The 72,089-nt window shown below is 38.3% G+C and overlaps 1 protein-coding gene across 6 annotated transcripts; it reads right to left on the bottom strand.

Moving 5' to 3' along the window:
• Positions 1 to 30,483: 30,483 nt before the first annotated feature.
• On the bottom strand, positions 30,484 to 55,721 carry LOC307002502 (cholinesterase-like). Of its 6 annotated transcripts, none has more exons than XM_079620168.1 (4): positions 55,554 to 55,721; positions 39,374 to 40,918; positions 35,888 to 36,045; positions 30,484 to 32,049 (listed from the first exon to the last, which is right to left on the bottom strand). In XM_079620168.1, exons 2-4 carry the CDS (start codon positions 40,903 to 40,905, stop codon positions 31,922 to 31,924), a joined length of 1,818 nt encoding a protein of 605 aa, XP_079476294.1. In that variant the 5' UTR covers positions 40,906 to 40,918; positions 55,554 to 55,721; the 3' UTR covers positions 30,484 to 31,921. The 6 variants fall into 6 exon arrangements, with proteins under 6 accessions (XP_079476294.1, XP_079476296.1, XP_079476293.1 ...); XM_079620170.1 differs by having other exon boundaries at positions 55,474 to 55,681; XM_079620167.1 differs by having other exon boundaries at positions 55,478 to 55,675.
• Between the last annotated feature and the right edge of the window lie 16,368 nt (positions 55,722 to 72,089).

Here is a 72,089-nt window from a genome sequence, read left to right as displayed (position 1 = left end):
AAAAAAAGGAATAAATAAATATTTAAATATTATAAATAGTAACATTTTTTTGAAAAAAAATAAAAAAGTTATGACAAAATGTAAAAAAAATAATATTTTGCATCATTAAATAAGTAGCCTCCAATTGTCAAATGAACCATGCACGCTTATAGAAAAGACTTTCTTGCCTATAGGAAAACAAAATCTCAATTGCAAAATATAATAACTTTATCTATTAGATTGATATAATTCCTATAGCGAAATGTATTTTTCTTGCCGAAAAAGAAAATGAGAAAATAATAATAAATAAATATGGTTCATCCAAACCATCTCTGCTGTAGTTTAGTGCAGTCATCTGTCACTTGGTAAAGCTGGTAAAAATTAGACAAATGTCAACAGTGATGGGTTACACAAAAGAAAACACAACCCAAACTGCATTAGATACAGGTTTGTTATTAATTCGGCTTGCAAGCGTGATGGTCTTGGAGCTAAACGAGCTGAGAACCACTAACCTATATCTGATTCTCACAGCCTTTCAGGAAGTGATGGACTAAAATCTAGTCTGTATTCGCTGTAAACAGTTTTGGAGCTGCCTTGAAAGTCTAATTTCAAGTGGTTGGTATCTGGGTTACGGTCTGACAGGAATGACAGGATTTCAGGACGGCTCAGAAGTGTTTAATTCCCTCAGAATCCCTCCGATATGTTGATTAATGACCACAGTCTCTGATTCCAACATGTGGAATGGATATAAACTCACCAGAGTTTCTCACAGATTTTTCTGTCCTTTTCCCTCGCTAAAATTTTATTCTCCAAGTAAACGCTCCTGTGCTGTGCTCAACAGTTTCCCGTCCCTCCGAGGAGGAGAAATAAATAAAAAAGCCCATAAGGAATCAGCCCTGACAGCTCTAATCAGGGGAGAATAAATGGGGCTGCGTCTACATAACGCATCTTATAAACATCCATTTGGGCTGTGGTGCCGGCCGCCTTAAGGATGGGCCGATTGCAATGCCCCCCGGGTATTGCAGCCGATGGCAGTTTGTGATTAGGAGGGCCACTCTCCACTCCATCCTTTTTAGGAGAGCTGTCCAGCCCCCTCAGCGGGACTCTTGCGGGTTCACTTCTAAGCCTGGTGCCGGCAAACTGCAGGCTAGAAGCTCTTGCCTTGATTCCCCAATCAGCCTGTGCCTCTTACAGCCACTTTAGCAGCAGCGTCTGAGGGGGATATGTATTAAGGACGCCCTGGTTCAATTACAGCGTGTTGATGGCCATGGATGGATGTGAGAGGTGGGGTTGGAAGCTTGGGAGAAACTGGTGGAAACCAGACTAATGGTCGGGGCTGAAATGGACATGTTGTACATTCAAAATCCTCATGTCAGATTCTTCAAATCCGTTCGCCAGCTATGTATTAAGGATGTTCTGGGACAATTTAAAGTGTTGTGAGATGGAGTCAGAGTCATGTGGAAGAAAACTGGTAGAACCAAGGCTGGGGGCAAAAGGCTGGTCCACTAGTACATTTATCATCCCAACAAATAAAATTATTATTATTATTATCAGAAATAAATGGCTTAAAAACATATTTTCTTCAATCAGAGGAATTTCAACCAAGTCATTGTTGCCAAGAAGATTTATACTGAAATTTGTAATCTAGGAAAATACACTAAAATCGACTTAAAGGGCACCTATTATGACATTTAAAATGTTCCTAATGTTGTTTAGGGAGTCCCCAACAACAGTTTTACATGCATGCAATGACAAAAAACACTTTTGTTTTCGTATAATATGCATTTATTTTTACCTGATTTGCTCACCGACTCCCAAATGAATCGTTCAACGACTCGTTTTTCAAACCCCTCCTTTGCGCGACGCTAATCTGCGTTGATTGGTCAGATGACCAGCAGTGTTTACAGAGATAATACTTATTGTTTAACACGGAGTACAATGATGCTTTTATCAATTAAATTGTGTTATAATAATTATTATAGTCCACTGCTTTGTAGTTTGTAGTAAAAAACTAAAAATAAGATAAAGAATGTAATGTTATGTTAGCGAGCATAGCAGAGTTCATATTGTAAAAGCACAATCAGTCTTTGTTTGCGTTAGCCCGATGCATAAACATAACGTTTTTACAAAAATAAAAAATAAAAAATGCAGTTACGTTACTACGAGGTATTACTCTATTCTTTAAGACAACTCCGAAAACAACGACAAACACTTCACATATCTCAATACAATTGTCATTGAAGACCTAGAAGCTAAACGGTGCTTACACAACAAACAAAATAATTATTAAGCATGCTACATAAAACATAAAAGCAACAATTATTAATAACACTTACAGGTTGTGATACGGAGGAGGAAGCTGATGCAAATACACTTGGAACTGAACCTTCCTTCAATATCAGCCGGCTCGCGAATCCAAGTTTGATTGCATTTAAGTTGGTAAAGCAATCGTCTTGAAAATGGCGCGAGCAAAGCACAAGGCTCGGACTATACTTCTGTGGTATAGTTGTATATATGAATTGTAGCCACTTAGTCTTCAAATGCTCCTCCTTGGGCAGATCGCACTTCAGAACGCAGCTTGTGTGTGTGTGTGCGCGCGCGCGCGTGTGTGTGTGTAGCGTCTTGTCGCCGTGATGTTTTCAAGTTTGCCTTGGAGCGCAATAAGTGGGCGTATCGTATTCAAATAACTTGACAAGTTGACGTCATCTAGTAAGAGAAAAAGCTTCGGTCTTCTAACGATTCATAAAAATGACTCAGAGTCGACTCTCACTTTTGAAAGACAATAACTTTATATACGGTGCACTTTCATATTTCAAACTTTGCAGGATGTTTTTGTTCACTTAGATCTATGTTACACACTACATGAAAGGTAAATTTCAAAATTCCATAATAGGTGCCCTTTAAACATGTTTTCCATGTTTTGTCTGTTTGTTTGTTTGTTTGTTTGCTTTAATATAGTTACTCCAAGTTACCACAAAGAATACCATGGTAGACCATCTTGATAGTGAACATGGTATAATCAAAGCACCGTCCCATATCATAATATTATGATTCTTCTGCATTGTATAGTAGGGGTGTGCAATTTCACGATTTTTGATCGTGAACGATTAAAATGTCTCCACGATCTGCTTTTTAAGAAATATCGTAGTACCGTTCTACAGTGCATTCATCAGTTCTAGTTCTGGCACCTCCGTCCCAACATACTGTGCAACAACGTGACGTACATTCACGCCACGTTACGTTAACGCAGAGGTAGGGTTACGCTCACGTGACATTGCAGTTTATTCACAATGACGAAAGTTTAATTTTTGCATGCATTTTAAAGCCCTCCTGGTAAAAAAAAAAAAATCTGTTAGCTGTTCTGACAAGCTTTTCTGAGAGCATACACCCAAAGCGAGCACACAGTAAAAGCCTGTCAAACAGCTCGTGAGCACTACACTAAGTTATATTACGCATCTTATAAAATTGGGATTTAATCGTGATTTTCCTGAAGAAAGCACAGTATATTAACCCCTAAGCACAGTAAATTAATAATCAGAGACAAAACCTGCAGTTAGCTTTTGACAGTCACAATAAGATCAAGCAAAAACTTAGCCAAGTGTATAAAGATGAATCAAGACAAAGATACTAGAAAAGAAACTGAAACCTTCTGCTTGATTTACAGCATATGTGTGATAAGCTTTTGTTGCAAACATCATAAAAAAATAATTCCAGCAATTCTTTCCTTTTAAAAGAGAACAAAGTGTCCTCAGGGCAGAGATTCAAGGTTTTTTAAACAAATGATTCTGCTTTTGGTGGCATTTTAGGCCATCTAATTACTTCATGCTTATCTTACCTGTACTATTATTGTGACCTGACAGAGCAATAATTATGAGGACAGATGGATGAGATGAAGTGTGACATTGCATATCATCTTTTATCTTTTATCTTCTATTTTGCTTCAAATAAATTATTAAATCATGCAGAAATGTGATTAAAAACTGCAGAGTCTGTGAATCTACCAATCAATTTAAATCAAACAAGTGATCCTACGGTTAGTGATTAGAAATGTTCCTCATGTTCCTACAACACATTGACTATGTGAACTATTTAGTTATTATAGACACTATGACCATAGAAACTGAAATTACATTCAGTTAGTGACACTGAATTTACCTTAGACTAGAGCAGGGTTTTTTTTTTTCATTTTTTTTTTTTTCATTTGGGAATGTTCTCATTTTGTGAGCTTCTTTAGATTATCTAGATTTGGAAAAGAGGAAAAACAATATCACATCTATAGAAATTCCTTTAAATAAAATGAACTTACAAAAACACTCAGAAATGTCATTGACTTCAAAGAGCAACAGCTTGTATTGAATGCTAACAGATGGCAACATGTTGCTAAGGTATGATTTGTTATTTTAGGTGGGGTTTAGTGAATCGAATGTAGGTGTTTGGTTCACAAGTGTTTGAGTTTTAAGGACATTTTGAAGACTGTTAAAAACTGGCCAAGAAAAAAATTTGCAATACACAAAATTATAGAATAAGAAAGAGAGATGGGGGTGAAAATAGGGTAGCGTGTGATGTTTTTCACAGTGGACTGTCAAAAAGATTGAGTGGGAAAAAAAGTTGATTATATTTCTTGTAGCGTGACACAGCCCCACTCAGCAACTAAATACGCCTCAGTTGAATATGTATGAGCCACAGTACAAGGCAGTAAATTGCATGTTCCTTTGATTGCTGACTTCTTTTAAATTATTAACAAGCAAGTCACAGGAAAAAGCAGCTGTGAAATAAATAAAGGAAAAAAGTGAGTTTTGAGAATGTACAAATAGTGTCTCTCATCATCTTGCAGACACAACTAACTGTCCATGACTCACGCTGTGTGATCTTTGAAAAACTTCCTGTGGTAATCGGATATTTAGTTTTTAACAAAGCAATACTTCAGTACTAGTTAGGTACACCACACAATCAATAAATAAATAAATAAATAAATGATAATAACTTGTTAATATTATTGACAAGTAGTGTGTGTGTGTGTGTGTGTGTGTGTGTGTGTGTGTGTGTGTGTGGGGGGGGGGGGGTTCAATTGAATCATGCAAAAAATTAAATGTCATCTTTAATAATGTTGCTTTCTTTGGGACCTATGCATTTATGCCAATTTCCCCAAATTATTATGGTAATTTAATCAAGCTGGTAAGTTAATCAAAGCTTGTCATTTTATTTTAAGGACATTTTGGAAACATTTTATTTATGATTGTCCCTTTTGAACATTCTGTTGACTATAAGTAACTATGCAATTATATTTCGGCTAACTTTCAGACTATTAGTAGACTGGCTGCTTAATATCTGCTAACTCTTTCTTGTGATGGTCCCCCAACAGACATTTTACTGACTATAAGTAACTTTGCAACAACATGTCAACTTATACTTACCTTATAACCCTACCAGTCTACTAATACTCTACTAACACTCTAATGAGAGTTAGTTGACATGTAAATGCATGCAACTTTACTTGTCAACAGAATGTGTTAAAGGGACCATCAACATAAATTGAAACCGACATTTTTGTTCCTTTATGACCCATATTTTACACTGGACATTGAGCGGTGACCCAACACAGTACTAAAACTGTTTATAGTATTAAAGTAAACGCAGTTTTGGACCACTGGTGTAGAGGTCTATGTAAACAACAGTCAATTTTTAGTTTGGTAAACATCCATCTGAAAACCATTTCCTATCACCAACCAGGCCACTATGACCTTCAGAGTCCTCTACATTTCCATTTAGTCCAACCCCAATCCAATTACAATAGATCCGCCTCTAGCCATGTGGCTTTTGTTTATTTATTAATCTATTTAATTGCATATTACTTTGAATTAATATCATGCGACTGCAACTGCAGACCCTTCTCTATGTCATTGATCAGACTTACATCACTGTAACGCAGAGTTTTTGTGAAGAATTAAATGAATGTGTTCAGTTAATGAGGGTCTTTGGATTTGCTATGAGTTACCGTAGTCACATATACCTTTAATATGGCACTATAGCTGAGAAAAACTGACTTGATTGAAAATGGTAAATTATTCAGTATATTTTATGGTTATACAGGACATACATCACAATTTGTTTATTTTTATAAAAATAATTTTATTCAGCAATGATTAAACTGATCAGACATGTCACTGCCAGTTAATGTATTTATAAATGTTACAAAATGTTATAAATGTTAAAAAATAAAAATGATATATATAATGTACCGAAATGAAAATTCTGTGCCGGAGCCAAAAAATAGCTTTTTTTTTTTCATTATTATTTTTTTACTTTAAATAATTGTTTTGTATAATTGTATTAGACTTTTAAATTAAATGCAACAATTTTACTGAATCTGAATAAAAATAATAAAAAACTACAAGCCAACAAAATTAAATAACCACACTTTTTAAATAACACACAAAAATGTCGGTTCATCCCTGTCAAATAGTCTTTAATCCAAAACAATAAACAGGAGAATAACTAAGAGGAAACACAACCACGAACACATTACCATCAAACACTCAGGAAAAACGATCCAGGGAAATGGAACAAACTGAAACTGATGGCTAAAATACTGAGGGCAAACAAAGGAGCCAATGAATTAATAACGAGGGACAGATGAATTAGATGAACCATTGAAAAACATAGGAGAACCGGCAGTTCAGGGAGATGGGAGGATCGGGCTCTGTGGCCTTGACCAAGGAGCTTGGCTCGGACACTATGGCCAGGGACGTATAGCTCTGGAGCAGGCTCATGGGCTGGAGCCGACACTGGACTGTGCTCACGGGCTGGAGCTGACACTTGACTGTGCCCATGGGCTGGAGCCGACACTGGACTGTGCTCATGGGCTGGAGCCGACACTAGACTGTGCTCATGGGCTGGAGCCAACACTGGACTGTGCTCACAGTGGCTGGAGCCGACACTGGACTGTGCTCATGGGCTGGAGCTGACACTTGACTGTGCCCATGGGCTGGAGCCGACACTGGACTGTGCTCATGGGCTGGAGCCGACACTGGACTGTGCTCATGGGCTGGAGCCGACACTGGACTGTGCTCATGGGCTGGAGCCGACACTGGACTGTGATCAGGGGTTGGAGTCAACACTGGACTGTGCTCATGGGCTGGAGCCAACACTGGACTGTACTCATGGGCTGGAGCCGACACTGGACTGTGCTCAAGTGTTGTAGCCAACACTGGAATGTGCTCAGGGTTTGGAGTCAATACTGGACTGTGCACGGGGGTTGGAGTCAACACTGACTATGCTCAGGGGCTGTAGTCAACACTGGACTGTGATCAGGGGTTGGAGTCAACACTGGACTGTGATCAGGGGTTGTAGTCAACACTGGACTGTGATCAGGGGTTGTAGTCAACACTGGACTGTGATCAGGGGTTGGAGTCAACACTGGACTGTGCTCATGGGCTGGAGCCAACACTGGACTGTGCTCATGGGCTGGAGCCAACACTGGACTGTGCTCATGGGCTGGAGTCAACACTGGACTGTGCTCATGGGCTGGAGCCGACACTGGACTGTGCTCAAGTGTTGTAGTCAACACTGGAATGTGCTCAGGGTTTGGAGTCAATAATGGACTGTGCACGGGGCTTGGAGTCAACACTGGACTGTGATCAGGGGTTGTAGTCAACACTGGACTGTGCTCAGGGGTTGTAGTCAACACTGGACTGTGCTCAGGGGTTGGAGTCAACACTGGACTGTGGTCAGGGGTTGGAGTCAACACTGGACTGTGCTCAAGTGTTTGAGTCAACACGGACTATGCTCAGGGGTTGTAGTCAACACTGGACTGTGCTCAGGGGTTGGAGTCAACACTGGACTGTGCTCAAGTGTTTGAGTCAACACGGACTATGCTCAGGGGTTGGAGTCAACACTGGACTGTGCTCAGGGGTTGGAGTCAACACTGGACTGTGCTCAGGGGTTGGAGTCAACACTGGACTGTGCTCAAGTGTTTGAGTCAACACGGACTATGCTCAGGGGTTGGAGTCAACACTGGACTGTGCTCAGGGGTTGGAGTCAACACTGGATTGTGCTCAAGTGTTGGAGTCAACACTGGAATGTGTTCAGGGGTTGGAGTCAACACTGGATTGTGCTCAGGGACTAGAGTCAACACTGGATTGTGCTCAGGGACTAGAGTCAACACTGGATTGTGCTCAGGGACTAGAGTCAACACTGGATTGTGCTCAGGGGTTGGAGTCAACACTGGACTGTGCTCAAGTGTTTGAGTCAACACGGACTATGCTCAGGGGTTGGAGTCAACACTGGACTATGCTCAGGGGTTGGAGTCAACACTGGATTGTGCTCAACTGTTGGAGTCAACACTGGAATGTGTTCAGGGGTTGGAGTCAACACTGGATTGTGCTCAGGGACTAGAGTCAACACTGGATTGTGCTCAGGGACTAGAGTCAACACTGGACTGTGCTCAGGGGTTGGAGTCAACACTGGATTGTGCTCAGGGACTAGAGTCAACACTGGATTGTGCTCAGGGACTAGAGTCAACACTGGATTGTGCTCAGGGACTAGAGTCAACACTGGATTGTGCTCAGGGGTTGGAGTCAACACTGAATTGTGCTCAAGTGTTGGAGTCAACACTGGAATGTGTTCAGGGGTTGGAGTCAACACTGGATTGTGCTCAAGTGTTGGAGTCAACACTGGAATGTGTTCAGGGGTTGGAGTCAACACTGGATTGTGATCAGGGACTAGAGTCAACACTGGACTGTGCTCAGGGACTAGAGTCAACACTGGACTGTGCTCAGGGGTTGGAGTCAACACTGGATTGTGCTCAGGGACTAGAGTCAACACTGGAATGTGTTCAGGGGTTGGAGTCAACACTGGATTGTGCTCAGGGACTAGAGTCAACACTGGATTGTGCTCAGGGGCTGGAGTGGATGTGTTTGGCCCAAACACACATAACAGCAGCCACATAAATGGAAAGGACCACCTTTTCGATCCCACCAGGGCAGACAGGAAGGGCAGGATCTGGAACAGACTCTGGAATTCCTCTCACTGGAACACATTCAGGACACGAGGATCCACAGGTGGCAAGCACCCACTCAACAAAGTCCAAAAAGATCCCACGAGGACCATCGCCAGGCAGGCGTGCCTTCCTCTGCTCATTAAGGCTGGTGTGTTAAATACTTAAATATAAAAAGAGTGGTCAGGAAATGGAGTCAGACACATCAGTTGTAGAAAATCCCTTGTGTGGTCCTCGAGGGTTCTTCCCTGTTGTTCCAGACAGAGCATTCGCACCGCTGGTAAGTCCATTCTACAGTTTTTGTTTAGGTCCTGGATTCTGTCACAGCTGGTGGCTGTAATGAAAGTGCACAATGATGACACAACCACAAACACATTAACATCATACGATCCAGGACAAGGAACAGGGCACACTAAGACATAACATAACAGAACATAAGAACATAACAGAATATATATATATATATATATATATATTACATAATGCGCATCATTCCATCCAATGACATGGAATGAAACTGGGACAGAGATCTTAGAAAAATTTGAAAAGACATCAAAGAGAATCAAAGGAAATCTCAGGTCCGAGCTTAAACCAATATCCTGAGCCTTCTCCTGTTCGCTGCACCGCAAACTCACCCCTTTCAGAAACGCTGATTAAATATTTTGATGCAAAAACGCATTTAAGCTGATTAGAGATTAGTGTGTAGCTCTGTAAAAGACGTCAGATGGGGGTGGAGGCGATAGCTGGTGATGAGTGACGGATGAGGTGTGTGCGTGAGAGAAAGAGAGTGAATAAGAACGAAAAAGAGATGGGTTGATGCTGAAGCTGGCTTAGGAATACATAAGCCCTAGAGAAAGAGAAGGATTGGCAGAGAGGAAGCTGTGTGTCAGTTTAAAAATGCACATGATGCACTTCCCACACCAACAACTGCTCGCATACAGCCTTGATCAAATGATTTTGCAGAGTAAACATTTCAAAACATACAAGTATTGGGACACTTTAGCCACACTTAAAAAATGATCATTATAAAAAAAAAAAAAAAAAAAAATGGCATTATTTTTTTTACAGAAATATAGCATGAGCATACTTTCAAGTGTGTGTGTGTGTGTGTGTGTGTGTGTGTGTGTTTCTGACAAATTAAGGTTAATGTTGAAATATAAGCTGCACATTTCTTGATTGTTTTTTTCTGAAAATAAACCTTTTTTATAGCTTAAATAATTATAAACACTATAGAGTACAAATGCTAAATATATTTTTGAGTTCAAAGCTATTACAACATTACACACGTTGATTTGAAGCAAAACAAAACAAAATATTTATCAGAGAAAATGACAACAGTACATGACTAATTTGTATTGATTGAATTGATGAAAGAGAAGATGATATGGTTTCACTTTATATTAAGGGGTATTTGTTACACTGTAACTATACATTTAAGAATTTTGTAATATTTAGTAACTATGTGTACTTAGTATAGGGTTAGGATTAGGGTTTGATTTGGTTTAAGGTTAGTTGCATGCAATTGTGCATAATCTATATTTATTACAATAGCAACTACATGTGACATGTAACAATGACATTAAAATAAAGTGTTACCGACGACGATAAAAAAATGTCACAATAAAGTAATTGATGAATATAAAATACAGCAGTACAGCAACAATACATAGATTTTAAACACAAAAAGGTATTATTATTATTATTAGCTTAATAAATACAATTACTATTCCTCCCATTTATCTTTTTTATCTAGGGATTACGGGTAGTGTAGTTCTTCACCTGGAATTTGGTTATTAAATATGATTGTTAAAAAAATAAACATAAAATAAATGGTAACACTTTAGGGTCCAATACTCAATATTATACAACTAGTTGATAAGCATGCATTTTACTAGGTTATTGGCTGTTTATTAGTACTTATAAAGCACATATTAATGCCTTATTCTGCATATTCCACATCCCTTACTCCTACCCAATACATAAACTTAACCTTACTAACTATTAATAATCAATAATTATGAGTTTACTGAGGCAAAAGTTGTAGTTCATAGTTAGTTGATAGTGAAAATTGGACCCTAATCTAAAGTGTGATAAAATAAATACTGCTGAATGATGCCTTTAAAAAAGAAAAAGAAAAAAAAAGGTTGTGTGAAAAGTGTGAAAGGTTGATACAGCATTATAATCAGTTTCTATGGAAAAAATGACTGGGATTGTTACTTACTCCTGACTTTACAGCAAACGTATTGTTGCATCTACTGCATGTCAAATGCATTTACCAGAACTGCACGAGTTAACCAGGCAAACTTAACCCACAGTCCTTGATGTCTCAGACATCAGCTCAAGTCACCTAGAAAGAAGAAAAAAAAAATCAGACATATTTACAGGAACACAGCTGCTCTCTCATAGATTGAGGGAGTCCCTCCTGCAGCAATTTCTTTTTAAAACTGCTCTTTCCTCATATGAAAGAGAAAATCACAGGTTTCATTTCTGTAATTTGCATTTTTCACTCCCTGAACCATTTTTAATCACTCCCTTGTGCGCACAATAATTAATGTATTCATTCAGTGACACCCCCTCATCCTGTCCTCTCCTCACCTTGCCTTTCAAACATTTTTTTTCATGCAGTTCTGGTCACAGTTGCCTTGCATGGCGGGCAGAGCGAAAGAGTTCATCGTCCACTGCAGTCGATTACCTGAGCACGGACCCCCGATAGTTTTCACGCTTCCGAAGTTATCCAGAACCCCTTAAAAATAATAATAGACGCCCTCAGACCTGTGGATGATTTCCATTACAGTAAACTAAATTAATCACAGCATGACAATCACAATCCTATGAGCCGGCCGTCCCCATCTCTCTCCTGTTTATTGTGTTCTCCGCTTGCTTTATTCTTTGCATGCAAGCTATTGGATGCTAAGAAAAACCTTTTCCAAGCCTCCTGTGGGTGGATATGGTGATTTGACAGTTGCAGATGACCTCACGTTGACCTGATAAATAGCCCAACGAAATAGTCAATACAATGCATTTTTTGTCAGATGTCATAAGCAAGGAACAAATGAGTAAATTAAATTTGAGAAAAGCACAATGACATACAGTAGCCTACATAAGAGGGTTGGCAAATGATTCAACCAATATCATGCTAACACAACTAATGCAATATATTTAATGTTTATCTGTTACACTTCCAATATTGGTGTATTTAGTGTAAACTAATTTCTTTTGGTTTATAGGGATGTTACAGAGCCCCTAAAGAGACATGCAGAAAGAAAATAAGATGGGAGTCAAAAATATTTGCCAATGCTTTTGCGTTCGCACACAAAATGTTTGCGTTCCCCCGAGAAACTTTGCGTTTACTCGCAAAGAACACAAAAGTTTTGCGAGCGAGTGCAAATGCTTTTTTTTGATGGAATGCAAAGGTTTATCGAGTTGACGCAAAGTTTTTTTAGGGGGGACGCAAAACATTTGTGAGAGAAACACAACAGAATTGGAAAATATTTTTTCCTTCCATCTATTTTTTTTTCCCTTAAGGGGCTCCATAGGATGCAACAAAATGAGTGTCTGTGGTAATCAAATTGTCTGTGACGCCACTAGTGTCAAGTATAACTGAAAAACAAATTGTCACACTATAATAAAAGGTTCCATTTGTTAACATTGGCTAGCTAAAAAATTTATCTAAAAAACATATTAATATTAGTTAAATATTAATTTCAACATGTAATACATTATTAAACATATATTAAATGGAATCAAACTTGAACAAACAATTATTAATTGCTAATACTTTAACAAATGTATTGCTCATTGTTAGTTAATGCATTAACTAATGTTAATGAACGGAACCTTATAATCAAGTTTAAGCCCTTGCTAAGACATTGCAACCCAACATATTCAATTCTAACTCAACAAATTGTGTGAGTTTGGGGAAAAAAACAAGGACTTTTAGTCAGGGTAGACACCATATTGAATTTGAAGTGAGTTAAAACAAGGTTGAGGGAGGTTTAAGTACAGTTCGTCACTTGTAATTTTATGCGATGTATGAAAGATCGACACCAGAGTACACAACAGGTATTTAAATATGACATTTAAACATAAAAGGGATATTAAATTAAGGGCCAAAAAATGGACAAAGTCAGAAGAAGACATGTTTGGCTGCTGAAACATTTTAACATTAAAAATGACACAATTAAGTCAATTATTGTCATGAATCACGAGCGGAAGCAAAGGTGCAAGTAAACTCTTTTATTAATGGTAGACAATGGTCACGGAACAAGTCCAATTCACGGGTGGGCTAGTGGCGCAGGGACCAGATGATCAGTGTGCAGATGAGTGAAGGTGATGGTGAATGCAGTGCAGGTGAACATCCAGACGACACAATCCACGAAGACACCGAACAGGAAACTCGAACAGAACAAGGACCAGGACTGCAGACAGGAACACGATGTACACAAACAGAGGACACCACACAACGATCTGACAAAGAGAGAAGAGTACGATGAGTCTTTATATCCGAGTGAATTGACAGCAGCTGGTGCGGGTAATGAGATCAGCTGGCGCGCTGATGACCAGAAATTAGCGGTAACGCCCACTCACACACACTCATACACACAGAACAACAAATACACGAGACACAAAGGAAACAGTGAATTCATGAACCGTGACAGTACCCCTCCTCCTAGGAACGCCTCCTGGCGTCCCCAGACTCTCTTACCTGTCGATTGTAATCATCAATAAGGGAGTGATCCAGAATGTCTCTAGCAGGTACCCAACTTCTCTCCTCCGGACCGTAACCTTCCCAGTCCACCAAGTACTGGACTCCTCGTCCCCTCCGCCTTGAGTCCAGAATACGATTAACCGAATAAGTGGCCTCCCCCTCTACGAGTCGCGGCGGTGGGGGAACCGGGACTGGCGGATTAATGCGTGAAAAAAAACACGGGCTTGATCTTAGATACATGGAAAACGGGATGAATTCTCCTGTACACCGGAGGAAGGTTGAGGCGGACTGTCACCGGACTAATGATCTTGGTGACAGAGAACGGGCCAATGAATTTGGGGGCAAGCTTATTAGAGACGGAGCGGAGAGGAATGTTCTTGGTAGAAAGCCACACTTTGGAACCGACGACATAAACGGGAGGTCTAGACCGGTGGCGATCGGCTTTGACCTTGGTGCGCGCTCCCACTTGGAGTAGAGTCTCGCGGGCTCTAGTCCAAGTGCGATGACACCTCAGGACAAAGGCGTGAGCGGAGGGGACCGCGACTTCGGATTCCAGACTAGGAAAAATTGGTGGCTGGTAACCTAGACTACACTCAAAAGGAGATAGGCCCGTAGATGACACTGGTAACGAATTGTGGGCGTACTCCACCATTGACAGTTGTTGGCTCCATGAGGAAGGATTCTTGGAGACCAGACATTGCAGCGTTCTCTCCAAATCCTGGTTGGCTCTCTCAGTTTGACCATTGCTCTGGGGGTGAAACCCAGAAGATAGACTAACAGTCGCCCCCAGTAATCTACAAAACTCCTGCCAAAATTTGGACACGAACTGGGGTCCCCTGTCGGAAACCACGTCCGTCGGGAGGCCATGTAACCGAAAGACGTGGTTAACGACTGTTAACGCTGTCTCCTTGGCTGAGGGTAATTTGGGCAAGGGAATAAAATGGGCTGCCTTCGAGAACCGGTCCACCACGGTAAAAACTACCGTGTTACCCTGAGAGGGTGGGAGGGCGGTGACAAAATCTAGAGCGATATGGGACCAGGGTCTCGAAGGAACCGGCAGCGGTTGAAGGAGCCCATCTGGAGGTCGATTGGAAGTCTTACCAGTGGCACAAACTGAGCAAGCCAAAACAAAACTGTGAACGTCGCGAGCCATACGTGGCCACCAAAATCGTTGCTTGACTAAAGATGTAGTACGACTGACTCCTGGATGACAAGCCACATTGGAACAATGCCCCCACTGAATAACATCGGACCGTAATCCCTCTGGCACAAATAAACGGTTCGGTGGGCAACCGACCGGAGGCGTTACCCCTTGTAAGGCCGTCTTGACCTTCGAGTCGACCTCCCATGAGAGTGTGGAGATAATTAGGGTCTCCGGAAAAATGCACTCGGGAGTAGACGGGCGATCGGAACGGTCATTTGACGGGTTTGATGTTTTTGTAACCCGGGCGGTACGAGAGAGAAAAGTCAAAACGTCCGAAAAAAAGTGCCCACCGAGCCTGCCTGGAGTTCAATCTTTTAGCGGTTCTAATATATTCCAGATTCTTATGATCGGTCCAAACGATAAAAGGTACCCCCGAGCCTTCTAACCAGTGACGCCATTCCTCCAATGCTAACTTGACTGCCAACAACTCTCTGTTACCAATGTCATAATTACGTTCGGCAGGAGACAAACGGTGAGACAAAAACGCGCAGGGATGCATTCTGTCGTCTGCAGGAGAACGTTGGGATAGCACTGCTCCTACCCCCACCTCTGACGCATCGACTTCCACCACGAACTGACGTGATGGATCAGGGGTAACCAAGATGGGGGCTGAAACAAAGCGGCCGTTTAGTTAGGCAAACGCAGCCTCGGCTGCGTCTGACCACCTGAACGTAGTTTTAGGGGAGGTCAATGAAGTCAGAGGTGAGGCTAGTTGGCTGAAATTGCGAATGAATCGCCGGTAGAAATTGGCGAACCCCAGAAACCTCTGTAGGGCCTTACGGGAATCTGGACTTGGCCACTCTACCACAGCCTTAACCTTCTCAGGATCCATACGCATTCCTTCAGCCAACAATGTACCCTAAGAAAGGAACAGACTGTGCATGAAAAGCGCATTTCTCCGCCTTGACAAAAATCCCATTCTCTAGCAGCCTCTGAAGCACTCGTCGAACGTGCTGCACGTGTTCCTGGAGAGAAAAAATCAATATGTCATCCAGGTAGACATATATGAACTGATCGATCATATCTCGCAGCACGTCGTTGACGAGTGCCTGGAAGACTGCTGGGGAGTTGGACAAACCGAAAGGCATGACCAAGTATTCAAAGTGCCCCCTGGGGGTGTTAAAAGCAGTCTTCCATTCACCCCCCTTCCTGATGCGGACCAAATGATAAGCATTACGTAAGTCCAGTTTCATGAAGACCGACGCTCCCTGCAACCTCTCGAAGGCTGAAGACATCAACGGCAAAGGATAAGTATTCTTTACCGTGATGTTGTTCAGCCCTCGGTAATCAATGCAAGGTCGCAGAGAACCGTCCTTCTTCCCCACAAAAAAGAATCCCGCCCCCGCTGGAGAAGAGGAAGGTCGGATGAATTTGGATGCCTTTGGATGCCAGAGAATCAGAAATATATTTCTCCATGGCCTCCCTCTCGGGAACGGACAGAGAGTAAAGCTTGCCCTTGGGCGGAGACGTACCTGGCAGTAGATCTATAGCACAGTCATAGGGACGATGCGGAGGGAGAGAAGCAGCACGAGACTTACTGAACACCTCCTTCAAGTCTTGATACTCCGTGGGCACGTTTGACAAATCCACTGCCTCCTCCTGAAAAACAGAGACAGACACAGACGAACAGGCAGACACAAGACAAGACTCATGACATTTACTGCTCCATTCCACCACTGATTTCTGCTGCCAGTCTATCTTGGGGTTGTGTTCGATGAGCCAGGGGTGCCCTAGAACAATGGGTGCGAGAGGGGATTCCAGAATGTAGAAGGAAATGGTTTCAGTGTGGTTGCCGGAAACGATGAGTGTGACAGGTCCGGTAGTGAGTGAAATGGTAGGAAGAACTTGACCGTTGAGAGCGTGAACTGAGATGGTACGGGGAAGAGGTAAGAGGGGAGCCTGAATCTTGAGTGCAAATGTATGGTCCATGAAGTTACCTTAAGCCCCGGAGTCCAGTAGTGCCCAACAGTCGTGATTGTGAGCTGACCATCTTAGTCTTACCGAGAGGAGCGCAGATGTTGATGAGGTCTTCTCAGCGGAGATCCCACCCGACAGTAGCCTCAGGTTTACCGCCGGGCTTGTCCTTTTACCGGGCAGTTAAAAGCCAGATGTCCTGCTGCGCCACAGTAAAGGCAGAGGCCCTGGGATCTCTGCCTTTCCTTCTCCTCCCGGGAAAGCCGAGCTCGGTTCTACCACACCGCTGTGTCTTGGTTCTCCCACACCGCTGTCCCCCATAGCGCTGCCTTCCCAGTCAGAAGCGTGCGCACAAACGCAACCTTACTCTGTTCACTCACGAAGGTTCTGGGCTGCAAGGAAAAGTGCATAAAACAGTGTGCTAGAAATGCTCTACAATAGTTAGGCTCACCGTTGTAGGACTCGGGAACAGGTAGACGGGGCTCTGACTGGGAGGCGCCTCCTGGTGGCGCGGGGGGAGCGGGCGGTGTGGGTGGCGCAGTGGGCAGTTGCAGATGTTGAAGCTGTTGGGTGAGCTCGGACACCTGCACCACAAGAGCTTGAATAGCCCGACCCGACTCATTCATATGTCTCTCCTGGGAATCCATACGTGCAATGCTGGTCTTGACGAATTCCTCCAGGTAAGATGATGATCCACTCGCTGCTTCCATCGCTTGGTCAGATCGTTCTGTCATGAATCACGAGCGGAAGCAAAGGTGCAAGTAAACTCTTTTATCAATGGTAGAAAATGGTCACGGAACAAGTCCAATTCACGGGTGGGCTAGTGGCGCAGGGACCAGATGATCATCGTGCAGATGAGTGAAGGTGAACATTCATCCAGTGCAGGTGAACACAACGACACAATCCACGAAGACACCGAACAGGAAACTCGAACAGAACAAGGACCAGGACTGCAGACAGGAACACGATGTACACAAACAGAGGACACCACACAACGATCTGACAAAGAGAGAAGAGTACGATGAGTCTTTATATCCGAGTGAATTGACAGCAGCTGGTGCGGGTAATGAGATCAGCTGGCGCGCTGATGACCAGAAATTAGCGGTAACGCCCACTCACACACACTCATACACACAGAACAACAAATACACGAGACACGAAGGAAACAGTGAATTCATGAACCGTGACAATTATATATTCCTGAATATTCCTCTAGTACAACGCACTACTTCTCTGTACCTAACCGTCTCTGAATAAACATCCCTTTATACTCGTGTGAGTGTGTGAGAAGGCAGTTATGGGTGATAATCTTTCTTACGGCAGGCAGTGGCACGCTGCCTCTCCAGCGCAACAAAACCCTCTCATCAACCCAATCATACGGGTCCTCCAGCAAGACCCCCGAGCGCTCAACCCTGCCCTGCAAATGATGAGGTGCGCGGCCCACCGAGGAGGACCAAAATCACTGCCTACACTCTTCCTCCCTGATTACCAGCTATTTCTCCTCTACTTCCTAGGACGAGCTCCACGAGAAGACGGCAGGAATTCTGTTCATAATCCATGCATTATCTCTCGTGTCAATGTGAGTGTGAGCCTGCAAATGTGTGACCTTCACACTTCGAGTGTGACGACACATGCGTGTTTGCTAATGGGGTTTAATGAAGTGCAGATCTGAGTCAATTGATGAAAGTGCACAGCTTACACGGATGCTTCATCTCACGAGATAATCAATATATGCAACACAACGAGACCTACAAGGGCCATATCATAATTTGTCATAATCAAAAATGGCCATCCTATGCTCTCTCTCTCTAACCTGTTTATCATGCAATTATAACTCAAATACTTCATAACTAAAGTTTTGTGGGTTTTAGCCCATGTCTAATATTTAAGGTCATATATGTTAACAGAGTTAACAGAAAGTATTTCTCAAAAAAAAAAAAAAGAAAAAAAAAATAGATAACCTGCTGACTACCTGAAAAATTATATATGTATTAATATATTTTGAAATGTCTTCACTGTCACATGATCCTTCAGAAATCATTCTAATATGCATATTTAGTGCTAAAAAAAAACATGTATTATTATCAATGTTGAAAACAGATGTTCTGAGAAAGTTCAAAAGAACCGTGTGTATTTGAAGTTGGTTTATTTGTAACAATGTTCACTGCACCTTTGATCAAATTAATGCATCCTTGCTAAATAAAAATATGAATTTCTTCCAAACAAATCTGATTGACCCTTGGTGTGTATAGATATTTTCATCCACACTCTGTCTCTCTTTCCTCAGAGTTTAAATTCAGAGTTCATCCTGTAGCATCACACTGTTCTAAATCACACATCAAACGCTCAGCTGGCCTGATCAAAGACCTACATTCCTGCACAGCCATTAAATAACCAGGCAGTAAAAAGTCCAAAGCCAATGCAGCAATAGTGTTTGAAAACAGCATTATTCTAGCACCAGATGAAAATGGAAGAGTGTGTGGATTTGATCAAAAGGTGAGAGAGAGTGGAGTGTGAACTACAGGACGAGGGGAGAGCAGCGCGACTAAAATTGTCTATTCTGCTGCCAAAATAGAATTTATGCAATGAAGACATTTGTATAATTGTCTATTGGCCCTGTACTTTTCATGTACAGGGCCAATGTACAAAAGTACAGGGCCCTGTACTTTTCAAATATTGTTTTGAGTTTAAATTATTTTACTAGTCTTCAAAAGTTTCGGGTTCATGGTTAGTTCACCCAAAAATTAAAATTCAGTCTTCATTTAGTCACCCTCATGTCACCTAAATTAAATCTGTTCATCTTATAAAGCAATCATGACTCTTTAGGAATTTTGGACTAAACTACTCAATTCGTATGGCTTAGTTTTACGATCTTTTTATGAACTTTTTGAAGTGTCAAAGTTGTGTAGACTGTCAATGGAGGAACAGGAAGTTTAATTTAATTCAAATTATCTTCATTTGTGTTCTGAAGAAGTCTTACGGGTTTGGAACGACATGATGATTACAGAATGTTCATTTTTTTAAGTGAACAAACCCTGAACTAACAAAGCTGCATTATTATTATTATTTGACTGTAAATGCATATATTAGTATAAAAGTATACTATAAATATAAATAATTCAGGCCTCAAACTTTTGAATGGTAGTCCGCATTATCCAGTCATTATCGCAAAATAAAGGATGAAACAAAAGAGAATTAAATACTTTACAAATAGAATGTATGTCCATTCATTTGATATATTTTTTGAAATTTTGAAATTGATGGACGCAAACCAAAAAAAAAAAGAACTACATTATCGATAGCAAATATGCAAGTCTGATAAACAATTTTATAAAACAACTAATCTGATTTTGTATTGTAATCAAAGCAAAAACAGATTCACAGATGACTTGAGTTAAAAACTTTCGCAAGCAGGGTCTGCTGCTTTTACTTTTGTTTGGTGTTTGTTTATCTTATAATTGTTAAAGTTATGAAACGTTCACCAGTTCCCGCCTCCTTCCCTGAACACGAACTGTTTTACAAAAACAAAAGGCTTAACACATTACAAATAATATTTTAAAACATAGTTTGGACTCTAAATTCAGAATGGCTGAGGCACATTAGAAAACATTCAAGAAAAACACGGCAAAGTTGTGAAGTTGTTCAGCTACCATAAACAACTAAACACTAAACTAAACGTTTTTCCTCATCCTGCTCTGTACTTTCTGTAAAAAAAAAAAAAAAAAAAAAAAAAACGTAAAGCAGTACTGCCCAATGCATAGCAGGGCAAATATGTGTCTATAGTTGCAGAATTAATATAATGGTTGATATATACTATATTGGTATATGTATACTATCAACCAATCTATGCAGTCCCTTGGCCTAGTTTTGGCCAACAGCTCTTTTTCTTTAACACAGCATTCATATGATTTACAAATCAGAAAATGAGAGTGAGACAGACAAATAGTAAAAGACACACAAAGTCATGCTAAGAGGCAGACGAATTGAAAGAAAAAAGGAAACCGAGCCTGAGAGAGTCGAAAATAAGAATACGTTGAGAAATAAGACACCCACTCATACATAGGGGAACGCCGCAGAAGTTAATCTCCCATACGTACACAAAAGCAATAACATTTGCTGTACCAATTCAAACAATTATCACCAAGTGAAGAACAGACATTGAATGAATAAATACATGAGCTGAGAGAATTGTCACAAGTTGTTCAATGTACCCTAGACAATCACGTTAGAGTCCTCCTGATTTCTTTTTCTCCAGCGCCATACCTTTCCATCCCTGGCTGAACCTGAAGATAAACCCATCGCTTTCTCTCAGCTGATGTGTATCTTTCATTTGACGTGACATTGAATGGCCCGTGACTGTGAAGGTCAGCTTTTAATGTATGTTGCCATGGCATTTTTGCAGTATTTTCTTTTCCCGCTTTTTTCAGATCCATCACGCTGCCTGTGCAATGGATTGTTGGGTTCATGGGCGAGGAAAGCTCTCCGAGGTCCATCGGTTTGGACAAACGTCAGACAGTATGAAGAGCTTTTCACAACAGCAAACGGAAGTCATGCATTTGCAATGAGAGATAGTGATTTGAGGCAACATGAGTGACAGTTGGCAATTCGGGAGACCACTAACCTTAACCATGATCCTTCAGAAATCCTTTTAATATGCTGATTTGGTGCTCTATTATAAGTTACTGTGCTCATTTTTAATAACAGTTATTTTTATTACGCATGGTCATATATATTAACTATAAATCTTTGTGTGGTAACAGCGAAACATTTTGTTCAGGATTCTTTGATGGATAGAAAGTTCAAAAGAACAGCATGTATTTGAAAATAAATCTTTCGTAATCTTTACGGTTACTTTTAGTCTTTATTTATTTTGTACTTAATTAACCCAAACTTTTAAATAAAAGTGTATCATAGTTTCTTCAAAAATATTAACCAGGACAACTGTTCTCAATGTTGATAATAGTAAGCAAATCAGCGTATTAGAATGATTTATCAAGGATTATGACTGCAGACTGGAGTAATGATGCTGAAAATTCAGCATTGCATGACAGGAATAAATTATGTTTTAAAATGTATTACATTGGAAAACAGTTATTTTAAATTGTAATAATGTGTTACACTCACAATATAACTTTTTTTTTTTTTTACTGCTTTTTAATAAAAAAAAATGCAGCTTTCTTTCAAAAACATATCTTAATTTATATATATATATATATAAATATAAGTGTATAAGTATATATTATATATATATATAAGTGTATAAGGTGGGTCATTCACTAAATGAGTTCCTTCACCAGATCCAAAACTCAAGAGTTTCTCCAGGGACATGCTGAGAACAAAAGGGGAGGAAAAAAAATACACATCCTAATCCATTCCCACTTTGGATTGCAATTAACACTGTAATTAGAAACACAGCAGTGGTTTAGTCCGTATTGTGTGGTGCCGGGTCTCTGTGGAAATCTGCAAACAACATGCTTCTGCTTCAGGGGTGGGAGATGCAGGTGAGTTTTTGTTTGTAAATGATCAGGCGGAGGAAATGCGCCGAGGAGAATAATTCTGAATCGGTTCTGAACACATTGATCTCATGAAGATCATATACTTAACACTTTTCTCATTATTAGAAACAGGGTTAAACAATTAACTCTAAATGACAGTATAAAAACTGTCTCAACAATTGGCCAGTAACTTCACAAATGTACATTGTAAACAATATTAAAAGCAAAAATGTATGTATGTATATATATATATATATATATATATATATATATATATATATATATATATATATATACAATTATATATATATAAATATATATAATTAACTGTATTTTTTATTGCATTAAATGGTAAATGGTAATGGACTGCATTTATATAGCGCTTTCACAGACCCAATGGCCACCAAAGCGCTTTACATTTTGCCTCACATTCACCCATTCACACACCGGCGGTGGTGTCCGCCATGCAAGGCGCCATCCAGCTCATCGGGAGCACCTGGGGTTAGGTGTCTTGCTCATGGACACCTCAACACTTGGTCAGGTGGAATAGAGTTCTCAACGGGCCTGAAAATTACAACCCGACCCGACCCGGCCCGTGGCTTTTAAAGCCCGGAACCGAACTAACCCGACACATCAACATTAATTATCTGCCCGAACCCGGCCCGCGGCTCGACGGCCGTGTATTTTTTTTTCTCATACACGTTATGACCAGCAGACGGGAATTCAAATCAACCTTTAATGTCCACGCCTTTTAACAATACAAACAACTGAAACAATAAACTTTAAATATATAAATATAGGCTATATAAATATGTCTTAGTCTAAATAAAAATCTTCACACAATAATAAATAAAAAGAACTCAAACATGTACCCAGCCAGCGAACGGGCTGTACATAACCTGTAGAATTTCCATCAGAATCCAGCACCAGTCCAAACACTTTCCAGACCTCTGATTTCCCACTCCTGCGATGGTGAATTCACCTGCGGCAAGTTTACTTTTCCCGACCCGAGTCATTTGCTTATATTTTCGACCCGAACCCGGCCCGACCCCGCGGGTCCCGTCGGGTTTGTCGGGCCGACCCGACCCGTTGAGAACTCTAAGGTGGAACAGGGGATTGAACCACCAACCTTCTGGTTTGTAGACAGCCTACATGAACAACTGAGCCACTGCCACCCCAAAGATTAACTGATTAAATTAGATTAACTGGTTAACTGTCCTTGATCACACCCAGCACTGCACACTTTTTGTATGTCTCTTATATCTGACAGACCCACTTCAAGGCTGCGTCGGAAAACTGAAAAAATGCTGCCTCAGCAGGCAGGATACGCAGGTAGGAAGGTAGCAAGCAACATCCGAATACAATGATCCTGCCACATCCTGTCTCCTGAGATATCTTCATCTGATCCATTGTTGAAGGCAGCATACAGTAGATGGATCCTTCGGTGCCTTTGATATCCCACAATCCTGTACGTTCCATTCCCTGACTGTTGAGCTAAAACATAACCAATTTTTCCCACGTTTGATGACATTTAGCGATAAGTTAGTATTGCAGTAATTAAATATTCAATTGGTTGTCACCAAAGCTCTCTGTTTTGTTATCGATCATTAAATTGTTATGCTGCCTCAGAAGTCTGTCTGAAATCAGTTTCGAGAGGTATCTTCATGGATAAATGCTGCCTGCTAAGTCATTGCCTGACAGGGCAGCGAAGCAACAAGTCAGCTGCCTAGGTTTTCGGATGCAGGCCAGGTCTTCCAATAAGTAAATATAAGTAGCTTTTACAAACTTGCCAAAAACATTCCGGGTGTGCATCTTGACGTAAAACAATGTCACTGACAAATTTTAAGATATGCCAAGTATGTGCAAGTTGCTTTCAATAAAACCAGCTCAAATATTAGCATTTTAGTCTGGGACTAGTCTTAACCCTTGTCTGTGAAACTGAGGCTATACATTGATTAAATAATCCTGGCAGAATCTAATTTACAGCCAAATGGCCTCAATCAAGCATTTCATAATAAACACACACACACACACACACACACACACACACACACACACACACACACACACACACACACACACACACACACACTTTGTATAGGTACTGTTAATGAAGAAAGGAAGAAAGGCAATACATCTTACAAAACTCACTTGTGTAACAAACAAAACAAAATACATCTCTGTGGCAACACAAGAATGATAAAACGCACAGATAAAGCATTAGTTACACACCTAACTCTTATCCTTATCATTCTGTCACACTAGTGCTAAAAAGCTTCCTGTCTTTGTCAGGAAGTGAGAAAGAGACATACTGCATGAAATTGCCCATTTTACTCACTTAAATTAAAATCACTTGAATGCACATGACATCATAATTATAACTTCCGAACTCATAATTAGGAACTTCCCGAGAGAACATGAAGGCAGCATGACTGTTAGTTGAATCTCTTCCACACTTCTCGTAAGGAGTGTTAATTGTGGGGCACAAGAGTGACTGTTACTGGAGTTCCTGATAATGAAGAATGTTTCAAATCGGTCACTAATAAGAATCCATTTCTGTCAGGATGCAGCCTTAGAAGACAGCTGAGTCTGTAGACAGCAGGCGGCGAGGCAGATCACTGGGGTTTGGAACAGAATCAAAATTTCTACAAATCTATAAGTTCCTATACAATTTCTGGCAAAATGATTGGTCACATTCACCAGCTGGAGTGCCCGTGATACCCCCCAGAGAGCACTCCCCTAGACTTCTTTGCTGTCCTAACATGAACTGCATATCTCATAACACATTGCCTGGACTTATGTTTGATTACATTCACCTGTGTCTCATTATGTTGTAAATGCCTGCCTATTTAAGCCATGTGCATTCACTCATCCTTTGCAAAGTCTTGTAAGTGTCACACTGCATTTATGAGTGCACTCGCTGATTCTGTGTCAATGCTTTTTGGATTATCTGTCATGTGTTTTGTAGGGCTGGGTAAAAAAAATATAGATTTTCCGATTAATCTTTTTAGTAAGTTATTTTGTGGTTGATTAGTGGCCTTTGAGAATCAATATCAAATCAGTCTTTTGAATGGGGTTTCAAGCCTTGCCAATTTAAACATTCAAGCGCAAGACAACGAGAAAAACAACTTGCGCATTATGTAAGAATTTTGTGTGCGCAAATAATAAAATGCATTTCTCTTTCACGTCTCCTTGCGTTTAAACGGACAAATTCACACAAATGTATCTCAAAATCCTATAAAACATAGTTGGTAATAGCTCAAGTGAACGTAAACAGTCGAAAAAGACGACAAGTGTATCACTATATTAGATCTAGCATTAGACTTATATTGACAGCATATTTTAAAGGTGCTGTATGGAGTTTTCAGCGGCATCTAGCGGTGATGTTTCAGATTGCAACCAATATGTTTACAAGCGAGTGCTCGTGCGCGTGCTTTCTTTTGTTTTTTATTATTATGTGGAGTTTGTGTTGGAGTCTGTGTTGTGCTAGTCGTTTCCTAGTATTAGCAGACTCCATGTCATAAAGTTGTAGTGTCGTCGCTGTTGAGGTCAAAGTCAGTAGACGAGGCGAGAGGCGAGACGCTCGGGAGCGCGCATGCAGGTCTCAGTCACGTCACTGGATTTCGCGGCAAATCCGACCCGGAGCATCACATAGAAATAGGAATACTTGCTTTCAGAGGTAATAGCAAAACCCGCCAAGTGGATCATTTTATTGTGAGATTACAACCCCTTCACACACAGGTAATACAAATGGATTAATTTTAGTAGAAAAACTCCATACAGCACCTTAAAATAATACAATAATGCGCTCAAAATAGATTTCCCAGCGCCCAGTGTTGCTTCCTCGTGGCTCCAAGAGGTGGTGTGAATGAAGGAAATGTGAATGAGGTATGAATGAGGGAAACGTGAACATAAGTTATCTAGCCTAAGAAAAATTGTTTTTTAAACCAGCAGCCATATCACCCTGTAGCCCAGTGGTTGTCCACTGAAGCTAAACAGGGCTGAGCCTGGTCAGTACCTGGATGGGAGACCTCATGAGAAAACCAGGTTTCTGCTGGAAGAGGTGTTAGTGAGGCCAGAAGGTGCTCACCCTGTGGTGCGTCCTAATGCCCCAGTATAGTGACGGGGACACTATACTGCCAAAGCGCACCGTCCTTCGGATGACTCTCTGTGGTCATTCAAAATCCCAAGATGTCCTTCGAAAAAAGAGTAGGGGTGTAACCCTGGCATCCTGGCCAAATCTGCCCCTTGACCTCTGTCCATCATGGCCTCCTAATCATCCCCATATACTGATTGGCTGATCTCCTCTCCACCAGTAAGCTGGTGTGTGGTGGGCGTTCTGGTGCAATATGGCTGCCTTCGCATCATCCAGGTGGATGCTGCACATTGGTGGTGGTTGATGAGATTCCCCCTTCCATATGTAAAGCGCTTTGAGGTCCCAGAAAAAGCGCTATATAAATGTAACACATTATTATTAATTAAAGGGATGGCGGACAGCAGTGTGAGTAGAATAATAGATGCCCCAGCTACGTTTCAATCCAAAGTCTGGACCCACTTTGGCTTTTATACCATTAATGGGACAAAAATGTTGTAAATAGACATCTTTGACGCTCCTCACCGAGCACACACAGATACACACAGGAGCGTTTGAAAGCGGGTGTCTATCAGCAGATCCGTCTATCAGTGGAAATATTAGGGATCTGCTGACATTCACCTGCTTTCAAATGCTCCTGTGTGTATCTGTACAAGCGCTCTGTGAAGAGCGTCAAAGATGTCTATTTACAACATGTTTTGGAAGCGTTGATCGTTGTAGGCAATCACAGAAATATTATGTTAACCTTTTCACAGGCATTTTGTGCTCATAGGTAGACAGAAATAGTGATATCCGTATAGGATTGACTAGCAATATATTGATTGTCGCAGAATCTCTGTAACGTGACATTATCGGTATCATGAGCCATGTATCGTATCGTGAGGTACTCTGTGATTCCTACCCCTATTATATGCAGTTATTTTACATTTCAGTGCTTTATTCAATTTCTGTACCTGAGACCTACCTGAAAAACCTTAAAATCACTGATTATTTATTATTTATTTGTATCTTTGTTCAATTGTATTTATTTATTTGTCCTATTGATGAGTTTAATTATGTTTTTTATTTATGTAATTTTTGATTAATGACTGTTTACTTGTCTTTAATCATATTTAAAATTTATATTAGTTGAAGTTTTAGCAGTGGTATCGATATTGGAATCGAGAATTGTTAAATTTCACTGGTATTTAAAATGTTGTCATAACACTACTTATTACAGTACAAGGATGGGTCATGTTGTTTGAAATGTTTGAAACAACAAATGTTGTTTTTATTTTGTTCTAGGGCCAGTTAAAATGTAATCATTGAATTCACTGAATCAAAAATCAAGGATCGAATCGAGAATTGAATACAATTTGTATGATACCCAGTATTTTGACCTGTTTTATGGATTATGATTCTGGATTGCCCCAATAAAAGCTGCGTTTGGATCCTCAACCCGTGTTTCAGAGCAGTATGTGACAATTAGTATAACTCTACAGTTCTGCTAAACAGCATCCCTGCTTTTTCATATCTTCAAAATCATGTCCCAGCTTTTTGGATTCATATCATAACATATTATAAAACTCTGTTCTCAATCGTGCTATCGTCACATGCTAATACACAGCGCTTTTTTTGTCTTGATTTTTTTGTATTTGGGAATTATTAATTATGGCCTTTTGTAAAAGAGCACAATACCACCTTCAACCGAATGCTTTAAAAAGGTCAGTCAAGTAGCATCCTGAATATTATTAGTGAACAAGACCCCAAACTCCAACTGCTTGACTATTAAACCCTCAGCGCTATTCATGCCAACTATTTGTGGCTTCTTCATATCATCTGCACGAAGGGGGAGTTCAAGGACACACAGCAAAAACACAAACTAGCAATGGCTCACGTATCACACCACACAAAACGACGGGATCAGATTAGTTTGTTTCAGAAGTACACACATTTATTTCAGCACTGTGATCTTTGAATAATCAGACAGTGAGAAGTGACACTTGATGTGAGTGCTGATGTCGCAATAGCTCTGCAGACACATCAAAATACAATCTGCAACTAGAAGTGAAGGTTCCTTTGCAAACTTTAAGCTAGCTTGGCAAAGACGTCAGCTTGGTGATCAAGGGGGATCAAAAAGGAAAAAGAGGAAGAGGCTTTTAAGAGCAGGGACAATAGATGAAACTCCAATTGAAGGTTTGGTGGATGGTTGGAGGAGGAGTTTATAGTGGAGAACTAGGCCACTAAAGGGCAGAAAAAAAAGGGACAGAAACTGAAAAGACATGAAGTTGGAATTGGCTACTGCCAATATATGTTTGGTTCAATTGAGGAATCTGAATTCAAAATTTATTCATGCATCTCATTGTCAAGATTTTTTGCACAAACGTATAAATGACTATAATGCAGAAATAATATACTCACTGGCCACTTCATTAAATACACTTGCTCAACTGCTCGTTAATGCACATATATAATCAGCCAATCACATTGCAGCAACTCAATGCATTTGGACATGTAGACATGATCAAGACGATCTGCTGAAGTTCAAAATTTGCATCAGAATGGGGAAGAAAGGGGATTTAAGTGATTTGGAACGTGGCATGGTTGTTGGTGCCAGATGAGCCGTATTTTAGAAACTGCTGATCTACTGGGATTTTCAAGTACAACCATCTCTAGGGTTTACTGAGAAGGGTCCGTAAAAGATAAAATATCCAATGAGCGGCAGTTCTGTGAGTGAAACCGGTTGATGTCAGAGGAGAATTGCCAGACTGGTTTGAGCTGATAGAAAGGCAACAGTACAGTTAAATGACTCATTACATGGAGGTTTTCAGAAGAGCTTCTCTGAACACACAACACGTCCAACCTTAAAGCAAGGCTACAGCAGCAGAAGACCATACCGGGTGCCTCTCCTGTCAGCTAAGAACAGGAAACTGAGGCTACAATTCTCACGGCTCACCAAATTTGCACAATAGAAGATTGAAAAAAAAACGTTGCCTGGTCTGATGAGTCTCGATTTCTGCTGCAACATTCAGACGGAGTTAGAATTTGGTGTAAACAACATGAAAGCATGGATCTATACTGCCTTGTATAAACGGTTCAGGCTGGAGGTGGGGTAATGGTGTAGGAGATTTGTTTTTTTTTGTATTATTTGGACCCCTTAGTTTGAGCATCATTCAAATGCAACAGCATTTTTGAGTATTGCATTTTATTAAAAACATCTTACATATAGTACCTTTAATTAGCATCTTTGTTCTGTGTTTATTTGTGCTATTGCTTGTAGTTTGATTGTCCGTTCTTATTTGATTACAGACAGTTTACTTAACTTTAATAGTGTTTGAAATTTAAATTTATATTACTTTTTTCATTAGCATTGTTCTTGTAAAGTGTTACCACTGTTTTTTTGAACATGACAATGAGTTCACTAAACTCAAATAGCCTCCACAGTCACACCAAATCTCAATGCCACGATCCCACAAAGAATTAAAGGCATAGTTCACCCAACAATTTTAATTAGGCTATGTCATCATTTACTCACCCTCATGTTGTTCCAAACCTGTATTAATTTCTTTCTTCAGCTGAACACAAAATATATTTTTAAGAATGTCAGTAACCAGACAGTTGATGGTAGCCATTGACTTCCATAGTATGTTTTCCCCCTAGAAGTCAATAGCTACCGTCAACTGTCTGGTTACCGACATTCTTCAAAATATCTTCTTTTGTGTTCAGCTGAAGAAAGAAACTCATAAAATAACAACTTGAGGATGAGTAAAAAAAAACAATTTTAATTTTGTGGGTGAACTATCCCTTTAAGGGAGTTCTACAAAAAGGGATCCAAACCAGTACTAACAAAGTGTACTAATAAAGTATAGCTGGTGAGACACCGGTATACAGTATATTGTTCCAGACAATATAATTTTTTTCTTTCTCAGATATTAATGCTGCAACAATGACCTGCTACACAAATCTACACACTGTGTGTGTGTGTGTGTGTGTGTATGTATATATATATATATATATATACTTTTTTTTGGCTTGCACATTTGCGCAGCAGGTCATTGTGTCATGAGTCAGATGATTTAGTCTCTGTCAGTAAAAATGCACCCATCACAACAACCTGATGCCCCATTGTGCTTTTGTTTGTCATATTTTTGCAAATATTTGCCACATGTCATTACAGAAAATTACTTTAGGCATGCAAGATAAGCATCTGAATGTAAATTTACAGAACGTAAAAGTCATCAAGATGTCCGATTCACAACTGATGTTTTCTTTAGTCGGAAGCCTTTAATAGAGCATGTCTTTTATATCTGCAAGAGTACAATTATCATTCCTACAATTTAATTCAAAATAAGCAATGGATTACGTTGAAGTTTATAATAAAGTTATCAACCAATATTACAGAGTGACTTTTTCCAAAGCCAGTTTCACTTGTATTATGGGTTTGGGCAGTGTGTCAAAAAAAAAAAGGTAAGACAAAAAATGGCAGGTGGAATTAGTCAAGGTAATAATGAGTAGACTCGTGGAAACAAAGGAAAATAAAATACAAAAAACCTACCCCAGACAGAGTTATTACAGAGGCTAATCATGTACTGTAATATTAGCATCATGTTGCATCAACAATATTCATCTTTATTTCCATTATATAATTACTTATATAAAGCACCACAAATATGTAGTGTAAACAATGCTGTTTGAAGGAACCATTGGGTTAAAATACTATTAAAACTTAAGTTTCACAATAAAAAACTGAATTGTCACTTGCATTCATATTTAATTCTATATATTCACTCAACTACATTAATTAGAATAGAAAGTATTAAAATTCACAGTTTTGATAACAAAACAAGGAACATGCCTCAAGCAAATCCTGAAAAATATTCCACATTAAACACAATCAAATTGCATGAATAGTTTAAAATTATGGCACTCTGTTACACACATTACCAAACCAAATCAAGTTCATTTACTTGGCCATTAAGGAGATGAATCTCACAAAAACATGTCTGTGTGAAATGTGTATGCGTCACTCTGACCTTTTACTATTGAGGTTGTTTTGTCATATTTGTCATTACTGTAATTAATTGTATGGATGTATGTATGCATGTATGTATGTATATATATTAAAACCAGTAGAACGACAAATACTACCATGATGTACAATTACTTAAATTACAACAATTACTTTTGAGGTTGAAAAGTGCTTAATTGTCATTAAAATAATGTTACGATGGAATAAAAAAAAACTGAATGATTCTAAAACACGCTTCAGTTTCTGCATACCAATAATAATTTAATATTTTATTTTGAGTAGACATGTTCTTGTGTCAAGCAAACACTCTTACCCAAGTACCTCGATCTATTTTTGAGTTACCAAAATAGCAATTCTCCACCACATAAGGCCTTAAGGAGGTAGTAAAAAGGCACCGAGTTGTGAAGATAAAGAAACCACAGAAGCTCTTTCCTCTGTTTATACATATGGGCTCTGTCTTTCTAAAGCTTTCTGAAGTAGTAAAGTGCACTGCATGGGCTGCTTTTGGGGAAATGTGGTCAGACATTAAAGGTTTTCACACTGTTGCTTTTTGACAGAGGCATAGTCGTTAAATTGATTCTTCCAGTCCAGCATGTAAGAAAGCCAGCGGTGGAACTGAGACTTCCACTGGAACTCCACTTCATCAATACTCACTACAGCAGAAAGAGAGAGAGAGAGGGAGAGGCAGGTCAAGTTTGAGACGCAATGATTTTGGATTTATCATACTGCAAATGAAAAGTGAAGTTATTTAGACCAGACACACATTCAGGAGGTCTAAACAGTAGCCATGATTTAAGTTTGTGTAGTGGTGCATGCGTTTATTATCGTGGTAACAGCCCTAATGAAAAAGTTATATTGTATATTGCTTTACATTTTTCTCATCATGAAGCCGTATATCGTGATTGAGCAGAACCAAAACCTCAATCAAATATTCAAAACTCTGCTCAATGTTTTGGCTGTTAACAATATGCACAACTGTCTTTAATAACGGAAACCCAAAACAATGTTAGAAATATTCCCTGATGGTGAATACTGATCTCCAAGGTAACACGTTAAAGGAATAGTTCACCAAAAATGAAGAGATCCTGTGCTATTGTATGACACCAGAAGACACAATCTGTATACAATTTTAAGGTGCATTTTGTCATACATTTACAAAAACTTATGTTCCACAGAATGCAACAGTTTTTAGGTGAACTATTCCTTTAAAGACCAACTACTCTGAACAGCATACCGACATAATCATGATTCAAACTACCCAGCAGAATGACATTGTAAATTGCACAACCTTGATCATTTATTAAAAGAAAACTAAACAAAACAGGAACTTAAGTTAATAGCTAATTAATTGTTGTCTGGTTATTCATGGAAATGCTATGCTAAAATTCCCCTTGCATGAATTACAAATCTTATTTTCACAGAGCATTCAGTGCTGCTGAAAAAACACTATTAAAATGCTACTATTTTAGCTCCCTACCTTTGAAGCACAAGTTCTATAGTTAAAAGAAATTGTTCAGGATAGAGACTCACGGCTTGCATGCAACAGAATGCCACTTGATCCATGTCACAGAAAGAGAGAGACAGCAGAACATGGCAGAATAATCATGTTCTTTATTTAGAATGAAATGAAGTGAGGGACTTCTCACAATCATGAACAGATTCTCATGACAGAATCACTTGAACATCAAGGACAAGCACATTTGTGTTCAGTCTACAATTCAACAAAGTTCTTCAAAAATGTATATTTCATATTTTAAAAAGAGTAAGCAACATAGGATTCATTCATGTTATGCAGTAACTTTGCAACTATGTAACTTTAACAATAAATAGGGCTGTGATCATATTTTTTTTTTCTATTTAAGGGAATAGCCTACCAGACTTTCTGAAATATGCATTTAAACATTAATTAGCCTAATACTTAATTATGCACAATGGCAATGACACGTCAAATCCATTGTTAATACATGTGTCAGGTTATTTTCAATCCAAAACTATGTCACTTGCTTAGGATGATGTCATTAAGGAACTAGCTTTGTTAGTTAAAGGGATTTTGCAAAAGACTGACAGAATGGAAAGTGATTTAAACTCAAGAACAAAATAATTGATTATGAATTAAAGCGATAACATGTTTTGTTTTAAACATTTTGTTTGCCCGTGTCTCGTTTGTGATATTGTGATTAAAACAATCTAAAATGATTTCATATATTAAGCCATAATGATGTACATGAAAATGTACTGCATTGAAATGACCCAAATAACATAGCTGGTTTCAAATACTAGCATTTTCTGCACGCTATAATGCTAATGTTCAGGGCTGGCTGCTGGTTCAATCCCTGCAAGTAGCTTGCCATGAGCTATCAACTTTGTGCTCTTGATTAAGACACTTAATCCCAGGATGCCCCTGGGCGATTGTATCTGAAATAAGTTTATGGCGTCGACTTGCTTCAGACTCCATAAATCACTGTTTACTTTACAGACTAGTGTTTGGTATAAAAGCAGGGGCCAAACGGAGTTTACCATCTAGACCTGATCCCACTTACGTGCCTTTCAGCAAATCAGCTTCTACGACTGGGTGCTGCATCACCGATTCATATATTTATGGGCAGAGTTGATAAGATTTCTTCGTTAATTTTCCCCCACCACACACGCACACAAAAAACCTTGTGCGTGAGCGTCGCAGTCTCAAAAGAGTAGGCGAGGCAGCGAATCCTCTGGGAATGTCTTTGCCTTCGCAAGCGCCAGGGAGACTGAGACTGCACACGGCCCGCAGTGACAATAATTCAATTTGCGCATATGTGTATTTGTATGCGCAGTTGCTGGCGCCTGACCTCCAGTACATAAACGAGACAAGGCTTCACCTAGACTCAAATCAGAATCGATTCATTCCATTTCAGTGTCAAATTCAATTCTGCTCCCTACGGTCGCACTACCTGGAACTCCAATTCCCTTCCGTTTTCAACCACCGATAATACTGACAGCCAGAACTTCAAGAGTTTCCAGACGCTACACTATTGAGCGTCACCTTGCAAAGACCTCCAAAAAGCGAATTAAAAGCATCAGTCTATATTCATTGCTTTAACCAGTAATGACAGCTGTGAAGACAGCCCAAGGTTTACAAGATGATTTTAAGTGTGCCAAAAGCTGTTTAAATATACAAACGTACAAGCAACCGCTTCCAGTACATAATGCTGTGACTTGCTCTCCCACCTTATGTTTAGTAACGCACTTAAAAGCACACGTCTCTCACCGCAGGGCTAGAAACAGACCACAAGCTACATGTTTAGTTGAAAAAGGTTTAAATGAGCGAGGGACTACAGCAAAATGCTTTCCACTTTCTCTTCAAATAGCTTCCACTCTTAAACCTTTAGCAAAATATTCACTAACAAATAAAATATCAAACCTGCTATACCTGAAAATACCCATATGGTGGGATACCTGCATAATGGATCAAATGAATTCAGAGCCAAGACTAAAGCATTTCAAACCCATTCACACTGAATTTAAATGTATAGCATTTTAAATTAGCACCATTTCAGAAACATATTTCTCCATTATACGTATCCTCATGAATACACTCTGAACGCATTATAAGTACTTGCTATTCATGGCAGGGACAGAACAGCTTTTGAGGAAAGTGTACATTTCAATCTCAAGCTTGTGGATTCCAGGCCAAATCATTCTACTCATTTTATTTTGTCATGCAATGGAATGACAAAATAAAATGAGTAACTATGAAAAACTAAAGATAGTGACAGGCTATTTCCTGAAAAGAATTTCCATATAACCTGGGTAGCACAGTTTGGTTCATACAAGACGGAATATTATTAGTAGTGCTTGAAAGGCAACTTGTCCCACATTTTGTATGTCATACAAACTAAAAACAACTTGTTGAGGACAGGCGTGTTATTACTTTACAGACTTGGGTTTTTCCACCTGACGAATGACAAAATGGGTCAACAATGGTCAAAACAAACTCCACGAGGCATCAGTGATTTCGCCTCTGGAGACCGCACCATCACACAATTTTTAACAGGCAATTGCTCACATTTTCTTTATGAAATGTGTAAAACAAATCTACTTTTATTGTTTTTAAAAGTAGTATAATAATATAGTTTAATAATCTACAAGCATTTCTGTAGCTCAAACAGTTGCATTCCCTGAGAATCAAACCCATGGCCTTAGTGTTGTATGTTCCACTGATAAAGTTAATAGCTTGAATGCAATGCAAGTTGCTTTTGGATAAAAGTATCTACCAAATGCAAAAATGTAAATGTAAATAATTGCTGTGCTTCTGAAACACTCAATCCTCTCCAGTCCCGCATTAAGCTCCACTCGCTGGCCAGGTCTGCACTACAGGTGTCCTCAAGAGACTAGAAGATGACACATGTGCTGGCCAGGCAGAGCTGAAGAGACAAGCAGAAGCGAGCATGTCGTGATTTTCTTTGTTTATGTGGTGTGGGTGGATGGTTGTTCTCATTCTGTGACTCTCACCTGTGACATACTGCAGTTTTGGCAGGAAACTGTCCCAGAACTTGCACTGCTGGGCTCTAAGCATCCGGAGTGTTTTTGACAGGCCAGTGTTAAGCGTGACATACTGCTGATGTTCCAGCATGAATGGCGGCCAATCTGCTCCCTCCACACTCGGATCCCTGAAACATCAAGCCAGGAAATCAACTGAAAGGTCAGTTTATGTATGGTACCAAGTTACATCAATACATTTCTGCCCCAAAACAACTGAAGCCTAAAATATATATAAAAAAATCAATGCAATGACTCAACAGCTATGACGTTTACTCGCTCTTGTAAAGAATGCCTTGCAGTCCATTACAACAAGAGGCTTTGAATCTTAATGCACAATCCCAGCAAAGTAAAGTCTTCGTGAAAGACTTAAAAAATTGCACCCGATACTTTTAATAAGCGAATCTGCCTATTTCAGGAAAAGATTAACTTCAGCGTGTTCCATTGTGATCTTGTTTACTGATCATGTTCATTGATATATTAGCATCGTGTCATTCCCCTCCAGCGTGAAGAGTGTATGAAGTGTTAATTGAAAGAAACTAAGCTTGCTCACAGCCACAATAAAGGCTGTTTCTGCCTCTCCATAATTTATGCCAAACAAATGAGGATGCTAATCAACACTAGCCTGCCAGCAACACCATGACTTGTTTTGTTTTTTTACACATCGACTGAAAAAGTGTGAGCAGATGAAAGCCTCTTCATCAAGATATTATGGATTAAACATCTAAAACATTTCTCAGAGATACATGTAAACAATTACTTAACTGTTTATTGTAAATGTATACAAATACGTAGAAATTGTCTTGTAAAAACACATTTGAGTATGATATTCTCAATATTAAAGGAATAGTTCAGTGAAGGAAAATTTGTCATTCCAACACCTTACACCATTATTTTTTCTGTTCTGTGGAAAACAAATGGCCAGAATTTGAAAACAGATTTTTCTCTAAAAAGTGAAAAAAAAGTGAAAAAAAAAAATCCTGTCAGATGCTTCAAAAGGGACAAAAATAACACGTTTCCACGTTACACCACAATACATATGATGCTACAAGTCACATGAGGGTTTTTTATCTGTTAAACAGACTAATGACTAAATTTAAGTTGTTATTCACTGACAATGTTCTAGGTAGCTTTCAAGCCTAATTGACACTTTGGTTACAAGGCATGCAACAGTCAATGATGTTTGACATTATTGAGGTCAAACCTGACGTGTTGTGTCTGCACAAGCGATATGTGAATATATGCAAGAACAAATGAGATTTGACAGCCACCACAGTGGCAAGACAGAAAAACAACTTCCTTTTATCTTACACAGTATCAGAAAATGTGTACTACCTGTAGCTTGTCACACGGACAGTACCCTTAAAGGGACATCTTTGTACCTTATTTACCTCTAAAAGGTAAATAGTAGTACCTTACATTTAATACTCGAGTCTAAAGTATTAATGTGCAATATTTTAGGGGTAGGTAAGGTAGGTAAGGAACCTTTTCACACATAAGTTTAAATTATTCTGGCTGACCCCCAAGTGTGAGTTTTTCAAGGCGACCTTTATTTAGAGTGTATCACTTTATTGTTTCCATGGTGATGCGTCATTGCTTGTCACGTGACACACCGCAGCCACAATAGCGCTGAATGACTGATGATCTGCTTTAATATGCATGAAATATGATATTCCGATTGTCAAATATGTGCAAGTGGATGTGTTTTGTTGTTTAAACACCTTTATAACGATCACGTTAGTTGATCTATATGCACGATTGCCCCCGCAATGTTAGTTTGTGCCTCTGTTGGATTCACAACACGCAAATTCCTCCACTTGACCAATTCTCCCGAAATACACGAAAGTAAGTGGCCAGTGAACTGGGAGAAGAATAGAGTGAACTTTAAAGTTACTTACACAATGTGTATCTAATATTAATAAAACGTGTCGATATCAGTGTGTATTTTACAAACTTTAAATGTATTGTTTTTTTAGTATGTCAATTTTAATGTCTGAAACCTAAAATAAACATTATCTGGTTGAAAACACTGAATAGTTGTGATATATGACAATCGCTGTGCGGGTACATCTCTAGCCAACACGCAAACGCACATTTGAATTTAGCAGTTGATCACGTGATGCACTGACCGTTCTAAACACATCAGCGTGACCGTATGCTGCAGGGACCAGCCTAGACTTATCACACCGGTGTGACCGTATGCTCCAGGGACCAGCTTAGACTGATAACACCGGTGTGATCGAACGTGCGAAAGGGTTAAGGGCACTGCTCTAGTGACATGCTGTTGTACCCCTAACAGTGTTTGGAATAACGGCGTTTAAAATAACGGCGTTAGGTAATGACGTTATTTTTTCAGTAACGGGGTAATCTAACTAATTACTTTTCCCGTCGTTACAACGCCGTTAACGTTACTAGATGTTAAATGCCCTGCGTTATATGCATTGATTGAATAAACTGTGTAATCCGATTCCGTAAGCACCCCTGGCTCACAGCTAGTGAAGGGGTGGGTTAATAACGATGCAAGTGATTATGATTGGCTAAGGCAGAGTCATGTTTCATGGTAGCCAATCAGAGCCAATGTTTTTACACACATGCCAGCACACGCGCCAGGCGCCACAGACACACACACACACACAACCGCTAAACAGATTTGACGGAGCAGCAGAGATGGCGAGTCAGGAGCAATCCGATGAAAAGTTGGAGGAGATATAAGCACTACTTCAAATTCATTGTCGTCAAAGGCAAGAACGTGCATGTAATGTGTACATTATGTCCAGCGAAGACTTTGTCGACATCCGTTGTAAGCCACTCTAATTTAATGAAGCATCTCACATTGACACGCACATCTACAAAGCTAGTGGCAAAAAACACTGATCCAGATGCTAGTTCGCCAGGTTGTTTTCTTGACCAGTTGTCTCTGGTTAAGAGAGTTTGATTTAATTTGCTAGAGTTAAATGCACTTTATATGGTGTAACCGTTTACTTTTCTTACAAATATAATACTTGAAGTGCAGGATAAACCTCTTGCTGTCTGTCGACAGGCAATAAATATCGAAAGTACGTTATGTACAAACACCCGTCTGTTCTACTCATTTCAACTGACTTGTAAAAACTGCTCAATTCTTTGGATTATAGCAAAAAAACAGTAACGCAAATAGTTACTTTCCCTGGTAACGAGTTACTTTTATTATAGAGTAATATAAGTTACTAACTCAGTTACTTTTTGGAACAAGTAGTGAGTAACTATAACTAATTACTTTTTTAAAGTAACGTTCCCAACACTGACCCCTAAGAGGTCAAATGTTTCCACTTTTTTTCCTGACAATGCACAGAGGAAAGAAAGGCATATGTGTTTGGAACGACATGAGAGTGAGTAAATAAAGATAGATTTGAAACTTTGAACTAGGATAGAACATACAGTAAGCTTATACAGTGGATTCTGTGTCAGATTTACACTCACCCATTTCGAGCAAAGTTGCTCCAATGCTCCATTATCCTCCTGCTCATGGCCTCCTCCTCCTTAGAGAATCCTAAAGTCTGGTTCAGAGGAATCCCAAAAACAAATGGGATCTCATCCCCGTGCATTACACCCATCCATCGAGGCCAGGGGTTGAAGCTGGAGCGATGGTTAAAGAGGAACAATCGGGCACTGCCACCATTCTCAACATACCTACGGGCAAAATCCAGTAAGGGGCATGAAAAATAGCGGTCGCCCACCAACCAGCCTAGGGCCTCTCTGTTTTTTAGCTTGCTCTGCTCATCGGTCCAATCAGTATACTGAAAAGCAGCCGCCTCTCTGGCCATGTCACTGAAACCAGGCAGGCCCAATGATACACCTGTGAGGAACTGGTCTCGATCGATAAGACTCTGGTTATGGATGCCAAATCCAGGTGCACCATATACAAGGAAGTATGTCCCTTCGTCTTTGTTCAATCCCAAAAGAACTTCTGTCTTTAGAAAACGTCCTGATTGGATTAAGACACTAGGCATGTCTACCAGAAATTCTCCATCCACAGTTGGAGGAAAGGGCACGCTTATTATCATGGGATCCAGAATGACATTGAATTGAAGACTGACTATCTTCTCAGGTTCAACTGCTCTTAAGCAAGCCTCCGTATCATCAACAGATGAAAAGTGTGCAACTGGGCAGTTCAGAAGCTGAGCCAGAGTCAAAGAACGGTTCCAGGCCTGAGCTGGCTCCACGGTCGCCCACACGGCATTGGGACTGCCACTCTGGAGAATTGCGCGGGTGAACAGGCCATGGCTGCCCTGCGAAAGCAAATGGTGTCCCACAGAGCCAGCACCAGCACTCTCCCCAAATAAGGTAACGGAGGATGGATCGCCTCCAAAAGCAGCAATATTTTTTGACACCCAGCTTAGAGCCAAGCGCTGGTCAAATAGACCAGCATTACCTTTAATGCTTTTACTTTCAGGTAGAGCTAGGAAACCCAATGCTCCTACCCTGTAGTTCATAGACACCACCACCACTTGTTGCGACTGGCTGAGGACACGCCCATCGTACACATCCAGGGAGGCAGTACCTGTGGAAAAGCCTCCACCATAGATCCACACCATAACTGGGACTGAGGATTTGGCTCGGTTCTGGAGGTTGATTGAGGGAGTCCAGACATTGAGGTACAGACAGTCTTCACTAATCCTGGTGTTAGGATTCCACATCTCAGCTCCAGGGAATCCTGGGTACAATGAATCCTGTTCCTGGAAGCAGGAATTGGAGTACCGGGTGGCACCTCGTATCTCATTCCACACTTCAGCAGGCTCTGGTCGTTTGAACCGAAGCAGGTCCAATGGAGGCTTGGCATAGGGGATCCCAAGGAAGGCCCCAACATACCCTGAACCTCCCGGCACAGGAAGCCTCAGTCCTCTGACTTTGCCTTTGTCAGTGGAGATGATCAGTTCATCTTGCCCTGCTGCCAGTTGGAAGAACAAAAAAGCCAGAATGGGCAAAGTAGATATGATGTGAATGCCCATCATGGTGTCTTCAAGGCTGATAAATAAAATCATAAAGGAGATAAAACTGAGTTTTAGCCATCAAAACAAGTCATGTTCTGTTTGGGGTTTCAGAGACTCCAGACCATATATACATTTTTTTTTTTTTAACACCACCACCGTGCTTAAAGATGAAGCATTAGTTCAAAGTTACATCCTGGCTTAATCAGAGTTATCTGAAATTAAATGTGTCAAAAACAGTCTGTATGTTCTTTTCTAAAGGACACAGTGCTGATATAAAGCAGGGTATTTTTATTTCGGGAGAGAGATTACAGGTTGTTTCAGAATATAAATACCTAGGGGTACATCTGGAGTCCTGTCTTGGTTTCAAAACCCACAAAAAAACGTTTGCAAAATGTTTACATTTAATGGTTAATTTTAGGTTTATTATAAATTATAATATATATTTTTATTCAATGATTATTTCTCATGTCACATATTGTTTGACAAGCTGGTCTAATACACATTTGATAGTTATAAAACCATTGGAGTTATTATACAAACAAGCACTTACATTTAAAAAAAATAAAAAATAAATAAATATAGTTTTCATCATGGTCACATTTTAAATAAATATGTATGGTTTAGCTCCTCCTCCTCTGGCTGATTTTATTACATTTAAATATATCGAAAACAAGAGTAACAAAAGATGCAATTAGAGCAGATTGTATAATTCCACGTAGGAGAACTTCCTTTGGTCAAGCTGTTTTTTCATTCAGAGCATCACATCAGTGGAATTCTGTATCAATTAGAGGATGCTCATTGTTTAACTAATTTAAGCAAATTTTTTAAGAAATTGCTTATTCATAATCAACAATGTGAACATTAATGCGTTTTCCTCTATTATTATTATTATTAATAATAATAATTTTATTATAATTAGTATTATTTAACTCATAACAATATATATATATATATATATATATATTTTTTTTTTGTGTACATAGTCTTTTTTATAATATGTGTAATTGTACTTTACAGAGTAGTTTACAAGTTCTAAATCTATTATTGTTGTTATGTTTTACCCTCTTCTCTACTTCTCTAGGCCTAATAACATCTGGCAAAGGGACTACCGATTAAAACTAGCCTTCGGGCTTATTTGGGCACATTAACATTCATGAATGTTGACCAATGTACATGGTCCCTTTTCTAAATAAACAAAAAATAATAATAATTAACGAGTTTTTCAGAATCTTAAAAGAACAGATAATAAATTGAAAACATATCAATTCTAAACTGCCCTCCATATAACAACAATAAAAAAAAAATTGTTTACATAAAATCAATAAATTATTTCTACATAAGATTCTCAAAGGGAACTCAAACACAAGCAAAATTACTACAATTAATTAATTAAATTAATACAATGAATGAAAAATGGATAATTTCCATGTCAGACTCAGTCTACTGAGTTTTTAATTATGTTAAAATAACTTACTGAAAGCATATGAAGGTAAAATTAAATTAATTTCAAAATAAGCATTATTAATTATGGACACCTCTTTGGAGTCTCCAGGGGCCTCATTTATAAAACTGTGCGTAGGATCCTTACTAAAAGTGTACGTGCGCCCGAAAGCCAAAAATGGTGTGCGGAAAAAAATTTCAGACTTATAAAACTGTGCTTACGCCTGAACCTGCGCAGAATTCACTTTATAAATAGTCAGTGGAAGATTGTGCGCACAATCCGCACATGCGTCTCCTCCCCGAAATAACCATATATGGAGCTTACAACGTCTAGTTTTACTATGCATATCCTCATCTGCATATCATTTGTATATCTGATTATTCATCCACGTGATAACATGTACAAGACATTAGGAAAATATGAAATACAGATGTGCCGTCACATTACATTAATACAAAATAATTTAGTAGCCTATCCTTGCCTTGTTTTTGAATAAATAAAATAGTGTAAAATACATTTCAGAGAAAGTTTTTCTCAATCTTTTCCACTGACCAAATAGAATTTTAATTGATTTATATATTTAAATGGAAACAGATCGACCAGTGCGTTATATTTGCACAATCTGCTATTATCAGGATAAGCAATTATCTCTGTAGTTAAAACATTAAAACACAGCATGCCAAAGGAAAAGTGTTCAAAAGCATTGCATCCACAATAAATATTAATAGGCTATTTATTGAATATATATATATATATATATATATATATATATATATATATATATATATATATATATAGCTATATTTTAACTTTTCAGTAAATTGCATGTAGTTTAAGTGTTTAACTCCATTAATGAGAATGGTAAATTTAATCTAAATGTTTCTATCAGAAGTAAAACATAGTTTAAAGCATTATTTTATTTAAACTGTTATTGTGAACATGCACTGCATTTATGATTAGGACTCATAATGAAGATTTACAGTTTTACTTCATCTGCCGTTAGATATGCGTCAGTTTTACTAAACGGCCCAACACGCTCGCTGGACATTTAAGGTGTGGATATTTGCTTCAAGTGATAGGCTTGGTGAGTGAAATTATATTTGTATTATCTTTCTGTATAGGCCTATTTATAATTTTATTTAGATTTTCTGTCTCAGTGACCAAAAAGACATTTAACACCAGCTCATCGGTGTCGCCAAACTGCTCCATCTCCAAAACGTTTGTACGCATGGGTAAGAGTTTGCGTGCAGGTGCGCACATTTTCCCGTCAAGTTTGTTTTTATAAATCGTAACTTATGCGTCGGAAGTGGCGTACGCCTCTTTCGAGGCCTGTTTTGTGCGTACACAACGGTTAAAAATTAGGCCCCAGGACCCCAACTACAAAAACTGCAAAGTCAATCGTAACAAAACTTCAGGGATAAACAAAGCATGATGATGTAACAGTATATTTTTGGTTGGATAAAGGTTGGATCTCCAGGGTTACAAAACAGCGTGTTGTTGTGACATTACATGGCTACACAAGTGAGGAGCCAGCAGAGACAGTCAGACAGCTATTAATGACACCTCGGTTTCAGCTTACTCCAGATGGAGAGTAAAGCTCAGACAATCAAAATGCTCTCTATGACTCATTCAGTATGATGAGACACCCAACAACCCCTTCAACCCTTCTCCTCTCCAGATTACGCAGTTCAAAAAAATAAATAAAAAAGATCTCACTTTCTAAAATTAGACACCCTGATTGCTTGTTGTGATAGTGGGTAAATCCTGCTTGATTAATATGACCTGCCTGAACCAGACAGATTGACCAAGAACACTGAGAGTCTACGTTATTGAGAAGAACTTATTTCCTTAAGTAGAAAATGCACCATACAAAGCAGCTTCAGAAGTGACAGGACAGCTTCAGGTTTGGCACATTGGGACTGTTGTTGATGATGTGTTAAATTAATTTGTAAAAGTGTTTGTTTCCTTAAAACCAAACACACTTTACAGTCTCTTTACAGTGGTGAGAATTTTTACTTCTGCCTCTTCTTTGAGGCTGTGATGAAATAAGGAGAACCTGTTAATCTCAAAAACAACCACTAAAATCAAGTTTTTAAATCCTGTAGGACGCAATATCAGCGCCTGAAAATGGAAGGTCTATCTTGACTAGCACGAAAATGTTGAATACGTAATTGCCACAGACTGAGAAACCACACAGAAAGCTAGTATTTGTACATTCTGTTCTGGGTTGCTTACTGGCCCAAATCAAAGAAGCCCACTTCCACGTCTCTAAGGTATTCTAGGTCCCTAGATGTGCTCATTTATGTGATCCATGGGATTTTTGCATCTATGTATTGTTGGCCAAGTGAAAATTGAAATTCTGATGGTTTAGAAAAGTAATCACACACCTATCTTCAACGAGCTGCATGATTTGAGGTAGCATTCAACAAACGGAGCAGTACATATTGCATGTGTACACTACCGTTCAAAAGTTTAGGATCGGAAAGGGTTTTTTATTTTATTAGTACTTGTATTCGGCAAAACACATTAAATGTATCACACAAGTCACAGTAAAGACTTTAATATTTAATAATATAAATCTAAAAAAAATGCTCTTCGTTCTATTAAAAGAATCCTGAAAATCCACAAAAATATTAAACCCTACAATGTTTTCAACACTGATAAAAATAAATGTTTCTTGAGCACAAATCAGCATAATATAATAATGACTTCTGAAGAATCATGTGACACTGAAGACTGGAGTAATGATGCTGAAAATTCAGCTTTGAATCACAGGAATTAATTACATTAGAAAATATATTAAAGAAATTGAATTATATTTTGCAATATTAACTGTATTTTTTATCAAATAAATGCAGCCTTGGTGAGTATTAAATAATTATTATTTAAAAAAGCTTACCAACCTTAAACTTTTGACCGGTAGTGTAGATTCAAGGTTAGATTTTAGTACGGTAATAATAATCGGCACTAACTATTTGATGTTTCTTGTAGATTAAGATTGCTTTGATTGAACTTTGATTAATGTACAGTATTAACATTAATGGTTCACAGTAGATTACTCTAATTTCTAAATCAAAGTGAGCGGTAGAGTTTTGCCGTAGGAGGTCTACGCTAATGAGGAGCTGAACCGACCAAAAGGACTATGCCACAACTTAGTCTGTGACAGAACCCACATAATGCTAGTTTGATTTGTTTAATCAGTCAGGCATTAAATTGACAAACAAAAATGATGAGAAAAAGAATGAATTAGAGAGACAGAGGAAAACCTTGGGAAGAAATGCCACCTTTTCAATCAACAATTAGAAGATAATTTGACAAAATGTCTTTGTAAGATATAAAATAGAGGCAGTAAATTTAACATATACATTATAACATAGATGTATGAATACATTAAGGTCTCAGAAGAAAATAACTAGAGAAAGACTGCAAGAGATAAAGAAAGGAGCAGGGGTCAAACCACAAAAAGCATGATATGGCTTATGGGAGATATATCAGTGAGGAAACTAATGATGGTTTTATCCATCCGACAGCAGCATCATAACACTGGCGCCAGGTTCATGTAAATGGCATGTTTAATGTCAGGAGATCCCCAAAGATCCACAGCACTTTATCCGACCGACAATGCAGAAGGACAACAGCAAATCTCTTGTGTCTGCAGGTTGAATGGAAAAGATAAGACTCTCTCCTTCCCCCTTTTCATTTTGTCCCTTTAGACCAAACCTTCAGACAAGTTTGTTTCCCTCCTCACTCATATCTTTGTCTCATCTTACACACAGTTTTTTTAGTTTTTTTTTTAACCTTTGTCAAAGAGAAATCAGACATTTGGGTTGAGTTGTCAGAGTACTCTGAAGCAGATCTCAATGAGACCCGAGAGGACATTGCTGTGGGACTTCCGTTGCCGTTTTAAAGACAAGTACCTTTGCAAATGCCAATCCAAATACTTAGCTTAAAGTGAACATGCAATGGCATCCAAACCCCATTTTACTTCCATAATGACACAGTTTCAAGTGAAATAGGGCCAAATTTTACACATTTGGGAATTGATTGGATCATGACAAATATTTCATATTATTTCACACAACAATCTATGATATTCACTAGTACTAATTAGGGATGCACCGATATAAACATTTTGGGCCGATACCGATAACTCTTTATATTTGAAAGCCGATAACTGATATATTGGCCAATTGATCTAAATCCAATTTTTTTTTTTTTTTGAGCCTGTAATTAGGCTCTAAAACTAAAGTCTCACCATTAAATCCATGTGTAATGATGTTCTCATGATAATTTCATGTAGCTTATATAAAAGCACATGTCGCACTTTACTGTATTTTCCTTTTTAAAGCGATTACAATCATATTTTAAGCGATTCAAGCTGAACAGTGTGAATCTGAAGTGGCTCAACTGAAGGAAATAATACATAATTTATCGGCTTTAATATATCGGACAGATTTTCTTATCAGGCCGATAACGATAACATTAAAAATAGACATATATCGTGCATCCCTAGTACTACCGTATTTTCCGGACTATAAGTCGCATCAGTCAAAAAATGTGTCATCAAGAGGAAAAAAACATATATAAGTCGCATTTATTTCGAAATTTATTTCACAAAATCCAAAACCAAGAACAGACATTTAATCTGGAAAGGCAAGTTATTCAACTACACAATAGCACACAAAACAACAGGCTGAATAGGTGTCCGGCATGTTAACGTAACACATTAACAGTTATTCAGCTACACAATAGCATAAAGAGCATATACCTGGGAGGCTGAATAGACTAAATTAACAAAAGCCAGCGAGTCCAACAAGTTACCGCTAAGCAAGTTCACCAAGCTCCCATGATCTCATTCCACAACACTGAATCCATTGAACTCTTCCTCGGTGTCACTTCGTAACAACTCCGCTAACTAGAGCGCCCTCTTGCGTCTGTAGACGGTAATGTTTTCTATTGGTTCATCTCAGTCAGTATGAATTAATTTTGATATATAAGTCGCATATGTCTATAAGGCGCAGGACCAGCCAAACTATGAAACAAAGTGTGACTTATAGTCCGGAAAATACGGTAATTCAATAAAAGACTCCTCAGGCCTTTTTAAACTAGGTACTGTAGCAGTTTAGCTTTATTACTCGATACGATAATGATGGTTTTAAAAAAGAAAACTAAAAACATACCGGGCAGGGATCCATCAGTCTACATGTTTTCCTCCTGAATCAATATCAGTTCAGCAAGGGCTGCAGAAGACTCAAAATATCCACCCACATGCACATTGCACACATCCTCAACAGACAGACGGTTTACCAAAGCTTTTAATAAAGGAAACTCCTATCATTTTTCCCTGCGCCGAACGGCGCAGCTGTGACGCCTGCTTTAGTAATAATAGCTAATTGCGTCATACCTGCGTCTGTTTGTGACTCTCCCACAATCCCTCACCACAAATGCCCCCCCCCCCAGCGCCACTCCCGAAGACCGGCCAAACAAGCCCTCAGATCTGTGCTGGGCAGTTTTGTATAAGATCTAGCACATTTCTACATTCTGACTCACTTCAAATCACACCATCTCCAATTATTCATCTAGATCAGAGTGACACAAACTGGAACAAACTTCCTGAGTGAGTCAGAAGAGCATGATGGGAGGAATGCTGTACTGTATTTCTTGTGCTTCATAACCTTTTTAGGAAAACATACAGATAGTAGAAAGATAAACGAGATTATCCCACAGTTCTGAACAAACTTAACTTAAAATGAATTATATATATAAAAAAAAAAGTTTGAATGAATGATTCAATCACGTACTCTTAAATACTTCACTTGTTTCATTACTGGGGGAATGAGCTTTTTTTGAATGAATCTCTTGAATTATTCAATGACAAATACATTTTCTAACGGTCACTTGTCACCACCTAGTGGTGTAACAATGTAATGATACTATACTTTTTTAAAGCACCAAGTTACTTTCAAAAAGTGATTTAAGAGAACGGTGCGAGGCCGGTGGCGTGATTGATAATGAGAAACACATGCGTGACACACCGGTCTAGTATCTCTCACGGAGGAGTGGAAGCATAAAGGAGGAGTGACGATAGTGAAGATCGAGGCCTGGACTTGTGTTATGTTTTATGTTTTTTTATATGTGACAGCAGTTGTCCGTGAGGGGCTGCGGTCTTATACTTTCGTTTTGTACAGTATGCGTTTTATTTTTGTTATTAAAGTCTGTTGAATGTTTGCCGGTTCCCGCCTCCTTCTCACAACATCTAACTGCATTACAGCGGATAGTTGTAATTTATGAATAAGATTGCGTTGGTGTTTAAAACGAGACTACAATATTTAAACAATTAATCGTACAGCTCTAACAGATAGGGTTGTCAATGAATAAAAAAATTGCAACTGAATTAACTACATGCAGTGGCGGTCTTTCATATACACAAGGTTTGCAAAGAGCGTTGGGTCCCCGAACCACCAGGGGGCCTCCTTGCTCTCAAAAATGATTTAACGACTAATGCTGCTGTGCGATTAATAGATTTTTAGTTCAGTTAGCTGTGAAAGAGACTGTGTTCCCCAGGCGGCTTTCTGTGCACATGATCCGAGATGGAGAAAAACATGGACAAGTAGCTACAAACATTTCTCAACATTTCTGTACGAGTAAACTGTCAGTTTCGTCTCAAGTGAACATACAAAGTTGATAAAACGAGAGAATCACTCACTCCTCTTCGCTTAATAACCTTATTAACTTTTAAGAATCTTATAAGAATTCTTATAATAATCAATGAATATTTAATTCATACAGTAAAGATCATTTTCACATTTGATTACTTTATATTAAAGGTGCATAGCGCAAGATTCTGAGTTTTTGCAGAACTATGCCACCTCTGGCGGCAAGCGAAACTGCAGCCAGAGATGTGCACGCTCATGGACCACACGCACACGCACGCTTTCAGGAGCACGAGCTGTTCATAACCACAGGAGCATCAGCCGCAAATCTTTTGTTTACAATCATAATGTCTTCAGAGGTAATAAAGTTATAAATCTGCAAGTCATTTTAAATATGTGAAAGGAAAGGCAATTGAGTAAATTACACACTTATGTGTGAGGGAAAAACGGGGGTAGTAGAAAACTTCGTTTTTTATTTCCATCTATCTCCATGTTGAACTGTGTTATGCGTTTACTGTATCCACTTATGATTGTATTATTATGGAAACACGTTCATGAACAATATAAGTTGTTACTTTGTAAAAGCTCAAAGCTACACAGTCGGTCAAAAAAGTACACTCATTTGTCTCAAGGTAATAAACAATTAAATGGCACTATGACGTTACCATAAAAGCCAAACAGGCTAATCCGCCGAAGATTTGCGGGGGTTTAGCCTGTTTTATTGATCTGCTAAGTAGCATATTCCAATAGCAATACATCCAAATTAAGCAGTAATTTGCTCAAAATTTGTGTCTAATTATCTAACTTATATATCAGCATTTTATATCACACTCAAGATATTTGAACTGTTTTAATTGAATAGCAAATCATTAAACTACATGTAGTGCAGATTTATTTTATCTTATGTGGAGTTTGCATTGGTGTTTGAAATGAACTACAAGCAGGTCTCTTACAATCCATCTTCTACGGAGAATGCCGGCGAATACACAAACCTGCCAGACATAGCTATGTGAGCGTGCCGTGAACGCGCATGACGTCACGCCGTCTCAAATTCCGGCCCGAATCCCTCTTATTTATTTTACTTTAGGATTATAGAGACAATCTCAGTGATCAGAGAAGGGCTCATTCAGCCCTCCAGGCAATTGTTTAAGCATGTAAGGGTTAGAAAACGGGTATTTTTAACATGAAAAGTTGCTTAATGCACCTTTAAATTTCTGAATATAAGGCTTATTATTAGTAGTAGGCTTAATTTATTTAATTTGTCTCTTTTTTTTTTGTCCTTATTGTTTGTAATAATTTTTTTGTTGTATTACTGATTCTTTCAACTCACTGTTGTTGGTCGACAGTGAAACTGCTCTGAAAGAACAGATTAAGGGGTTGGGGGTAATTTCGGGGCATTTATGAATGCACTGACATGAGCCCACTAACAAAGTTTTGCTTAGGGCTCACCGAAGTCTAGAACCGGCACTGACTACATGACATATGCTGGTAACTTTTACCGTTAAATGTAAGACATTTCTGAAAGAGCATGCGACACTGAAGAGCGGAAGTATTTTTGTAAGTATTTTTGAACAATTAAACGCAGCCTTGGCGAGTACGAGTCTTCTTTCTAAAATGTTTTATTTTATTTATTTTTATGTTTCTGACCCCAAATGGTAGCATAACATTAAAGATGTCAAAAATGTGAGTTTACTCAATCATTACTATATCAACTTAAGGTCACATTTTAGACTATTAAAAATATATATACATTTCTAGTTAGCATTATTTGTTCTTCCTCTTTAAAAAATAAAATAAATAAATAAATAAATAAATCAGCTGTCGGCAAAGGGACCCTTTTTTTTTACCACTGAAAATGTGTACAATTTACTCATGGAGTCGCATTAAGATCTCCATATCTCTGCGATTGAACCATCGAGGGCCTTTAAAATGAAGATACCAAAAGGAAAGTTTGCTAAGAACCAGAATCTAAAAGGATATTAAGATACATTTAATACTTCTTGAGTTAAAGGCATGCCAACTTGAGGCAAAAAATGCAAGTGCTTTTTTTTTTTTTTTTCATTTTTGAACTGTCACCATTGGCATTTAATGAAACAAAGATTGCTAAAGTAAACAGATTTTACTAATAGACCTACTAATCTCTGTGTATAAAAATTAAATAATATTAAAATTAAATAATATGGTCATTTTAGCCCCACTCTACAAAACAGTGGATTACGCAGTAAATATGCATCTGTGACATCTCATGTTTTGGCTTTCATCACTATGTATGCATGTGTTAGTATTTCTCTACAGGATAAAAAAAAAATCATGACATGGAATGTCCCATTAATATGTGCTTTTTAAGTACTAATAAACAGCCAATATCCTAGTCATATGCATGTGAATAAGTAACTATTAATAGTGAGAATTGCACGGTAAAATAAAGTGTTACCTAACTTAAATACTTGATAAAAAAATAAAATAAAAAAAATTCAGTGGCAACTACAATCCCCCAGATTTAACCGGATCGATACTCCACACTCCTCTGGACACACACTGCTCCCTGTGCCAGCACTTACAATGAGGCCATTAGAAAGTGTGCTGTCGGACACTGCTGCTTTTGCCAGTCAGCCCGTGCAAACACTGCCATAAAACACCCAAGATGCCACATTTATGACTCTTTATGCTGTCAGACCTCACACACTTAATCTGAGGCTCATAAAAGTGATCCATCTACAATAACAAAACTGATCAGGTTTCATAGAAATGATTTCAAATCATGATTGTTCACTACATTCTGATGATAGCTAACGCCTTCTGAAGGTCCATGGCTCAGTGTAAGTCCAGCTCAGAGAGGACTGGAACTTGCAAAGGGCAAAATTAATTCAATTTTTGAAATGATGTGGAAATCACTTAGGGCTGACAGTAATTATTTGATAAATGTGAAGTGTCTAAAAAATACCAGGAAACATCTGTTGTCTTTAAAAGAATGTGTAACAACTCGTGATAACTACAATGTAAGATGCTTAGTTTTATAGATACTGGCTTGCTTAGCATAAAATGAAGAGAGAGAGATATAAAAAGGGCTGGGATTTTTTTTTTTTAAATCTCTAAAAATAAATATGTGCATGACTTTCCCCAGCCTTAATACAGATTTTTCTTCTGAAAAAAGGCAGTGAATAAAATAAAAGGGGGATGGGGGGTGACTACAGCCAATTATTTTGTCTGAGCTATTGTGGTAAGGGTTGGTTCTACATCTTACTCTCCTGGATAACCCCAGGTATCGAAGTGCATGAGGTCTGGTGCTGCCAGGTCAGGTTACAGGATTAAATCCTCACTAGCTTGTTTATACTGTACCAATAAATCTAGAAGTGTCCCTACACTCGTGAAACAATAAAATCATACACAACCATTGATCAATTAATGCTTACCAGTCCAGCTGAATCGTTCTTGGATCCTCGGTGTCTTCGGTCAAGCAGACTATAAGTTGCTCTTTATATTGCTTTATAGAACTGTTTATTATAGACTGAAGTATTATACAATAATAAAACTGAACAATATCTGTCTTTATAAAATAAAAGTTTATTTAAACAAAAGATAAAAATACTGGTTATACAATGATTAATAATTGTAGCAAAATAATCAAAAGTTTACAGGTTAAAATACTTCAGCTAACCCAATCTCAACAGGGCAGTCCTGTGAGTGGGGAATCACAAAGGCTATTTACCTTGTCAGCAGTTCAAGCAATAGATGTAAAAAATAACTTGTTCTCATCCGAGTCAATCAAAGTTAAAATAATACAGCAGAGCAATTCGAGCAAAAAGAGTTTCAGTTAGAAAGCTGAACAGGTAGAGAAACAAATTCTCTCCTGGGAGGTACACGACAACAAAGTCAAAAATGCACAACAACTTAGTACAAAAATGCAGTCATATTTATACAGAGCTGGGTCACATTGTTTCTATGCAATCTCTGGTACTTTTCCAGAGGAAGTAAAGGCGGCCTTTGCTGATGCTCCATACATGGCCATTCGTCCTTCCCTTCCGTCTTCTCCGCTTTGGGGGCTTGTTCTTATGTTTCTGTGTGCGTGCGTAAATGGTTGGAAGTGTGTTTGTAAGTTCATTCAAATTAAAAGTATCACTTTCTCCAACACTATGAATAAATAAATAACATAACTCATATTTTCATATTTTATTTGTCGTATATTAACATTTTAGTGTAGAATGAGTAAAGTGGTTTGTTGTTAGGATGATAGAAATGTTCAGCGACCGACAGTAATAGACTAGTGATGCAAACTACTCAACTTATTGTGATTATGATTCGTGTAATTCATAAATGAATGTGACGAGACAAAAAAAAGTTCAAACTTATTATACAAAGAAGAGTGAATGTGTGCACATAGTTTAAATTGATTACTTCACAACTACAATTAGACTAACCTTTTACCATTCTTATTTATTCCCTTGAATCCCTTTTAATCCTTTAATTATTTAATTCCTTTATAATTGAACCAAAACTAAATAATTTAAGAAATTATTGAACGAAGACACACTTTTAGTTTAGGCTTAGATAAACTGATGAACATAATGCTGAATACAGCACCAGAAATCACACAGAACACAATAAAACTGGTAAATTGGTAAATTGATGGGATAGCGTTGAACATTAATTATTCCAACCCGATCTCACGGCAATTCGTATGAATTTTACGAGGTGGCTAATTCGTACCAATTCATACGACCTCACTCGTACGAATTTGTAAGTTTTTTGCTAAATCGTACATATTTTACGCGTTGATTATTCTCATAGATTTTGGTAAACAATCAAATCTATCCATTAATGTCATGCATTCAATATTCTATGAACCTAAAAGGATTCATAAACATCTGCACATCTCTGAAGTTCACTTTAGACATTCTACTAATTAACTTTGCAACTATGTCAACTACCAGGCGTGTGATAGGGTACGTTTCCTTTGATTTTTGAAAAGATTCGCATACAGACGATAACGTTGTCAAAATGATCCCGGTTCACACGGATCCACACGGAGCCCCTTAGTAAACTGTCTGATTAAAATCTGCTAACATTTTATTTTGCTGGTCCCCCTATACAGACATTTTACTGACTAGTAGTAAGTTATTTTGCAAACTATGCCAACTTATTCTACTATCCCAAAACGCTAACCTTACAGTCTACTAATACTCTAATAATAATAATTAGTTGCCATGTAGTTGCAAATTAATGAGAGTTAGTTTACATACATAACATTTGCAAAGTTACTTATAGTTAGCAGAAAGTTCAAAGTGGACTATCAAAATATAGTGTAACCGACCAAAACCAAACCAGGAGTAACAGGAACAAATCAGCTGGCCTTGGACTAGCATGAATCTCGTCTTAGAAAACAAGAGTGGCAATATAAGGTCCCTCACCAGGGACATCATGACTCATGTATCCTGACCCGAACTGACACACTGCCCTTACTACCGCATCAGAAAGTGCTACTGCAATGCCTCACGGGTCTGAAGGGGCCAAACCTGGGCACGACATACACTCTATTAGCATACTATTATCTATTCAGAGCAGGGCGAGTGGGCAGGCTGGCAATTAAGCTACGATACGAGAGAACTTCAGCCACAGCGTGTGATCTGACCTAATCTCTGGTTTCGTTTGCAGGGCGTTCTCCAGACTCAATGATTTACAACGAGGAGCCGGTAATGAGGAGCTGGACCATGTAATCAGAGCTCTGGAGGGACATGAGAGAAATATAAATGTATTTCGCAAATCCACATGGACGAAAGTGGCAGATGTCACACAGAAAAGTCCTTTACTGAAGCCACATCATGCTGCAGTTTCACTTTACTGATCTCCTCTGATAAACAGAGATCATTATCAAATCAACAAATGCAAATCAGAAGCAACAGAGAGGAAAGCCAAATTTAAACTAATTAATATAAGTCAACTTTAAGATAGTTGCCCAAAATGACTTGAAAATTATACTTCAAGTTCAAAGTGGTTAGTCATAAATTAATTTAAACACTTTGAAATGTTATTTAACAATTTAAACTTGTTTAAACACATTGTTCATGACTCAAAAATCACTGAATAAATATTGCAAAAGGCAATTTCAAGTCAATAAAATATCTTTAGGTTGAGTGTAACAAGAATAATTTATATTCACTAGAAATATCCATGAATTGAATTACTGTTTTTATTACCTTCAATCTTTTAAAATGCCCTAATATGTTCAGGTTTTCTTTAGGTGTGGGAGAACTGCTGATGCAGATTACAGTCTTAAAATTGCATAATAATTGCAGTGCTGCATATTCGGGAAATGACATAATGAATCCAGTGACGCGCCTCTTCTAGAACGCGGTGTCGCGTAAAAACGCCATACGGTAGCATACTGAACGCAACTTTGGGCCAAATCTACATAACCCGAACCAGAACCTGGAATCCAGCCAGCCTGCGCTGAAACACACACTCTAAATAAATCACCCGAGCTGTATACAAACTTACTCACAAATCCGCCATTAAAGATGCAGAAACGCGTTGACGAGCTTGTCTGGCTTTTGCCGGCATAAAGATGCAGTTCCTACCTCCAACACTTTCAGATGGCGCTTGCCTGTGCTGTCTGTTCATCCACACGCGCAAGAACAAGCTCGTACAGCAGATGTGTGTTTGGGTTTTCGCGGGTATACCGGCGGCTGATACACCTCGTGCGCGCAGTGCGTTCGGTTCGGCGCGTCCAACTTCAATGCTCGCGAGGTTTAGAGATGTTAGCATTAGAGATGAGCTATAGATTTATTACATGTACATTTCATTATTTAGGAAAGGGTTCTTATCCAAAGCCATTCTCAAATGAGAGATACAATGACATGTGCATTTAAAACCAAAAAATGACCCTTTCGTTAAGTAGATCTTAACATATTTGTTTACATGGATTTTTTTTGCTGTAATTGTATTTTCCATACATATTTACACGTCTGTAAATATATATTTTATATTTTATTTGTCTGATATATATATATAATCTGTTTTTGTTTATTGGTTTCTGTTGTTTCATCTTATTTAAGCACTACAACTTAGCACTACTAACAAATGAATTGCTAGTTGCTATTTTCTTTTTAGTTTATTTATTTGTTGATTTTGTCTTATTCTAGTGCTATTGGTTTCTGACACATCATTACACATTCTTTTGTTGTCTTACATTTGAGGTTTTTGCTCATCAAAACACTTACGTATCTGAAAAATATTCATTTTATTTTCAATTCAATTGTCACTTATTTAACACATTTATTTTGGTTTCTGATATGTGTGCATTATTATGTACTTATTCTTGGCACATTTTCATTTTCACTTTTTTTTGTTTTTGTTTTTTGCTGTTATCTGGCTGCATGAGATTTGAGCTAGTTTCTTTGTTATTATTATTACATTTCACGATTTATGATTATTATTTCTGGCTTTGTTTTGGGGATTCTGGCATAATATTAGATTTGTTGGTGAGTTCTGGGGTAAGGGTGGTGGCAGTATGGCTCTTTTCTGGCTCACATCTGGGGATTCTGGCAGTGCTGTGGGCCAGTTATGGCTAATATCTGGGGATATGGAAGAATTGTTGGTGCGTTTTAGTCTGCTGCCGGCATGGATCTGGTTTACTTTCGCTAAGTAGCTTTTGGGTGAACCTTGGGCTGTAACACCATGTGTGGGCCAAACTCACAGCCGGAATTCAAGCAGATTCGGCCCAATACCAATACCTATCTGGGGAATCATTGCAAAAATCATAGCCAAACAAAGTGGCCACTTGTCATCATGAATTTCTATTTTAAACTAAATAGACTTAGGATATTGATGATGATGATGGTCAGTCAGTCCAATCAATCACAAATGGTTCATGAAGAGTTATTGCTTGTTTGCAATATTTCCTTCATTCAGTTTGGCTTAGTTCCAGTTTTCATGTGCACTTATAGCTGCTGTATTTCGGTCAAAAGCTATGATTTCAGTTGAATTTGTGAGTTTCATGTTGTCAAAGTGGAATGGGTGTGACACAAATCTGAGTCACATGGCTTGTGGGCTGAGTTATGTTGCTCATTGTAGCACATTAGCTCAGTTTTCCCTGCCATTTTGGGAAAAATGCATAGTTCAGTAGGCTACCTCAGGATTAATGTTCATCTAAAAAAATTACATCATGTGACTGTGTCTGTGTGATACTGTATGCCTTTTATTCTGGATTAATTTGCATTGACATTTTTGTATGTGATATTATTATTTTGTATTACATTGTATTACATTTACATTTAGTCATTTAGCAGACGCTTTTATCCAAAGCGACTTACAACTGTCCATCATGTATTCAGTTACATGATGGACCTCTCAAATAAGGCGATCAAATTTCACTTCTACTGTATGTGATTTTTATACATGGTACAAAATCTATATTACACAGTCAACAAGAAACACTATTATATATATAGGCCTACATATATTTGTTTTTTATAAAAACGTTTTCCTTTGTTCTACTAGCAGATTTCTAATCATTTTTATTAATAGACACTCTTTTAAGACCTTTAGTCTACAAATGCACTGTAAACACAGAAGGTGTCGGTACTGAAGTACAGCTTTCATTTAATTGACCCGAGAGGTCGGTGAAAAACAGCTCATGGACAGATAATCATTTCAAGTTCAATTCGTTTCTGTCATGAGTTAACGTGATGATGTCCGAGTGGGTGAGTTTTTAATTCTGTAATTAATCCATCCATTTTCACCATTTTGACCTCTGCGAGCTTGTCTCCATCTGAATCATTATCTGCTGGCATCCTTCTAGAGAAATGAGTGTTGAACACTGTTATTTTTTTGCATATTTATTGTTTTCTTATTGTAGTGTCAATCATTTTCTTTCCTTTTTTCCCCCTTGAAAGTTTTGCACGGAAGTTTTTGTTATTGAAATGCAAGGGTTAGACCATATTATCTTCCTCCACTCTCCATTTAGCTAAAAGCCGTTTTGTTTTGTTTCTTTGCTTCCTGAGCCTGTATGTTAGCTACACAGATCAGATAGCTCTCTTATTTCCCAGAACATTCATACCATGAGACATTATGTGATGTTGTGGGTTTATTTCTATACCTGGCAGTTCAATTTCATGCGTAAAGAACTAAGACACAAAAACTGGAAGTAATTTTGCTAGTCTTCTTTAATAGTGTCTTCCCACCACATTACGTTCATTTCCAGTTTATTCGATCTGTTCGGTCCCAGAGCGGGAATTTAGAAGTTAATTCATGTGATTTGTGAAATGAGTGGAACATACAGTATGCATGCCAATTTCACGCTGATGTATTTTTTTTATTTTCTTAATGACAATGATTGACTTAAGTTCTATTTGATTTTCCCCTTAGCAGAAATAAAAAAAATGTGTGTGCAGCTCATCACTCTCAATGTCTTAATCTATTAAGATGAACCCATGTGAAGACTTCCTGTAGTTTCTGTTGTTTTAGGCTGTTTGTTTCTCTCATCTGCGGAGCTGTCATGATGAATAGAATAGATCTGAATGACAAGTTTATTTATGATCTTTTTATCTGACTATTGCTTTTTGTTCAGAAGTCAGACTGATGACAATTAAACTAACTATTGCTGTTGGCAGTTTTCTGAAATAGGCAATATTTTCATAAACATGTTATGCATCTTTATGAGAACAGACAACTGAAACATTTTATACATTTACATTTTTTGTGTTACTCCCTAATATCCAAATGTAGAAGTGCAAATGTAAAACACAGCAATAAAATAAAAAATGTTAGACCTAAAATAACCACTTTATCTAAGTAACTTGTAATTTAATTTAATTATAAAGTACTGTTTTGAATATTTACTAAATGATAATTATATTAAATCTAAAATAATTCTAAAATGGTTATTATTTGTGAAAACTGTGTAGCTTCTGTTGCCAAATCAATAGGCCAGTTTTTGTTGCTAAATCTGTAAAAATTAAGCATTTTTTTTGTTCTAAGTCTGACAAATTGTTTGTTTTTTTGCTTACTTGAGAAACCCTCATCAGCACATTATAAACTCTCTCTCTCTCTCTCTCTCTCTCTCTCTCTCTCTCTCTCTCTCTCTCTCTCTCTCTCTCTCTATCACTCTCTCTCTCTCTCTCTCTCTCTCTCTCTCTCTCTCTCCTCTCTCTCTCTCTCTCTCTCTCTCTCTCTCTCTCTCTCTCTCCATCACACACACACACACAGTTGTGTCAAATGTGTGAAATTGTCACAAATGTGTGTGTGTGTTTAGAATGTGCTGATGAGTGTTTCTGAAAACTGCTGTTCTCTTCTCAGCAATACTCCCAGTATGACTGAGAAGAGAACAACAGTCTTCAAGCTGTGTAAAAGTGAACTGAATGTCGTTTGATTAAAGCCTCCATTTAAGCGTACCCTCGTCTTCTAATCGTGTCAAACCAAGGCTGGGACTCGAGGGAATATTTCAGTCTTTCTAATTTTAGAGACGTTTTTTTTGTTGTTGTCCCTATAGACATCTCAAGTTATCTGTTTCATCTTGTGAGTGAAGAGCTACAAATTATGTTCTTTAAACTTTTAGGTTCTCGGCTATCAGAGCACAAGTTCGAGCAATGTGTGTGTGAGAGATAAAAGGAAAACAGACAGCCTGAATTGTGCTTGTGCAGGTACAGAACTGGACCTCTATAGAGAGTGGAGTGTCAATCCTGCAATCGGCCACATCCTCCAAAAACTAGGTTAAGACCCAGTGCGCCGTACCGTTGAGTCTCGAAAGGGGCTTCTGGCCCCCATGAAATAATAAAACGTCAGCTCAGCATTGTAGAAATAATTTCTTCTCTATTTAGGACTCGTAAAGGTCATTAGGGCTTGTCTCTACGGAGCCACCACCGACAAGAAGTGCAGCAAAATCAACACCTCCAAGGACATGAAACTTGGAATAACTAGATGTATGTTCAACAAAGTGACTTAAGTCTGATATACAGTGTTATTGTGATGATGTAAAAAAAAAAAAAAAAGTTCAATGCAGTCAGGTTTGGGCCGGTTAGCATGACCTGGTTAGCCCCTGCTGGTAGATGTCCTATCTACATCATCAGATTCCTAAAAGCATCATTCTTCATTAACTATTTAATTTTAGAGGTTCTTAAAAGCATGACATGTATATGTATTCCCAGTCTCTGGGAAAAGGGTTTGGCACTGTCTGCATTTTTGCTTGGGTTTATAGGATATAATTTTTGATTTTGCGTTTTAAATGATGTCTGAACAGACGTGGACTGATGTCTTAAAGCAGCAACCCAAGATTTTACTAGGCTCATATCACATAATATGACAAGCAACCGTCATCTAGGACAGAAAGCCGCAGTGCACATCAGGCTTTAATTGAGTACACTGGGAATAAACAACCTTCACATGTGCGTCAGAATTGAGAGCTTAATACATGGAAATATATATATATATATATTTTTAAAATGTTAAATTAGATAAGAACATATCTTGGGGCAAAAATCTTGTGGAAGTTGGCCGAGGGGCCTGCTTTTAAAAATAAAACTGTAGGCCTATATAAATATTTAGCACATGTTAGATCAGCAACTAGATTTGTGAAATGTGTTTTGCACTCTCTTTTATGGTTATTGTTTGTGATTGTGGAAAAAAATCACATCAAATTCTAAGTAATTAGAAAATTTAGCAGTATATGAAATAATATGCGATTGCTATGAACATAATCACACTTTTAAGAACCCCCCCAAAATATTCTGAGACTGATGAAGCATTTACGAAAATATATAAACTAAGAATATTTGTGATATGCCCCAACAAAAAGGATGTAAAACTAGTTGAAGTGAGCAAATAAGTGAAGTCTTTATGAGTGAGTCATTGAATCAAGAGATTGTTCAAAAACAGTGATTCATCCAGTAAAGCACATTAATTATTTATAAGTGAATCATTGAATCATTAATTAAAACCAATAATAATAATAATATATTCAAATTAATTAGTAATATTGAATTAACTACTGTAACTCACAAAATAATTGATTAATTATATTTTTAAACAGACTGCAGCAATTAGCATTTTGTAAGAACCTCTAAATTACTGTACATGCTTTTTTTTGTTAAGTTCAGAATCGTTGAAGATTCATCATTCCTGTTTAAAAAATCAGAATCATGCAGCTCTAATATTTGACATGCTTCTTGTCCCTATAATAGTGTGGTTAAGGCATCTACCAGCAGGAACTAACCAGGTCATGCTAGTATAGCTTTTTGATCCACACTGAAAGGAAAAAATTCTGGGCCACACTTCACAATCAAGTTCTCTCAACAGTGTTACCTGCTCCTACATAAGGCATAGTGGAGATCTTCAGAAAGTTGTTCATGTTTTTTTTATTAAAGTTTTCTTATTGCTTTCCATTTAAAATAGCAGAGCAATTGCTGAACACGCAATTTCAAGAACAAATCATGTGACGTGCTTCACCTTTCTGTAGCACACAATGAGATTCTCATGTGAATATCACACCACAATGGTGAACCGAGAACACGCTTTTATTAATCCTGAAAGTGGGTCGCAGTCCTATTTTCCTCTAACACATTCCTCAGAAAGTCTTGAGTTATGAAAATGAATTTAAGCATTGCTGTGTGGCTTTGTTGTGCCCTGACTAATACCTTTTCAGCTCATAAAGACATCCTCTTAAGCTGCTCTTACATTATGGTCCGGCTTGAGCTTCTTTTTAGCTGGATAGGCCTACTGTCAAAACATCTTTTAAAAGAAGAATAAGCGTTATATATTTGCCAATCTTAAGTCTGACTTCTGATCTTTTTGCACTTTTACTTCTCAGAAAGACAGCTGGAAAAATTGGCTAAAATGTGTAGAAAGTCTGTGATATACCCCCATTTAAAAGTCAATAGAAATGAAATTGTTGGATCTAACAGTGTTTTCCACACACACTCACTGGACTGTATAGCTGCTCTGGGTCTGAGCAGTATTGATTGAACAACCTTATGCAATGTGCTTTGGAAACGAGAGAGCTTTGACTGCACTGCGTTCAGTTTCAGTAGAGTTTTCTGGTGTACGTGAATCAATGAAACATCACACACTTTCTCATCCTTCATATCTGATGCAACACTTACGATGGCATAATCCTTTTAAGGCAAGTTCACTCAGTGGCCATCTTGACAACACCCCCGGACAGCTATTTTCCATCTAGCATGTAAGTGCAGCTCCTGACTGTTTGAATCTGGAAAGACTTAAATCTTCACTTTTGCAAAACGATAGCAAAAAGTTATGCAAAACGTGTGTAGAATACATTTTAATCATATATATTTATAAACTGAAAATGACATAACCATCATACATGATTCAATTTTTTTTTTTTGTGAGAAGAAAATACATTTTGAATGTGAACAGCAGTGATTTACTGTAGGCATTACATAAAAAAAAGTAAGTGTCATTTTAACGTCAGTGTAAAACAGGGGGGGGGGGGTACGTTTTCAGGTACTAAATGGACATTGAATACTACATTATGTTAATTTAACAATATAAATCGAATAGTTAATCAACTGTAAAAAATAAATAAATAAAAACTTCTTATTCTTATTCTGTATGAATGACATATGGGGCTATTAAGAAAAATCTGCTTTTCACTACTCTCATAGTGTATGATTGCAGAAAAAAAACATATACAGTATGTGTTTGTATTGAACATTGATGGAGCAATAGATTTTGTGTGAAAATAAACCATAAAAGTTGTTTATTTTGTTTAAAAATTATAAATGTATGAGGTGGCAAGGTGGGCGGTTTACCCCAACACATGTGGTAAAAAGCTCACCAGCTTTGGTCAAAAGGCATTTTTGGCTAAAAATAATATTTTTTTAATAATGTCTAAGCTACTGTAATACTTGTTCAAAACAATCACTTTAGCAAAGTTTGTACTATTTTCTGTTTATTTAAAAAAAAAAAAAATTTGGTTCAATAAATATGCTGTCATTAAAATTTTTATTTTAAAAAGCAAAATGATTTTAACAAATTAAGATTCTAAAAGCATTGAAGGAGATCCCATAATAATTGAATATAGATTTACAGTAAATTATATTTTATCATATGATATGATTAACATCATATTTTCTTTAAATATGATGGTTTCATTATAAATATGGTGATTATCTCTAAGATGGACAACCAACTTAACATATGATATTTACCATCTAAATCTATCCATGTCATGTCAGCTATTTATTATCATGTTCATTATTTAGCCTTTAGCCTTTAGCCCAACAGCAGGGGTGACCTTGCCCATCAGTCGAACTTCCTGACATAGGCTCAGTTGTCCGGGAAGGGCCTGCGAGGGAGCTTCATTGACTATGTGGAGTGGGTGCTGGTATCCTGTGGATCATCAATGACCGTCAGGCCAGCTGACGACGATGCTAACCCCACTCCCAATCCAGTGCCCAGCAAGATGCAATCCCACTACGAGGAGCTGCCTGCAGCACTGTTAGCTGTGTGTCCTTAATCACCTCATTTGCACCTGTATTTAAGATCCCTTGTTTCTGTTCATTTTGGTCGGGTCTCATCTATGGTACAGCTGTAATCAAAATGATTTACCACCATTGCATATCATGTTTCTTGGCAAAATGAATAGACTTTTAGCTGTTTTCAAACAAAGATAATTGAAATAGCTCAACACAACAAACGTTTCAGTGGTTTCCCCAAATTCAATTGAAAATGCAACTTTTAATTATTAAATTGAATTTATTATAATATCGGGCAGATTATCAACGAATAATGACTTATTTCTGCACTATTATTTGCACAATGTTATATTATGACCCTTAAAACTCTTTTACATTAGGTCATTTGCATCATATAACCAGCTCCATATGGCTATTCTGACGTAGAAATCTTGCTCGGTAGCTCACCTTATTGGATTTATATGCACAAGGAAAAATCAATCGTTATTTTCAAACACGATAGATCATGAATCTTTTAGTGCCACTCACTGGACATTTAATATCTGAACTGTCGTGATAGGCACAACAACCAACATTATAAAAATATTGCCAGATTCTCATTCATCCTTTTTAGATAAAACTGAACACACTTTTAGCCCCACTCACTTTGAACGTCTTGCAAAACATGCAGCTACCAGCTTAAGCTTTTCTAGATTTTTTCTTGAGAGTTGACATGTAAACAAAAACTATTAAAAAAAAAAGCCCTGCTATATTTTTGTTGTTGTTGTTGTTGTTGTCTGCTTATCTTATTGTATTATGCCATTGTCCATGTGCTTAATTGACAAAAATGCAGGTAAAATCCCAGCGTGAACAGCCAAAAGGGAAGGGAGTGCACTGATCTGCTGATCTCAGGTCAGATTTTCCCATCATGCATCAGTGTATATGTCTGCAGCAGCTTTGTAGTGATGACCTGGGACCTGTGGGACAGGGAGAGGAAAACCTTCTCTGGGTATCTCCTAATAACACACTTAACCAACTAACATGCTGTTTAGTGTCCTGCCATGTATACACTTGTGCAGGTTTTATTGCCAATGTGCATTTGTAGTGTTGTGGGATTTTTTTTATTGAGGCCATATTTCATTTTGGCCTACTTTTCCTAAATTGCCTGTGGGACTCGGTGAGGGGAGTGAAGCGTAGCTGCTTCTAAATGAGATGGGAGGAAGAAAGACAAAAGACAGGGGGGAGGAGAGAGAGGGCCCGACCCTTTCTTATGGTTGTGACTCATCGAAAAATACAATGAGAGAGAGCGAGCAGAAGAATAAGAGAAGTGAAGGATGCTTGGATGAACAGGGTCAAGTCCCAACTAAATGAGGAAATTGTGCTCTCTTGGTCATTGCTGATCAGTAATGGTTGTTATTTGGTAAGAGTTCAGCCGTGGTGATTAGAGGTAATAGTGGAGTTGTGTTAAAGGCTGCAGAACCCAACAACATTTTCAACAGTAGTACATTGGAGAAGATTGTATGACTCATCGCCGGCACTTTTATACATGTCTTATATGAATCTTATTTCCACATATTCAAGATCTCAAAGATGCATCTTAAGCATATTAGATTACTAAAGTTTCACCAGAGCTGTTCTCCACTCACTTGCATGATCATCTCTGCACTTAAAAATAAATGAGGAAATTGCGACAAACAGGAAAATAAGGGAGAGAGAAACTGTGAACCTCAACAAAGTTGTGAAGGCAACTAGAGAGAAAAAAAAGTCCATACTATGAACATTGACTTGATTTTTCCCTTACAAAAAACATGTTTATTCAAGTGTGCTATGATTATACTTATTTTAAATGTAATAAAAGAAAGTATACATTCAGTCTACTTTTTATTTACTTCTCAGAAATATAATTTATGTTCGTCATACATACTTTGACATTTATGTCAGTATCAGTAAAGCATACTTAAGTTAAATTCTAAGTATATTTGTCATATACAGTGTCTTGTTCTTCTTTTGATTTTTTGACTACTTAATTTGATCGATATATACTTAAGTATGATTAGTATACTTGGCTTGTAGTGTTTACTCTTTTTAAGTTGTCTATTAAACACCTTATTCACATAGTTTTACATACTGTCCAGAAAGCACACAACTTCGGAGCCCCTAAAGGGACATAATGGTGGGAAAAATTTGGGATAGGAGAATTTTTTTTTTTTTTTTCAAATATGTGGTGTTCCCTCGAGAAACTTTGCGTTTCCCTCGCAAAGATATTTGCGTTCCCTTGCAAGACTATTGCGTTTCCTCATTCCCTCACAAAAACTGTTGTGAGCTCGGACAGACACTTCCTGTTTAATGTCCTGCTGGCAGTGTTTCAGAAAGCTCTGTACGTTGACAATGTAGCATTTCATAGTGTATGAACTTGGACTCAAATATGAAGAAATGCAGTCAGTGAGTGCTAAGGAGTTAAGTACAGTTGGCAATATATTCACAGATTTGGACTTCCCGGATCAATAACTCGTGAGCTAAACGTTGTTAAAACACAAATAACACCTATTTACAATCATAGTAAGACAATGAGCTACAACCAAATTTTCTTCAAAACGGGCTTTACCCATATATACCGAATATTGATCCTGGAAGTTTGAATCTTCAAGAGGAGCAAGTGTTCATACACTTGCTGCTGTAGAACAGAAGCCATTAGGGCGCTGTTAGTAACAGTGGGATAAACCCCATCAAAGCAAGGAGGATTGTGACGGAACTGGAGTGTGTTTCCCAATTGGTTCATGTTGAGAACCCAGCATGACACACCTAGCAGAAGCCTACTGCTTGGAGAAAGCTGCTTGAGCGAGAAGAGGTATTGAGGGGAGATAGTCTGAAGCATCTTTTTTTTCCAATACAGGAAGATGGTGTTGGTAACCTAACTCTGTATCACGCACATGAGCACATGGTGGCGGGTATAACATATTTTGATTTGGAGTGCATCTACACTGGGAACAGATATGGAACAGAAGATCAGGAACATGCTCATCCATTCCCTTAAGGACCTCTGCTTGGTAGGCCTGAAGAATGACCCAGGCATGAATCGACATATCTGCCTGGCCAGTCGCCACGTAGGATTTGGAAGTGGTCCTACTGCTTAGAAGGGAGCTTAGACTTCCGAGATGGAGCAATACAATTATAATTTTTTTGTCCTCAACCGCTGGAATGCTACTCAGAGGATTTGTCAAAATCTTTTCTTCTCACAAAACCTGCAGCCAGAAACGCCATAAATAGCGTGTGCATGCGACACTTACCTTGCGGTAACTTCACCACTTCACACACTTACCTTGCGGCTTGCAATGAAGCAAGAGCACTGTTGCTGGCAACGACGCAGATCCATTGTGCTTCACCGAAAGGAGAACGAAGAAAGTTCCACTATATGTGGTCACTGAAGCACAAAGCGAAAATATCCAAAACAAAATAATTTAACTAGCACAAGCCAGTTACACTGCTTCTTCTTTTGAAGAAAATCTGAGGATATCAAGAATGAGTGGCATAGCGCTGCCTAGGTGGCGCCTGCGCCATCAGCCAATAAATTGGTGTGATTCTATACGGGTTCAGACAATCAGCACCACCCCAAGGGCGTTCCCATTGTGCCCATACTGCGCAGCGTTGAGTGAACCTATGAAAGAGAACTGCATAAAACCTCACTGTTTTGTTTTTTGAATGATGCTTGAGTGAATGCGATTGTGTTTCCTAATTGTAGAGGTGGAAACATAAAAAAACTTCTCCATTGATACAGGAACAATGGCAATCTGCTTGTGTCATAATGGCAGGGGCGGATGTGGACATGGCTAACAATTGTCTTAATTGTACAGTTGAGATGTGGAACGTAAACAACTCCTCCACTGATGATAGATTAATGACAGGGTTCCCTCAGCACATCATCATGTGGTTTGACGTAAACGCCCTGCATCCCCCCGTGATCTCGCTGCTGCAGATGGATTAAATCTGATATTTCCAAATTTACCTCAATTTCATTTTAGTGCCATCCCATCTCATATTCCATAACAGCGCTGAAAAAAGTAAAGATATTACATCCACACAGAGAAATGAAATTACTTACCGGAGCTCTGGCATTTTTAATGCATTCTTTTTTATTTTCTTATTTATTACAGTGAAGCTTTCCAATATTTGCCCCAGGCCTTCCTCACAGCGCACAAAGCTTCCGTCAGGGCTGCAAATCATTTGCAAATAATGAAGCTGCTCAGACTCATAGCTGTTGATTGGTTTCTACTTTGTGTGTGTGTGTGTGTGTGTATGTTTGTGTGTGTGTGTGTGTGTGTGTGTGTGTGTATGTTTGTGTGTGTGTGTGTGTGTGTGTGTGTTTGATTAAACCTGAACTGATTTATTCATGCTGTGTGTCAGCTATGTCATTTGAGTCATTTGAGGTCATGCAAGCCAAAATCAACTGATCTGTGTTCATTTAGACATGCACCAAGTAATTTTGTGGTTACCGGTATGTGGTGCTGGCCGATACCACAGTCGTCATTGAATCCAAGTTCCATTCAAAAGTTTTAGGTCGGTAAGATTTGTATTATTATTAAAGTTGTTATTGTAAGAAAACCAGCAAATTAATTTAGCAAGGACACATTTATCAGAAGTGACATTAAATGCATTTAAAATGTTATAAAATATTTATATTTCAAACGAATGCTGTTCTTTTGAACTTTCTATTCACAAAAGAATCCTGAATTTTTTTTATTACAGTTTCCACAACAAAGAACAACTGTTTTCAACATTGATAACAATAATAAAAAAATGTTCTTAAGCAGCAAATCAGCATATTAGAATGATTTCTGGAGGATCAAATGATCATGTGACAAAGAAGACTGGTGTAGATAAACTTTGGTAGTGCATAGATCTATTATATAATGTTTTTGTTGTTGTTGTTTGTTGCAATATTGATGCACTATGGCTTCTGTATTGCATTTTGATTGGCTTGTGATATACATAAATACAAACTGCTGCGTCACAGGCATAAAAGCAAGGTCAGTAGAAACAATCTATAAAATCTATAAAATGTATCAAAGAGTTCAAGATTTAATTATTGTATTGTTTCATATATGACAGATCTCTGCCTTTCAATTAAAAAAAAAAAAAAAAAATATATATATATATATATATATTGTTTAATGTGTTTGTTTAATGTGTCATTTTTAAACACTGTGTGTGTGTGTGTGTGTGTGTGTGTGTGTGTGTGTGTGTGTGTGTGTGTGTGTGTGTGTGTGTGTGTGTGTGTGTGTGTTCGTGTTCGTCACGGAATAGGTGGCTGTGAAGAAGTGCACGACTAAAAATATAATGACACAGACTTTAATCTAATAAACACAACAAACAGGACAACCATGTACACATCGACGATAAACAATACAAGCCAAGTAACACACTGAAGCAGAGACCTTAAATAACACAGAGCAGACAAAGGGAGAAACTGACTATATATATATATATATATATATATATATATATATATATATATACACATGCAGGGTCCACCAAAGTCCACAGAGGCTCATGTCTTGTGTTCGCATCTCCTTTTTATTGCCTGAGTCAGCTTTTCTATTCGAAACACTGCGTACCCAAAACAGATACCAACCCTCAACAAATCACAGCATGTCCTAAAGTCAGCTTTAATGGGTCTTCACAGGAAAAACAGACGGAGGACAGCATGGAAAAATGACAGCAGACTGGAGAGAGTGAGAAGAGGCGTTGTCAATGGGTGAGAGAGATTCAAAGTGTTAGTTCACTCAAAAAAAAAAAGTCATCATTTACTCTCCCTCATGTCATTCCAAACACGTATTACTTTCCTTCCTCTTTGGAACTGAGAAACTGAACTAAAGCACTTAATACTTCTAAGGGCAAATCATCTGAGCTAAATTGTATACCTCTATACTCATATTGTATATTCACAATTGTCTCCTTTGTGTGGACTTTTATCCCATACACTAATAAAGGTTAAAAATGCAATTTAATAACCAATTTCAGTTCCCCTAAAAATGTTCCTAAAGGACCTTTTTTTCTTAGTGTGAAGAACATTTTAATAAATAAGCCTTTTTCCACTACAAATAACCTTTTGAACAATGGAAAGTTTATTTGGAACCATTGCCATTAAATAAACTTTATATTTAAAAGTGTCTAAATAATTTTATGAGAATAAGTCAAGACCAAGTTAATGTTAAATACACTCTACAACTCTATTATAGAACTACATTAAGTATCCTGAGGGGGGGGGAAAGAACAATCTCTAAGCAATACAACATTTGTTGGTGCTCATTTTTATTTTGCATTCATGGTGAATGACAAAATGAACAAATTTGGACCATGTCAGTTATATCATTGAGCAACACACTAAATAGTCTTGCATGATCGCATTAGGGGAATTTGCCCAGACCATCATATTGATCCACAACAAATCAAGACTACGTGTAGATCTGGAGCTTTCAAAAGTAATAAACAGCAAAACATCCCTGTAATTTCTTTTCCCAAGTGCTGGAAATTATTTTTACAGTCAGTAAGTTTTAGATTATAGGCTAGGAATGGTCACGGTGGTTGACAAGTTGTTTGTTGGTGCTTTAAAGGAGATTAATTTAAAGATGCAACTTCTAAGATGAGTGCAGCAAAAAAATAAAAATCTACACCAGCAATAGGGGTAAACATTGGATGCATTTGATGTTAGTGGCATGCACCTCACAATTAATGCATTAATTATAGCCAGTAAATATCTATTAATACTGTATATGTTGATAATTATTAGATCATTTACAGTTAATGCTTAGTATTACAATAAATAATTAGATGAATACAATCAGCATTAAAGTCAGTACAACAAATACATTTATTTATCTATTTTAAATATACGCAGGTTAATAAGATTTTTAAAATTGCCAGAGGTCTTTATTTTTATTTATTTTTGACATAATATAACAAACAAAGAAACAAACAAACAAATAAATAAATAAACAATGAATCCAAAATATGTATGTATTTGTAATAATTATTTCAAATATACATATAGGTTAATACGATTCTGTTTTAATTGCCTGAGGTTTTTAAATTTTTTGACGTACTGTTTATTTTTAAATAAATAAATTAATAGGATTCATTTTTGAGTCATTAAAGGGTTAGTTCGCCAAAAAATGAAAATTATCCCATAACTTTTTCACCCTCAAGCCATCCTAGGTGTATATGACTTTCTTATTTCAGCCAAAATCAGAGATAAAAAAAAGATCCTGCTCTTCTGAGCTTTATAATGGGAGTAAATAACCCCAAAACCATTCATCATAAAAGTAATCCATACAGCTCCAGGAGGTTAATGAAGGCCTTCTGAAGCATAGCGATGCGCTTTTGTTACTTCCGGTAACTTCCGTCCGCCCGTTCACGGGAGAGTGGTGTTCCGGCATATGACGTATAATGTAGGAATAGCGTAAGCTTAGGTGAGACTGATCTGTATAGATGAGTCTATACCTTGGATGAGGTGTCTGAGAAATGTGTAGCTTTGAAGGTAGCCTTCCTGCTCGCTATTACGTCCCTAAAGAGAGTCGGGGACCTGCAGGCGCTATCCGTTGCTCCCTCTTGCCTCGAGTTCGCTCCTGGTAGAGTGAGAGCCATTCTCCACCCTAGACCCGGCTATGTGCCTAAGGTGCCTACAACTGTGGCACGGTCTATAATTCTTCAGGCTTTCCATCCTCCACCGCATGTGTCGGCTGATCAAGCTGATCAAGCTAAGCTATATATATTATGCCCGGTCCGAGCTCTGGAGGTCTATGTACATACGTTCTCGGGCTGGAGGAAGTCGGATCAGCTGCTTGTGTGTTTTGGGTCACCTAAAAAGGGTTCCCATGCCTCTAAACAAACCATTAGCAGATGGATAGTAGAGGCCATTTCTTCAGCGACGTCACATGCGACGTCATGACACAACACCAATCAAGATTGGACTAGTTCCATATGGGCTTCAGACGCGTCACACTGAAGGCTTTCCCCAAAGTGTCGATTCTCGACGCAGCGTCTCGACGCAGCGTCCTTCTCAGGGAACGAGGGTTACAGTCATTACCCAAGACGTTCTCTATAGACCCCTTTTCAGTTAGTAAACATGGTGAGTTTTTTTTTTTTGTGGGCGGAGCTTAGGTGGTGGCAGAACGATCCCTCTTGCCGCTTCAGTAGCGTTAGTTTGCAAGTTTTGTTAGCTTGTTTTTTAACAATGACTGGAGAAAATATGATTGTATCTTAATGTGCAAGGTCACTCACTGTCCAGGACAGCGATTGTTATTTGCAAAAGTTAATTTTAACGGACGGAACCAGATTGGCTGACCCGTACACGCTCAGTCAATGGATGGACGTTCTGACAGGAATAACGTTAGCGCTACATCTGGATAAGAAGCTGACTTCTACACCTACCCGATAGAGAAACTGAGCGTAAAGAGAAACTGAGCGTAAAGAGAAACTGAGCGCAAAGAGAAACTGAGGGCATATACATCTTTAGATGCCTATAACTATGTGCTGAATGGTCAATACTTGTGTGGTACGATCCGAAGTTCTGCCAAGCCAGCACCAAGGCCAGAAGACGACAATGTAAACAGTGACATTATGGTGCAATTTTAATGATGCAAATATTTTATAGACATAAAAATTCCAGATACAGCTTATTCATTTTCATAAATTCTTGCACCCAAC

This window comes from Phoxinus phoxinus (genome assembly GCF_949152265.1).
Source record: "Phoxinus phoxinus genome assembly, chromosome: 8".
NCBI classification, from domain to species: Eukaryota; Metazoa; Chordata; class Actinopteri; order Cypriniformes; family Leuciscidae; genus Phoxinus; species Phoxinus phoxinus.
The sequence above is the reverse complement of the archived record's forward strand: the minus strand, read 5'-3'. Positions and strand labels throughout refer to the sequence as shown.

Bases quoted from the DNA above. Each gene is read 5' to 3' on its own strand.
- LOC307002502 (XM_079620167.1), bottom strand. From the start codon at position 55,596: ATGAACAGACAGCACAGGCAAGCGCCATCTGAAAGTGTTGGAGGTAGG. The intron at 40,919-55,477 runs GTGAGTAAGTTT...TTTATTTATCAG, and splicing joins GCATCTTTAATGGCGGATTT to CCTTGAAGACACCATGATGG. The intron at 32,050-35,887 runs GTGAGAGTCACA...TTTCTGCTGTAG, and splicing joins AAAACTGCAGTATGTCACAG to TGAGTATTGATGAAGTGGAG.